The 72,089-nt window shown below is 42.7% G+C and overlaps 1 protein-coding gene and 1 long non-coding RNA gene across 2 annotated transcripts; one reads left to right on the top strand and one right to left on the bottom strand.

Moving 5' to 3' along the window:
• Nucleotides 1-28,861: 28,861 nt before the first annotated feature.
• LOC146895003 (uncharacterized) lies at nucleotides 28,862-38,149 on the bottom strand. The gene is made up of 3 exons (XR_015001461.2): nucleotides 38,046-38,149; nucleotides 36,414-36,592; nucleotides 28,862-30,945 (listed from the first exon to the last, which is right to left on the bottom strand). It is a non-coding gene; the product is annotated as an uncharacterized LOC146895003 (long non-coding RNA).
• On the top strand, nucleotides 33,158-65,517 carry Acmsd (aminocarboxymuconate semialdehyde decarboxylase). Its single transcript, XM_087906577.1, has 10 exons — nucleotides 33,158-33,371; nucleotides 40,549-40,593; nucleotides 41,852-41,948; nucleotides 44,541-44,590; nucleotides 46,194-46,430; nucleotides 51,024-51,117; nucleotides 54,386-54,481; nucleotides 55,581-55,753; nucleotides 63,567-63,665; nucleotides 64,026-65,517. Exons 1-10 carry the CDS (start codon nucleotides 33,315-33,317, stop codon nucleotides 64,095-64,097), a joined length of 1,020 nt encoding a protein of 339 aa, XP_087762703.1. The 5' UTR covers nucleotides 33,158-33,314; the 3' UTR covers nucleotides 64,098-65,517.
• Nucleotides 65,518-72,089: the final 6,572 nt, after the last annotated feature.

The following is a 72,089-nucleotide window of genomic DNA, read 5'->3' as shown; positions in this document are numbered from 1 at the left end:
CAGATTTAAAAACTGTTAATAAGGTGATTCAGCCAATGGACTCTACAGTCTGGCATTCCTTTGTCTTCTCTATTGCCTAAAGGGTGGCCTCTTTTAGTCATTGTTTCAAAAGATTAATTTTTTTCTATAGCTTTATAAGAAAAGGACAAAGAAAAATTTGCATTCACAGTAAATATTTACAATAATTCTCAGCTCTTTAAGAGATATCAATGGAAGATTCTTCACAGGGAATGTTAAATATCCTCACCCTGTACCAATATTTTCTAAGTCAACTATTGTAAATAATATGTAAACAATTTTCCAATATATAACTTACCATTACATGAACAATTAGTTGATTCAAATGCAGATGCTTTAGAAAGAATATTTGAAGAAGTAAATAAAATTTTGCCTTGTTGGGAATTGCAAATTTCACAAAGAGGACATTCTGTTAATTATTTAGGCTATAAAATAGGTTTATAAAAAGTTAGGCCCCAAAAGGTGCAAATTAGGAGAGACTGATTGCAGACTCGTAATGACTTCCAAAGATTGCTAGGAGACATGTCCAATCTACAGCTCATTATTAGGATAAATCCTGATGAACTGATTAATTTAAACAAAACCTTGGATAGTGACAAGAACTTAAATAGTCCCAGGAAATTATCAGTTGAAGCTGAGAGAGAATTGACTTTGATTGAAGAGAAATTACAGAAGGCACATGTGGATCATGTGAGTCTGAATCTTAACTGCATTCTGGTCATATTTTCCTCCAAACATTCCTGTGTAGGAATTTTAATACAGAGGGAAGATATTATCTTAGAATGGATCTTTTTATTGCATAAACTGAGTAAAAAATTAAAACTTACTGGAAAAGGTCTCTGAGTTAATTCTAATAAGTAAAATAAGACTTCATCAACAATGGAGCAAAGACTGTAGAAATAGACCCAGCAGAAATTATAGTACCTTTTAATAGTGATGAAATTGACAAATTATGGGAAGAAAGTGAACCCTGTAAAAGACTTGTAGTAACTTTGGGGGAACGATTAACAGCAACTATTCCAAAAGCAAAAGAATTCAACTTATAAAGAGAACTAACTGGATCCTTCCTTGTATTGTACAGGAAACACCTACATTCTATATCGATGCAAATAAATCAGGAAAAGCAAGTTACAAATCAGAAATTTTAAGTAAAGTGGATCAAAGACCTTATGATTCTGCCCAAAAGTCAGAATTATATACTATTCTCACAGAACTAAAGGATTTTTTAAATGTTTTGCTACACACACACCTTGTTTCATAACACTTTTTAGATACTGATTTTTTTAAAGATTTTTTTCATTATATATACAGTGCTCTGCCTGCACATATGTGTGCAGGCCAGAAGAGGGCACCAGATCACATTGTAGATGCTTATGAGCCACCATGTGGTTGCTGGGAATTGAACTCAGGACCTTTGGAAGAACAGGCAGTGCTCTTAACTGCTGTGCCATCTCTCCAGCCCAGTACTAAAGGATTTCAAAGAACCTCTCAACATAGTTACTGATTCACAATATGCAAAAAGAATTTTTTTGCATATTGAAACCACTGAATTTATAACAGATGATACAGAATTGATTTTACTACTTATTCAGTTACAAGATACAATAAGGAATAGGATTAATCCCATATTTATGAAACATATCTGATACCATAGATGTCTGCCAAGTCCTATGGTACAAGGTAATGTAGATATTAATCAATTATTGATTGAAAGTGTGCTGAAGGCCTCAGAATTTCATTTAAAAACATTATGTCAATAGCAACGGTTTAAAAAAGAATTTTTCCATTATAAGGCAACAAGCCAAGGAGATTATAAAAAATGTCCTACTTGTTCTTTATACAACCAAACACCACTGCCTACAGGAAATAACCCAAATGGTACTCAAAGGAATGAAATTTGGAAGATGAATGAGTTCCATTTTGTAGAATTTGGAAAAACTAAGATATGAACTGTTGTGGGAATTCCTTGAGCCAATAGCCTTTAAGATACCAGCCCACTTGGGCATGGTCTCTTATGCTATAAATGCAGCTCTCTCTCTCCTGGCTGCTGGATTCAGTTCCTATTTCCCATTCATGCAGAAGACTGTGATCTGTGAGTCTACCCCTAAATAAATAACTCTTTATTATACTCAATTCTGAGCAGATGTGGAATTACTTTATAGCACCCATCATCATCTGGTGCCCCATGTGAATCCCAACTCCATACCTACTGGGATAGGCCCAAAAAGTCTGTGGCGCAGAAGGTTTCCTACCCCTGCCCGCCTGGCTTGATTTCACCTACTAAGCGTTTTGTTGTTGTTGTTGTTGTTGTTGTTGTTGTTGTTGCCAAAACCCTGCCACAGCTGAACTACTGCACAGTGACTGGGTAGTTTCTCAGTCTCATGCAGTTTCCCCCTCCCTGCTGCTTTCCCTGCCATGGGGCAACTTGTACAACTTCCAGTTTGTGTTTCCTGCTCATGAGTTCTGGGATCATTGATATTCTGGTCACCAAAAAACCTTTGTCTGTGTATGGAACTGACTTAATTGCTGTTAATTTGTCAAGCAAAGCATATTTGTCAGTATTTAACCAGGTACAGAATGTGCAGAATCAGAGCAGCATGGGGCTGTTCTCACCACCTCTGGTCATGCCTTTCCACCACACGGCTGCATCTGCAACACCTTCTGGCCAATAAAGATTATTACACCTACAACAACTTATTGAAATCTAACAGATGTAAATAAATTAATAAATTTGAAAGTTATATGATTGCAGACAATACTACAATTGAGGATTTAATAACCTTTTTGCTTATACCATGGATTATATTCTGCAAGGCCTATATGGTTTTTCTGATACACCCATTTATTGGATATGGGGACTTAGCTTTGTTTTTCATATTACATCCTTAATAAAACAGTTTGATGACAGAGCCAAGAATGAGGCACTTTTTAAAATGATACAGTCTTTGCAGACTAATAATGAACAGATAGCTGAGAGGATTAATACCATACTGTTGAATTTGACAATCAAAATCTGTTAAACAGTTATGATAGGTTAGCAAATAGAGTATCTCTCCAGGCAGGCAATCTGCATGCTATCCAAATAATGTCCAAGGATGAGATGTTATCTTTAAAGGAAAACATCATACCTTAGAATCACATGTGCAGAATGAGAACCAGAGCTAGGTGCACCAATGACGTCACTAGAAATATATACAGGCTAAGAGATTCAGACATTACAAAATACAGTAGTAAAAATATTTAAAAACAATTGAGGAAATTATTGGAGCTGATGAGCAGGGAGAGAAGGTACAAGGACAGGATTTAACATTGCCAGTATGTGTCAGAGTCACAGATGACTTATCCAGGGTTTTACCTTCCTGCTCTGTAATCACCTCTGAAAAAGAATGAAGTTCTAAATGCCCAAAAGGATTGAAAGAATGTATATAGAAAACTATAGGTATGAATGATCTAAAAGAAATTAAGCAAGCAATAGTATCTTATGGCTTGTATTCACCATTTGTTAGGGAGATGGTAAAGACATGGGCTTTCAGCAATAAGGTTGCCCCACATGAGTAGCTTCAGTTAGTTTCAGTGGTCCTGGAAGATGGAACACAACTACTGCCATTATGAAGAAGAGGCAAAAATTTTAGAAGAACAGGGAAAAGCAAATGTATTTGAGTCTTCCCAAAAACAAATTCTTGGTGAGGGCACTCATGCTGATCCACAGGATCAAGCTCTTTACAATGAACATACCTTGTCCCTATGCCACACAGCAGCCTTAAATGTTTGGGACAAGATCAAGAGCTAGGAAAAAGAATTGAATCATATATTAGGGTTAAACAGGGCCAAAGAGAACCCTTTAGTGGCTTTTTACAAAGATTAGCTAAGGCTGTACAAATAGGAGTAAGAGACCCAGAAGCTAGATAAGTACTTATTGAATACCTGGTTTTTGAAAATTCCAACTTAGAATACAAAAGGGCACTTGGGTCTTTTGGATAAATGGATAAATGGAGGCTGCATACAATGAGCATTGAGACATTTGACTATAACACTGAGGCTTGGGCAGGAGAAACAATTTCCAAATGTATGAAGAGACATCAAAATGCCAAATGTTTTAATTGTGGTAGAATAGGACATCTGAGAAGGGATTGTAGACAAGGAATTTCTAGAAATCATGTTTCCTCTGGGAATGGCAAGAATAGAAGGTTTCAATCTTCTGGATAATGTAGGAGGTGTGGCAAAGGCCAACATTGGACCAAAGAAGGTAGATCAACAATACACAGACAAGACAACCTGATACCACCAGAAAACTCCTCTCACAGCCCCCCAGGTCAAATGTGATGCAGTCATTCCCAGTCACTGTGAAGGACATGTCTCAAAAGGAAAATTTAGAAATCCATTACCTGATGAAAAAAAAAACCATACTGTTCTGGATGATGGAATAAACATCAAGGATAAATCAAAAATTCCAGTAAGAAATAGGAAGCTTATAGTTTGGCAGACTTCTATAAATGATCAAAGACCAAAGCTAAGAGTGTGTGTAAATAACATTGTAATTGAGGGATTATTGGACACAGGTGTGGATGTGACTCTCATTACTCCAGAATCTTGGCATCCGAACTGGCCTCTTCAAGAGGCAGATGTTCAATTTCTAGGAATTGGTACCCTATCTCAAGTAAAACAAAGTACAAGATGGGTTGAATGCATAGGTCCAGAGGGTCAGAGAGAAAGGCTTATGCCATATGTGGCTAATAGCGAAGTGAATTTACAGGGTTGTGACCTGCTGCAGATTAACATTCTTGTAATCCCAGAAACTCATGTTCCTGGGAAGGATATTATAAGGTGATATACACAAAGGTCACCAGCCATTCTGGCTATACAAGAACACAAAGCAATCGGCAAACCTTTAGAGGTACCAATGGCCCTACCTTTAAAATGGTTAACTGAGAGACTAATATGGGTTAAATAATGGCATTTAACAGAAGAGAAACTGCAGGCTTTAGAACAACTGGTACAGGAACAACTAGACACTCACCATATTGAAGAAGCAATGAGCCCTTGGAATTCTCCTGTATTTGTTGTTAAAAAGAAATCTGGTAAATGGAGAATGGTGACAGACCTAGGAAATGTCAATAAAGTAACCCAATCTCTACCATCTGGATCTCTTTGAAAACAAAAGGAAAATTGGATGGGATAATAGGTAGATTAGTGTGAGCTTACTCATGCTAATAATAATAGTGAGTAATAGAGTAAGTATTTGTGAGCTATTTTTTATAGGCAATTTACATTGATATAGATTCTTGTATATTGACACAAATTCAAATTACATTGAATATGCTCATATTTCTGTTTACAATATTTGTACACTTAGGCAAAGTTATTTTGTCATATTGTATGCATGCATGCCTCTACCTCTGCTTAAGACATTTTATATATTGATACAATTTTAGGATATACAGTATGACAAAATACAAGAATCTACATCAATGTAAATTACCTATGAACAAAGGAGATTAGATTCAGAATTCTTGTTTTGAAAAGAAAAAAAGGGGGATATAGATACTATAGGATAAAAGGGTAATTATTGAATCTACTTTGAAAAGAAAAAAGGGAGGATATAAATATAAGATAAAAAGGTAGATTATTGCATCTACTTAAAAAGAAACTACTAGTTTCTAGTCCAACCAATGTTACATTGGTTGGACTTTGTATATTATACACAGATTTTGTATATTGATACAAATTTGAGATTAATTTTGTTAAAATATACTGTACATACATTTCTTATCTTGTTCAAGGTATTGTACCTATACAGCTAATTTAATGATGTAACACAAATTTCTAGTTCTTGAAAGTTATTATCACCAACTTATCAGGGACCTTGAGTACCAGCCTCAGTACCCTCAGGGCTCAGAATTGGATATGTCTATGGCATGTGAGGATCTGAGGGTAAAAAATTTAATTCAAATAAGTTACCTCTGTATGTCCTTTATTTTTCATGCGAGGGGCAAAAGTGAAGTGAAAGTGCATGGAGAAAAAAAGAGGAAGAATAAAGAGAAGAAAGAAGAAGGAGAGTAGGGGGAAGAAGTAGAAGAAGTAGTGAGGAGAAGAAGAAGAGTAAGGGGAGATCGCCACAAGATTTCTAGTTTTTACAGACATAGTTGGAAAATCCCATAGGCAAGGGCAATGATAATATGCATATCAAAGTCACAAAAAGGGCAGGTAGAACCTGACAAAGCAGTACTCTGGAACAGGGAGCCCAACCCAGGAAAGGCCAGCATTCAAGAGGAAATATATGACAAACCATTAGATAAAATTTCTAAACATCCCTGAATCCTGTATTTATCCATTCTCCTTATCTAATCTCTTTTGTGATAACCAGCTTTGAGAATGCCAAGATTTGTTTGTTAGCATGCTGTCTTCCTGATCAGTACCTGTCTTCTATAGAAATTCTATATGGTCTGTTAGTAGGCAATTTTGTGGGATTGACTCTATGTAAATTTGACTACTAGAACAAAGAGTGAATGTTATCACTCTAAGGCCTCACAGTGTGGAGAAATGGAAAGGTAATTTCATTGCCTGTACAGAAGTTACTCTGCTGAGGTGTTCTAGGAATGAATCCCATTTTGAAGGGAAGAATCATGGCTTCACAAGGTTTTTACAGATATGAGAGTGACTTTTCCAAAATACAAGTGTTCCTGCAGTTCTGCAAAACAGGTTGCCCCATAAATTGCATACTTGTTGGTCTACCTTTATAAATCTGTCAGCTTTAAATTTACTGTAAAGTCTTGTGAGCTTTCAACACCTACTGTTTAGGATAATAAGGAAATGCAGGTTAGTAACTAGTCACCTATTACAATTGAACTTGTAGTCACATTAGGTATGTTTTCAAGGTCAAACAGATATATTTTAGATAGACAAGTCACCTTCAAATACTTCAGAGATCTATAGAATATGTTATTTAAGATGTTTTAATAACATAGTTTCCTTTTTTTATGACAATGAGAGATGTCTGCTCCTGGCAGTATCAGTCTTCTTCAGAGAAGATAATGGGCATCAAAGAAACTCCACATGGAGTTTACTTTTTTGTGGCAAAAGTAAGCCACTGGACAAGAAAATGCCCTGGTCTCAACTGCTTTGTTGTCCTAATTGGACAAGTTGAAATTACCTGGTATGAGTGAAAGTGGAATGCACAACAAACCCACTTAAGATTTTATTAGAAGAGAGACACATGTACACAAGCCTGAAGAAGTTGATGTGGAAAAAGAGAGCTTGGAGATTGCGCACCCAGCTTTTAAAGGCTGCCTAGCACTTGCGCATGGGGGGGGGCGGCATTGACATAGCTATACCATATGCAGATGACAGAGCTCACACAGGTGCACAAAGACTTACATAGCTGTGTCATATGTAGATGACGCAACCATGCCATACATAGATCACGCAGGGCCTTTTAAGGTCCAAGAGTGGCTAAGTATTTTGCCTGTGTGCTGTCTGCACATGCGTGGCTCTGGAACCTGGAAGTGCCCGCTACTGCTGTGTGGCTGGAACCATAGCACAAGTAGGACACAAAAGAGAGTGACTACCCAATCTTGTGAAGACAAGACAGGACAGTCCTTCAAAAAATCCTGCTTCAAAAAATCATAGAAGAGTCTGTTGAATATTCTAGGCCTTTAGATTGAAGACAGATGCCCCAATGTTGCAGAGGAAGTTTGGGTGACTGTCCAGGCAGCTAACCATTTCTGTCATTACTCACATTTTTTGGAAGTCGCTTCCTTGCACTTCTTGATTAGTCAGTTATTATTGTTTCCTGCTCAGATATCTGAGGTAGTTAAAGACTTGATTCTTACAAGTATAGTTTTCCTTATTTATGAGACTCAGAAAAGAAATTCATTAAAGAAGTATAACATGTAGAAGATTGAGAGATATCAAAAGATAGTTTTGGTGATAATAAAAGGTATGGTAGAAAGTAAATTAGGTACAAGACTTTATACTCATTAAGATAGGATAGATATAGAGTATTTTCTCTGAATTTGTCAAATGTAAATGGGCTAGATGTTGATGTATTAATTGCCTGTATATATTGTATATAGTTATTGTACTTATTGCGTATAGTTTTTCTTATATTAGCTACAGCCTCCTTTTTATTTTAGACTAAAAAAGGAGAAATATAGTGATATTTTATTTGTGTTTTAATTAATAAAACTTGCCTGAAGATCAGAGTGCAAAGTTAGCCATACTAGTCAACCATACAGGCCAGGCACTGATGGTGCACACCTTTAATCCCAGCACTAGAGAGAAATATAAAATGGAATAAGACAGGAACTTGCTCTTTTCAATCTGAAGATTTCATGGAGGTAAGAGCTTTCTAGTGAGTGTTGTTTGATTGCTTTGCTTCTCTGATCTTTCAGATTGAACCCCAATATTTGTCTCTGGGTTTTTATTATTCATGCTACAAAGATCTTTTTACCATCCTCTAGGCTGCTTTTTTGTCTTACTGACAGTCTCCTTTGCCTTACAGAAACTTTTCAGTTTCAGGAGGTCCCATTACTAATTGTCAATCTCAGTGTCTGTGCTACTGGTATTATTTTTGGATGTTGTCTCCTGTGCCAGGCTCTCTTCTAACTCAGAGATCCTCCTGCCTCTGCCTCATGAGTGCTGGGATTAAAGGCGTGCATCGCAAACACCCAGCAATAGACTAGTGAAAACACTGGGTTACAGCAAAACAGGGAACCTCTGCTACAGGCCTCAGATGCTATCTGATGATATCATTAGTGTTTGAATAGGTGGAAGCTAGAAGCACAGCTACCTGTACATTCCAGCAGGATTTGTCACAAGGTTATCTATGCATGTAGTCACAAGGGTAGATGTCAGTTCCAAACAGAAACAAGCAATGAATGACTGCTACTACGGGGAATTAAGATAGTCCAAAATAATTTGATTCTGGATCTGCAACTTGCCAACCCTCCATAATCACAAAATTTCTAATCAGTCACTGAGGCTCATAGGATCTTTAAACGTGTGTGTGTGTGTGTGTGTGTGTGTGTGTGTGTGTGTGTGTGTGTGTTTAAACAGGAAAGTTAGCTCACACAAATTTTAAGTTTATTTCCACAAATAGGTACTAAATGCCTGTGTGACTAGGGAAATCAAGGTCATTTCTCAACAGAACATGATACCCCTGAATGCTCAGAATCCACTTTCTTGAAAACCTGATTCAAACTCACACATCAAATGATGATCTTACTCAGAGCCTGTCCTAATAGAATATCTATAAGTGAGTGATAGGAACATGGGCCTGGACACCATTGTAGAAAACATCCAAAAAGAAAATGAACTGGCAGATGTGTGCAGGGAAAAAGAGGAACCAAAAAGTGCATGAAACAATGTCTGGGACCAGCAAGTTGGATCAGCATTTAAGTGTGCTTGCTGCTGAAAGACCCAGATAAACCCAGACCCCTCTAGCAGAAAAAATAGAGCCAAAAATCTAACAGGGAGAGAAGAACCAAAAATTTAGGTTAGCTAGTTCAGTGACTCTGTTCCAGGAACTAGCTAACCATGAAGTTAGATTATAATCTTGAAAATAATCTTGAGAAATGGGGAGTTACCCCCTTATGATTATCACTGGTATTTTCGGAATTTTCCAATGACGCCCTCCCTACCCTCTTTGGGTTGTGGTTTCTTCCCCTAAATACCACCTCTCCCAGCTACTAGGTGTCAAACTCCTCTACCCCTGCGTGGGAAATGAGGTTTGGCCCCAGAGCATTGGTTCCTATCCTGTCAATAAACCTCATATGATTATAGCAAGTACGGTCTCTCGTGAGTTCCTGGGGGGTCGCGTTATCCCAAGACTTAAGTGACAGTCTCCCCACACTGGGGGGTCTTTCACTGCTAAGAACCTTATTTCAATTCCCTGGAACCCACATGTCCTCTGACCTACCTAACACATACACACACACACACACACACAGAGAGAGAGAGAGAGAGAGAGAAACACACATGAACTCATCACACACACAAATAAAACAAAAATCTTTTCTGTATCATCTCATTCTGTTAGATGCTGTCATGCTGGTACGGAAAATCTGGAACCACTGCAACCACTTTGTAGGAGAAAGGGAGCTAAATTAACATGATAAGTTTGACAAATCAGAAATATCTCATTTTCCTGACACTGGGGTTATAACCCAGGGCCTCAGAGAAACTCAGCTACCACTGAGCTATACTTTCTAGCACTGCAGTGATTTTTTTTAAGCCCATACTACACTACCTCAGAACTTCTTGCTCAATGAGATAGTACATTTCCCCTATGTTCATGGCCATTCTGGACACATTTTGGGTTTTGTTTGTTTGTTTGTTTGTTTGTTTTGGTGTGGGTGTGTGGGTGTGCACACGTGCGCTGAAGCCATCCTTAACTGTTATGACTTTGGACTTGATCTTTAATGTCTAATATAATAACATTAAAAATCACCAAGCTAGCCTTTCCTGAAGTTTCTGCTTGGTCGTTCAAGGAAGTAAAGGTTCCTGAGACATGATGGAGAAGGAAAATGTGCTCTCCCCTGGCTGTCCGTAAGATGAGACCAGCACCTCACTCCCCTCCTACCTCCTCATCCACCCATGCTCCTGTCAACTGTTTCTCTGGAGACAAATAATAACTCCGTTACATTTTAGAAGAGTGTGAATGTCTGTTGAAGGAGGGTGCTATTTACAGATGGGGAGGGGTGTTAGAGGTACCCTTTCCACAAAAGGCTTTTGCTGACTGGGTGGTTGATTGAGATTGGTTGGTTAGCTGACTGACTGACTGACTGACTGACTGACTGACTGATTGACTAGTTGGTTAGCTGTTGGCTGACTGACTGGCTAGCTGGCTAGCTGGCTGGTTGGTTGGTTAGCTGACTGGTTGGTTGGTTAGCTGACTGGTTGGTTGGTTGGTTGGTTGGTTGGTTGGTTGGTTGGTTGGTTGGCTAGCTGGCTGGCTATTTGATTGGTTTGGGAGTAAGTGGGTGTGTGGTTCATTGGTTAAATTGTTTGTTGGTTGGTTGCATGGTTGGTTGGCTAAATGGTTTGATGGTTAGATGGTTGGTTGGTTGGTTGGTTGGTTGGTTGGTGGGTGGGTAGATTGGTTGATTGGCTGGATGATTGGTTGGATGGTTGGTTGGTTGGTTGGTTGGTTGGTTGGTTGGATGAATGGATTGATGTTTTGTTTGGTTTGTTGGTAGGTAGTTGGTTGTTTGTATGGTTGGTTGGATGGATGGATGTTTGGTTGGTTGATGGGTAGTTGGTTGGTTGGTTAGTGGCACTAGGGATAGAGGTTGAGTCTTCAACAGACTAGACAAGTTGTCTACTTTAGGGCTGTATATTCAGTCCTCCACAAGAGGTTTTACAGAAGTCTACATGTGGAAAATTTAGATCCTAGAAAATACACATGATCAAGAGTTAAAGGTGAGCATTCAAGCTGTAGCCACTGTCTACTGTGTGAAGTGCCTGGTGCTGACTCACCCAACTAGAACAATGATGTGTTTTCCTAATCTGCCCAGAGATATGGCAAAAGCTAGCAGTGTTGTTGTAGGCAATGTTGTTACAATGCCAGTCAATAAAATATGGCTCAGAATTTCTGTTTACAGTCCAAGGCCTCTCCAATGTGCATTCCAAACAATATTCTTTAGCAGCAACAGATGTTCTCTATAGATAGCCCAGACTGGGATGTGGCTCAGTTAATACCAAACTTGTGTAGCATGCACGAAGTTCTGAGATCAATATCTAGCTCTACCTAAACTAGGGGTCTCTCACAGTGAATACAATAACTTTTTCTGTTACTGTGATAAAATATTCTGACAAAAACAACTTAAGGGAGAAAGGGTTTACTCTGGGTCACGGTTTGAGAGAATAATCCATCATTTCAGGGATGTTAAGGTGGCAGGATCCTGAAGCATCTGGTCATTTCATCCCACATATTCAGAAAACAGAGGGTGATGGATGCTGGTGCTCAGCTCACTTTCTCACTCTTACACCAGCCAGAATCTCAACTCTGGGAATAGTTGCATCCCCTGTGGGCAGGTCTTCCCACATCAGTTGGCCTGAGAGAGATAATGTCCCATAAACATGCTCATGGGCCTGTGTCCTAAGTGATTCTAGATCCTGGAAGGTTGAACAATTTACACTAATCATCCCTTAGTGCATTGTGCTGGCACATTCCTGTAATTCCAGCATTTGGGAGGTTGAGGGGAGAGGCTCAGAAAGTTCAAGGTCATCCTGGGCTATATGAGACCTTGCCTCAGAAAAAAATTAAATGGATAGATAAAAATATAAAAAAAGAAATTGGTGTTCTATGGTGTTTGGTAAGTTTTCTGACTGGCAGATGTTCTAAAAGCACATTGCCACAATGGCTGCATTTAATACACTAAGAAGGAATTTCTCTTATATCTGGATCTGAGAAAATTACTCTACCATCTATCTAAAACTAAAAGTGGTCTCTTTCTTCTCTGCCCCTTTCTCTATTTTTAGAACCTCCTCCCTTGTTCTTTCTCTTCCCACAGATGTTACCCCCAGAAATCTAAGGCCTTTTTTCTTAAAGCCTAGCTAGCATTCACACACACCCCGAAGTGTTGATGACACCAAAGGCACAACAGGCATCAGAATCTCACAGAATTTAGAATTTTAAGGAGCTGTGATCCCCACATCATCTTCCGTTACTAAATGCATAGAAATCACAAGGTGTGTACCTGTGAGAATTTCTCAAATTGAAAAACATCCAAAGTGAAGAACTAACCAGGCTGGCATTTCTGCTTCCATGCAGAGCTAAATTCAGATTGCAAAAGGTTGGTCAGCGTGCAATGCAGACGTTGTTTTCATTTTAGCATTGTGACCATTTCATCAGACTGATGTGTTTCTTCAAGTTGTGTGAAACATGGGGGTGGGGTGTTCCTTGAATCTCATAAGTGCCCATCTATCCTACCTACTCTCATGATCTATAGGGATTTTTTTTTCAAATTGGGTAATACACAAGGTGATGTATAGGCAACAAATCCAGAGGTGGACATTGAGTGTCTTCCTCAGTTACTCTACACCTTTTTTTTTTGTTTTGTTTTGACAGAGTTTCTCATTGAACTGGAGGATATATACATACATAATACATAAATACATACATGCCTACAAAGAACACACATGTGTTAACTTAAAGTTCTAAACTAATGGGTCTTGCTGACCTAAATTAAAGTCCATGCAAGCATAGGTTCTCACTGTGAACCTCAGGGAAGAATCTACTTCCTGTGTTTTCTACCTGATGGAAGCTGTTGGTGGGGCTTGACTCATGGTGTCCTCAAAGACCGCTTCCTGTACAAACCTTAATCTCTCTGTTCTTCTGACCTCACACCTCCTCTGACTCTGACCCTCCTTCCCTTGTGGACCATGGCTTTTGTGCTCCCACTGGACACACCTGGACAGTCCCCGTGACTTTCCTCCTATATTTTCTTGAAGACATGGGCACAACCCCTCTGGTCCTGTACAGTAAGATAGTCATGGACTCTGGCATTAGGAGATGGCCATCTCTGTTGGGGACACTGTTCTGTCTGTCATGACCAGTTTGATGGAATAGCTTGGAAACCCAGGAAGGCTGGTCTTATGTCTCCTGCAGGGCAGAGTGACTTGAAAATTTGTTCTGTGACTGAGAGACCTCAGAGTGTAAGGATTGAGGAATGTCCATTAGGGGGCGACATCTATCACTAACATCTGAATCGCTTCTTTCAGGTAGAAAACAGGAGGGGGTTTAAGCAAAGATTAAAAAGAAGGATTCGAATGTATGTTGCTATGAAACACAGCATCACAAAACTGTAGGCAAGACACGGACGCCCTACAGGAACAATGCTAGACCTGCAGTTGCTATCAGAGCTGCTTTCTTGTCTCTGTCTCCCTCTCCCCTACTTCCTTCCCTTCCTCCTAATCTCTCTCTCTCTCTCTCTCTCTCTCTCTCTCTCTCTCTCTCTCTCTCTCTCTCTTTCTCTCTTTCTCCAAGACCTCCCAGACTGGCCTCCAACTCAACTCTCCAATAGCCAAGGAAGACTTTGAACTTCTCATCTTCCTGCCTTCACCTCACCTGTCAAGATCTAGGTTCACGAATTCACCCCTGCACCCAGGATGTGAGGTCTGGAGGTCAAGTGCAGACCTTCTAGGCAAACGCCCACCAGATGTGGTTTGCTCTCTGCTGGTGCATTTCCAGCTCTGGTCACGTATGTGGCAAACAAGCCAGACCCGGGAGCCTGATGAGGAACCCACGGGATGGGAAGGCTTTCCCTCACTTTCATTTTACCGCTTTGAAAGTGAGGCCGTGTGGCAGAGAACTTAGAAAACAAAAAAAAGTTTGCATTCCTTTCACTTCCTAAAAGCAGAATGAAAATTAATGAGTGTCAGTTTTTAAAAACTTTTAACTGAATTGCAGATCTAGAAAATACAAATTCACTTGAATGGTTGAAATTAAATTTCAAAATATGAACACTTGGCTATTAGAGTTAGGTCTCAGACAGTGCATACATCCAGAATCGAGCTCCACCTGGACTATAGAAGGATTTCTGCTGCTTAGATAAAAGCCAGCATTCCTCGGGAGCTCTGGTTTTCTGTCTGTCGAAAGGACTGAGTGAGTCCTTTCCTTTGCCTCTGGCAGAAGGGATATGTGACTCTCTGTTGACATACACCTGTGCCATCTAGCCTCTCTCGCAGATAGCCCTGGATGTGTCCAATCTGTTTCTTTTTCTCTCTGCTCTGGACTCTTGGAGATGCCTCTGGGTATTTTCTCTCTCCTATCCACAATAAAAACCTTTCCTCTAATGCAGCAGCCGTTTCGGTAGTTTCTTTACTGTGCCCCCTCACATACATCAGCTTAGTTAACTGTGTGGAGTTCTTCTGAGATTTATTTTTATAATTTTATGGGGGGGCATTTTGCCTGCATTCACATCTATACACCACATTCATTCAGTGTCCAAAAAGTTATGAGACCCCCTTGGAACTGGAGTTATAGACAGTTGTGAAATGCCATGTGGGTGCTGGGACTCGAACCCAGGTTCTCTGATCTCCTAACTGCTGAGCCACCTCTCTATCCCCAGCTGGATTATTCTTGTATCTATGGTTTCTTGTGGTGTTTTCAACTCACTGGTTTTCTTAACAAAGCAAAACAAAGCTAATTTCATTGTCATTCTATTTTATTTTGTTTTATTTTCATTGGTGGTGTTTTGAGGCAAGTCCTCAGGTAGCTGATGCTGGCCTTGAACTTACTATGTAACCAACAATGGCATTGAACTTCTGGATTCTTCTTCCTTTGCCTCTGCAGTGCTGGAATGAGAGTGATGTGACAATATGCCCTAATTGTGTGAAATATCCCTATACACTGTGTGTATGTATATATGTCACTGTGAATGGTTTAATAAAGAAATTGACTTATTAATAGCTGAACAGAATAAGGTTAGGTGGGAGAGCAAAACTGAGAATGCTGGGAAGGGGAGGGGCAGAGTCTGGAGTTGCTAGCAGATAACAGAGAAAAGCAAAATGGGCATGCCATGCTGAGATAAAGGTACCAAGCCCATGGCAAAGCATGGATAAGAAATATGGGTTAATTTAAATGTAAGAGTTAGCTAGTAATAAGTCTGAGCTATTGACTGAGCATTTGTAATTAATATCAAGTCTCCATGTTGGTTACTTGGGAACCAGCAGGTGGGAAACCTCTACCAATAAATTGTGAGGTGCTGGGGATGGGATCCACGGCTTCAAGCATGCTAGGCAAGCACTCTAGAGTCAAAGCTGCATCTACCATCTCTCCTTTCCATTGCCTCCAAATAGTATTTTTCCTTCAAAATAGAGTGCAAGAATTCTGCTGGGAAATTTACAATCCTGATCATTAATTTTTTTTCTTCTTTTTATTTTTTTTAAATTATGTATATGTGGGTGTGTGTCATGCTGGTACCTTTAGAGGCCAGAAGAGGGCATCAGATCCCCTGAAATTAGAGTTTCTGTCAGTAGTCAGCTGCCTGGCACGGGTTCTAGTACTCAAACTCAGGTCTTTTATTAGAGCAGCGGGCATTTTGAATTGTTGAGTCTTCTCTCCAGCCTATAATTCAATTTCTTCAGTCAATCCCCCTCCTCCGTATCACCATGCTGCAAACGAAATAGTCAATGACCACTGTTTACAGATTCTGTATCTGTGAACTTGCCTACTTACTCAAAGGGATTTGCACCCCTCAAATCAATACTAGGTTGTTTTGGGTCATTGGGCCACTCACAGACAATGCACAGAGTAGTAGAAAATATGAGTCTTCAAAACACACACATTTCCCTCTAAGGCCAAAGAAACAAACAAACAACTACCTTGTTCAGCTTCTGTTAGTCTCTGGGTTTCCTTTCTGTAGTTTACTCAGTGCCACGTTTTCTCCATATTTTTATTCTTTTTAGAAAAATATTTTTAAGATTTATCTTATTTTAAAGTGTGTGTGTGTGTGTGTGCATATGTGTGTGTATAGAGGTATGTGCCCTTGAGTACAGATGTCCACAGAGATCAAAGACATTAGAGCTAGAGTTACAGGAGGGTTTAAGTCATCTGACATGGGTGCTGGGAACCATAATTGGATCCTCTACAACAACAATACATGCTCCTTTTAAAAGACGTATTTTTATTATTTTAAATTGTGTGTGTGTGTGTGTGTGTGTGTGTGTGTGTGTGTGTGTGTGTGTGAGCATATGAGTGCAGGTGTTTATATAGGCCAGACATGTAGGATCCCTCAGAGCTGGAGACAGGTGGTGATGAACTATCTTGTGCGGGTGTTGGGAACCAAACTCAGATCTTCTGCAAGTGCAGGATGTGCTCTTAACCACTACATCATCGCCACAGGTCAACACTTTTGTGGTTTTTGATGATAGCTTTGCTGTTTAGAGTAGGTCCCCAACAGTGTCAACGTGCTATCTGGTGTTCCTAATTAGAGAAGAATTAGATGCATCGTACTTACATGGCCCTCATTGATATAATACTAATAGCGATCAGTTGAAGCACAATGCAAGTGTATGGATAAGGTGTTTTAAAATAAGGGCACATACCTACATGGTTATTGGCTGATTGTCTGGCAAAACATGTGGGTTAGAGGGCTGCAGGACTGGGGAGACCACTCAGTCAGTAAGGTGACTATCACACAAGCATGAGGACCTGAGTTCAATCCCCCAAAACCCACATGCAAAAAACCAGACATATAACACACATGTAACTCCAATGCTGAGGAAACAGAGAGAGGAAGATCCCTGTGACTCACGGGTCACCTAACTGAATAGGTGAGCTCCAAGTTCCATGAGAGACCCTATTGCAAAATACAAGGTGGGCATCATACTGAGGAACAACCACTAAGGTTCACCTTTGGCTTCCACACACACACACATACACACACATACGCACACACATGCATATATTTCCATACACACACAATCACAGACATGCACACATACACAAAGTCTATGTCTCTATACACATACACGTATTTAGCAGCCATGGCAAAAGTCCGAATGGATACACCCCATAATAACCAAAGAGTTACCTCTGAAATACAAGCAAACAAGAATGATTTTTGCTTTAAAAACAAAAAAAGAAAAGAAAAGAAAGAAGGAAGGAAATCTACCTGTGAGCTTATATGTTTTTTAAAACTTTGTAATGACAATTTGAGTAACATTCTTGTTATCAAAAATAACTGAGAATCTACTGAAAAACAGAAAATAAATGTGATTTTAAAACTCAGTATAGCCAGGCTTGGTGGCACATGCTTTTAATCCCAGCACTCGGGAGCAGAGGCAGGTGGATCTCTGTGAGTTCTAGGCCAGCAGCTCTATAGTTCTCCAATTCTACACAGAGAATTGCAGGCCAGTCAGGACTACATAGAGAGACCCACCCTGTCTCAAAAAATAGCAAATGTGCTGGGCAGTGGTGGTGTACACCTTTAATCCCAGTCCTTGGGAAACAGAGGCAGGTGAATCTCTGAGTTCAATGCCAGCCTGGTCTACAGAATGAGTTCCAGGATATTGGAACTCATTAGGCCCGGGTGTGAGGCCCAGTGTAATTCCTTGAGCCTAACTTGAGTTGGTGTGAGGCTTAGTGTAACTTTCTGAGCTTAGCTAGAGTTTGGAGACCTGTCTCTGGCTACCCGACCTAGACCCGCCTCCACCCAGCCACATCTAATGACTCTTGTTCCTTGCTCTGCCTTGGCCCATCCCAGGCTTTTCCACCCCCATCATGACCCTATATAAGTCCCTGCTTGATACCATTAACGGAGATCCTGACTCCTATTCAGTGGGTGTGTTTCTCCCTGGTGCCCAGGGAGGGTGCTGAGTCGTGGCACTCACCATCCCGTTCAGCTCCAGGAAGAGTCCGGTGATTCAGGCTCTGCCCCCACTCTTTCTGCAGAGAACTCAGCACCAGGACAGGCTCCAAAGCTACACAGAGAAACTTTGTTTTTTTGTTTTTAAAAAAAACATAAAACATAAACCCTCAGTGTGTGCTTTTCTATTCCCAGAATGATGGCTTCCTGTAGTCCATCTTAGTCCTCAGTGATCCCTCAAGCTAGTGCCTTTCCGTCTTGGCTGGATATCAGGAAAGCCGGCAGAGCTTTCAGACATGTGGACACTCAGGTGGGGGGTGAGGATGGTTTTTCAGTTCCTGTGATGCCAATGTATAATGGAAGTGCCACAGCCCTGTGCTATACATGGTATCTGTGCCCCAAAATCATAAAAATCAAAGCAAGGGCAATGGTGGGATTTTTCCAGCAAATACTTCAGGATCCTCAACCCCATGCTCTGGCCTCTGGGATGGAGGCATTTGCAGATAAGGACTAGCAAGTTTTCCTTAGCATAGGGCATGCTAGGGCCAGTGAGGTGGTTTAGTGGACAAAGAAGTCTGCCACCAAGCCTGACGACCTGAGTTCAAGTCCCAGGAGACACATGATGGAGGGAGAGAATCTACTCCCTCAAAGTGTTCTCTGACCTACACATGTGCCATCACACACAAGTGCCCCCCCAACACACACACAAATAAATAAATGTTAATAAAAATAATAAAAGAAGATAAAACTAGAAAATGCTTTCATGGAACCAAACTTTTAAAGCTTTCATAACTAGGTAAACTAGAGAAGAGGCTCCCTGGTGGGGGACAGGGAATGCCTGAAAGTGTATTTAATTTCTATTAATAAATCTGGCTTCTCCCGAGGCATCCAGGTAAGCTTGATTAAAGTTTTCTTGCAAAGGATCCCCAAGTGCTTGCTGCCTTGCCTGTAATTCAAAGTCAAGTGCAGCTCCTTGTCAAATGGTTGCCAGGAGATAGCCTTGGAGTCAGCTCCCTGTCTCCTCTGCCATGGCAACGGCTGTGGGTTTTCTTCATCTTCTTCCTGTGGAGTCTAGAATTCAGAGTAGTGTGCTGTCCGTGATTGCTTCGTTTATCGTGCATCAAGGAAAGAACACTTCTTAATTTATTTTTACTTGTGAACGGGGGAGAGCAAGGGAGGGAGGGATGAAGGTAGGGAAAGAAGGAAGGAGTGAGAGATGGAGGGAGGGAGGGGAGGTGAATGTGTTGAAGTGTGTTTTGTGTGTATGTCTGTGTGTGCAAAAGAGAGACAGAGGGGGGAGGAGGAGAGAGAAAGACGGGGGGGAAGGATGATTGTGTGTATGGGGGGGAGCATGTTATTGCGTGCAGTCCTGCCCATATGGCAGTCACAAGGCAACCTCTAGTGCTGGTCCTCCCCTTCTACCTTTCTGAGAAGTCCCTGCTGCACCCACAGACTCTCAGGGACTCCCTTCTCAATCACCAAACACCCCACAGGAGCACCGGATTACAGATCTGCACTCCTGTACCTGACTTACCACAGTTCTGGGAACCAGAGCTCAGCTTCCCCAAGCTTCCACGCTTCACCCGCTGCCACCTCCCCAGCCTGAAGAAGAGAGGCCTCTTCACACAGCTGCCTTTCTGGCCTTGAGCTGTAGCCCCCTTCATTCTTTCTTTCCCTCCCCAGGCTCCCTCAGGCATTCCTGAAAGCAGCTTCATGGACCCTAAAAAGTGCAATAACTCAAAGAATAGCTTCTCAAGCAGCAGACGAGATCTTCCTATGTTTTCCCTGACCCACTAACATCCGGAAGCATACTGTCCTTGGGTTTGATGGAAATGAGGCTTCCAAGTGCCTCCATTTTGCCATCAGAAAAATAGAGAGGTTCTTGTTTGTGGGTTGCTTTGAGGAGTGAATGACTGAGTCCAGGGCTGGGGACAGAACCTTGTTAGTAAAGTGTGCCTAGAACTTCTTTGACCTTCAGCACAAGAGTATAGGAGACTTAAGCTAGTTACATGGCGTGTGGGTCTACAGGTTGGGTCTTGTCAACTTGATCCTAGATGGACCTAGGAAGAGGGAGTGATTGAGAAAATGCCTCCAGAAGACTGGCCTGTAACACAAGTCTGTGGAGATTGCCGCTCACTGTGCAGTGTCCTCCCTAAGCAGACGGTCCTGCGGGTGGAGAAAGGAGAGTGGGGAAGCCACGGAGAGCAAGCCAGTAAGCAGTGTGTTTCCATGACCTCTACAGAAGCTTCTGCCTGGCTTCCCACAATGACAGGCTGTGATGTGGAATTGCGGAGCTGAAACAAACCCTTTTCTCTCCAAGTCGCTTTTGGTCGTTGTGTTTTCTCGCAACAGTGGAAATGGAAACCCTAACCAAAACAATGAGCATCTGTTTGGTTTTGTTGTTTTGTTTTGGTTTTGTTTTGGGAGGTTTTGGAGGGGAGGCTAGACTCTGCAATGGAGTATAGCAGGTTTTTGTGGGGGCAATTTATTGTTTTTTAAAATCTGTAAAAATTGATGCTGGGCATTGTAGTGCTCACCTTGAAACCCAGCACTTAGAAAGCAGAGGCTGGAAAATCTTTGAGATTCAAGAACTTTCTTGCCCTTCCTACAGGTCTGAGACATGGGAGTCTTTAACATGTCCATCTCATGTCAAAAACACACGTTCATTCAGGACTTCAAATATATGGTCTATTCACCAATTTTGACAAATACACCCCTAGGACTACATAGAAGGCCTAATTTGAAGTAGAAACTCTTAGGTCCTTCAGCTGTACCACACCTGGGTGTTTACCCCCAAGGACTTCAAGTCAACACATCACAGAGTTACTCGTACATCCATGCTATGGAACCAATCTACTTGTCCAGTAACAGAGGAATGGAGAAACACACACACACACACACACACACACACACACACACACACACACATGTTTTTTTCAGCCATAAGGGAGAACAAAATTATGTCATTAACAGGAAGTTGGATTCAACTAGAGATAATCATATTAGGAGAATTAAGCCAGTCTCAGAAAGACAATTGTCATGTGTTTTCTCTCAGTATAGTCCCTAGATTTCACACAGTCACATAAAATCATGAATATCTTGTAAAATTAGAGTAAAGGGGAACAAAGGATACTAATGGTGAGGGGGGATGGGAGAAGAAGGAAGGTAGAGGAGAATAATGGAGGTTTTCATACCTGTATGAAAATGGTAAGTGTTTGAAATATATTTACTTTATGCATATAGTATGTTGCCTGCATGTATGTGTGTGCAGCACATTCATGCCTGGTACCCACAGAGGCCAGAAAGGGGCATTGGATCCCCTGTGACTGGAGTTACATACTCCATCTTGTGGGTGTGGGGAGTCAAAACCCAGTTTTCTGGAAAAGCAACCAACACTCTTATCCAGAGTCATGTCTCCAGTCCCTGAAAATATCTTGAAGGTTATATTAGTCTATTTTATGTGTATGGGTATTTTGCTCGCATAGATGTCTGAGTACCACTTCCTGGTGACCAAGGAAACAAGAAGACATTTGATCCCCTGGAACCAAAGTTGCAGATTGGTGAGAGGCATCATGTGAACATTGTGAATTGAACCCTGATCTTCTAGACAAGCAATAAGTGCTCTTAACCACTGAACCACCTCTCCAGCCCCCAATGAAAACAGTTTCAACTTAGTACAAAAGTGTTTGAGGAAATTATTAAGTCCATAGATGTTCTGGTCCCTGGCTCATGAGCTGTGTGCCCCTCCTCTTTGAACTCATGTCTGGATTCCCTCCAAAACAGAGTGGACCTCAAAATCCCAGCTCCCAGCTCTCATATCTGAGCTCCATTTACAGAACCACAAAGAGCAGCTGTCTGGGGTGAGGGATTTACATGTGTGCCACACTCTGTCGTTGAGATAATGGCCCAGTACCCCACAATGACACTCAGGGAATGCAATGGTCTATGTTTCCTGAAGAAAGACACCATAAGGTTGGCCTCTGGCCTTCATATGTACATGTACCACCTACTCACATGCATATAGAGACATATAAGTCAAAACAAACACACACAATGCACATACAGAATATAGGATGACTTTGCTGGGTTTAGGATGAACCCCACTGAACTGTCTTTAGAATACCCATTTTTCTCTTTGCTTCTTCAGCTCCTCCTCTGCCAATTTCCACCTAGAAAGAACTCCTTGGAAGGTCCAGCCCCATCTTTCTTCACCTCAGTGAGCATCACAACCACCCAAAGAACTTAAGAAAATTTCAGGGACTGAAGAGATGGCTTAGTAGTTATGAGCACTTCTTACTCTTTCAGAGGACCCAGGCTTAATCCCCAGAACCCACACAAGGTCTACAACCATCTATAACTTCAGTACGCCCTCTTCTGACCTTTGAGGATGCCACCACCGAGTTACAGTCCCAGCACTGAGCAATGAAGTGCTTTTAATATAACTGCGCTCTGTGAAATCTTTGAAATGGCACTACACTGGAAACATTTCCCGCCACTCATCTGAAATTCAAATTTGACTACGCATTGCATTTTTGGGTAAGTGTGTGTGTGTGTGTGTGTGAGAGAGAGAGAGAGAGGGAGAGAGAGAGAGAGAGAGAGAGAGAGAGAGAGAGAGAGAGAGAGAGAGGGAGATTCTAGTTTTCTTTTGTTGCTGTAAGAAAGCACTCCAACCAAAAGTAACTTAAAGGAAGAAAAGACTTATTTGACTTACACACTTCTGGGCCATAATCCATCATTAGGAAATCAGGGCAGGAACCAGGAGGCAGGAACAATGTGCTTTGTTAGCCTTCTTTTTCTTAATATTTTGTTCTATTTATTTCATTTTAAATGTATGGGTGTTTTCCCACAAATCTGTGTACTACTTGCATGCCTGGTACCCATAGAGGTCAAAAGAGGGCTTGGGAACTGGGGTCTCAGATGGCTGTGAGCTGCCATGTGGGTGCTGCCATGTGGGTGCTGTCAATCAAATCTCTGAGAATGTTGACCTCTGAAAGAGAGGTCAACATTCTCAACCACTGAGTCATCCACTTATCTAACTTTCTTATACACTCTAGGACCGCCTTCCTGGAAGTGTGCCTCCCACAATGGGCTGGGCCCTTCTGCGCCAATTAACAGTTAAGACACACCCCCTAGACATGCTGCAGGACAATCTGACCTGGGCAATTCCTCAATAATCTCTCTATGACTCTAGGATGTGTCAAATTGACAGTTAAAGTTAACTGATGGGGAGCGCCAGGGAAGAGGTTGATATCCGTCTTTTTGGATTACCCTAGGTGATTGACATTTAGGATTTCATAGGGAGAAACTGTAATTTTCCAAATCTAGTTTTAACTCTTTAGGAAAAAAATTATTTCCTATCCTCAGAGTTCTTAGTATGGAATTCCTTCTTTCCACCCCAGGTGCTGGATTTTACATGCATTTGTGTCTACCTCTCTATCTTAGAGTGTTGCAGAGCGGTGCAAAGATTGCAGCTCCATTGCTGGTATTCTGAATGCCTGGCACACTATGCTGATATCCTGCATGCCTGGCACACTGTCTCCAACTCTGTAAATGCCTACTGTTCATTTCTGAATTAGTCATCAACTCCAAAAGTAGTGAATGAAGAGACTTCAACAGAGGAGCTGATAATGGCTGACTCAAAGTCATAGTAGGGAAACAAGATGAATAAAATTCAAGTGTACTAGCTTTAGGGCTGTATTGGATTTGAAGTGAAACGAACACGTTTCCTCGGTCCTAGTAAGGGGTGGCTCCTGAATCCACCCAAGGGCATGCACACCTGCACATGTGTTTACTTGCATAAGCACTGAGACCCGAGGACAGCATCCAGTATCATGTCTCAGGCACTGAATGCATGGAAATCACCAAGAAAGCTAGGCTCCCTAGCTTGGTTCCAGGGATCTGCTTGTCTGCCTCCCCAGTGCTGGGATTGCATATAACAGTTGTTTTCTCTTGAGTGCTGGATATCAAATTTGGGTCCTCACTCACACTTACAGGGCAATCTCTTCACAAACTGAGCCATCTCTGCAGCCCAGGTGCAGACTCCTACTAGGTAACTGATCTGGCAAAACTAATGAAATGGGGGGAGATCGTGGACAGAGTCTCTCTAGTTAGGAAATAACTGGAGTAGAATCACAGGGCTGTGAGGTTACTGACTCAGTTGCTGAAGGAGACAGGAAAACCACATCATGTGTGGGTTTGAGGGTCAAATGGGAACTGTGACTAAGCAGCTGAGCGAAGTCATCCCTTCGTTTCATGGCCAAGCATGACAGCGACGGTGGTGACTTCTGGGAACACTAGTAATGTGAAACAGTGAGAGTTCTTTCTAAACATATTTTATAGACTCTTCAAATTCTTGGAGTACTGTCACGTATTCACGAAGGTGCTGGGAAGACGGCCCGGTTAGTAAACTGTGTGCTGCACAGGCACGAGAACCTGGTTTTGGATCCCCGGCATCATGAAAAAAGCCGGGTGCAACGACGCTCCCCATGCTGGGGAAGTGGAGGCAGGAAGATCTTCGGGGTTCACTAGCCAACCAACCTTGTCAAACCGACAAGGTGCACGTTATGATATGGCACGAGATTGGACCTTGGCGGTCCAAGGAGTCCCACGGCGGACGGAACACATCATGCTTATGTAGGAGGTTTTATTAAGAGAAAGGGAATTGAAAAGGGAAGAAGGGAAGGGGGATACTGGCCTCTGGGGACAGAAGTGGAGGAAGAGAAGAAAAAGGCCGAGAGAGAGAGAGAGAGAGAGAGAGAGAGAGAGAGAGAGAGAGAGAAGGAGAGACAGACAGACGGAGAGAGAGAGAGACCAACACTTTTAAAATTCAAATCTAGGGCTGGAGAGATGGCTCAGTGGTTAAGAACATTGCCTGCTCTTCCAAAGGTCCTGAGTTCAATTCCCAGCAACCGTATGGTGTTTCACAACCATCTGTAAAGAGATCTGATGCCCTCTTCTGGCCTACAGGCGCATATGCAGACAGAATACTGAGAATACTGTGTACATAATAAATAAATAAGTCTTAAAATTCAAATCTAAAGTTAATTTCTGTTTCAACCCCTGAACACTTAATTACATAAATATAAAGAGGGCCAGAGGCGCTCTGGGAATGGAAACTGTCTGATAATGTTACTGTGACAGAATACATTGAAAAAGAAAAAGAATGTAGAAAGAAGCCTACTGGCACACACTTTCAATCCCAGCACTTGAGAGACAGAGGCAGATGGAGCTCTGTGAGTTCGAGACCAGCCTGGTGTACGAAGAAAGTTCCAGGACAGCTAGAGCTACATAATAAAAACCTTCCCCCATTCCCCCCCCAAAAAAAAACCCAAAAACTTTAGGAGAAAATTTTATCTCACAGTTCCAATTCCAGGTTATAGCTCATCGTAGCAGGGACAGAGATGGCAGGGCTTAGGATAAACACATCACATCCACAGTCAGGAGCAGAGAGAAACGCATCCATTCTTGCTAATCACTTCACCTTCTCCACACTTACACAGTCCAGGGCCTAAACACAGGCAATGGTGCTGTCAGCAGTGAGCTGGATATTTCCACCTCAGTTCGCAATCAAGACAATTCTCCAAGACATGCCTACAGGTCAACCTGATCTAGATAATCCATCACTGAGACTCTTTTCAGATTATTCTAAGGTGTGTCAAGTTGCCAATTAACCCCCCTCAAACACACACACACTAACAAAAATAACCATGATGTTATAGTGACAGCAGCTTCATATGTGATCTGTGCTACCAAGTCTTTTGCTTACCCTGTGCCATTTGCGTTTGTGTAAGTACACTCAGTTGTGTTTGCACAATAACAAAGTTGCCTAACACATTTTGGAACATATTTCCATCAGGAAGGGACACGACAGACAGATAGGCAGGGGGTGGGAGGAGAGAGGATCAGTCTGTTGCTATTTTTTTTTTAAACAAAGTCTCATTCAGCTCACAGGAGGAAGCTCATTCTCATTGTGAATAATAGATCAGTTTACTGAAACTCCACTGATTTAAGTATTGCTACAGCTTAAAACTGCATCAGCAGAAAAGGGCAGAGTAGTGTCTGGCGTAAGATCTGAGCATCAGGACCCCAACGAGGCAGAACATAAAATCAACAGACGAGCTAAGCATGGTCCCTGTTCCTGTGGTGTTTACTCAAAAAGTTATTAGTTCAGCAATTTCTGAATGTAGACAAATTTAAGAGCAAAAGACTAAGTCAGAGCATCTCCGGATAGTAAGACTTGTCACCATCCTGGCGGAAATGAAGACATTCTAAAGCAGTTGTTCTCAGCTTTCCTAGTGATTTGGCCCTTTAATACAGTCCCTCATGTTGTGGTGATCCACAACCATAACATAATTTTCATTGCTACTTCATAACTGTAATTTTGAAACTGTTATGAATTGTAACGTAAGTATCTGGTAAGCCTGATGTCTGATATGTGACCCCTGTGAAAGGGTCATTCATCCCCCTAAAAGGATTGAGACCTATGAGTTGACAACCACTGTTCTGAAGAGAAACTTGTGCCCTTCCTTTGGTTATCAGAATATTGAAACAAAGCCCCCCAAGAAATTGGAAGTTCCCAGAAATCTCACTCTAAGGAGAAAGAAAAGGACTGAAGCCTAGTGCCTGCCAGAGAGTGAACTTACCTCCCAGCTAGAGATTTCACAGTTCTAATTTGCCAAACTCCATTGCAGAGGAAACTGGAGCCCAGATAAAGATGGGTCAGTGATGGGTGGGACCATGCCTTGGTTGACCAGGACTTCTCAATGTTGCGTCCATGTAGCCCTGTAGTTAAACCCCCTGTTAGGAGCTCAGAAGGTGGATGTGGGAAGAGTCAGTAAATGAACCTCTCTGTCCCTCTTCACGTTGTGACCACTGAAATTACCTGGCATGAGTGAGAAGGAAACATGGAACGCGCTGATATGGTTTTTCCCTCTGTACCATTGATCAATAAAGAAACTGCTTTGGACCTATAGCAGGGCAGAACTTAGGTAGGTGGGGAAGATAGAACTGAATGCTGGGAGAAAGAAGGGCAGAGTCAGAGAGAAGCCATGTAGCTCTGTCAGAGACAGATGCCAGAACTTTAGACAGTAAGCCAAGCCACATGGCGATACACAGATTAATAGAAATGGGCTAAATTAATATGTAAGAGTTAGCCAATAAGGAGCTAGCACTAATGGCCCAAGCAGTGATTTAATTAATATAGTTTCTGTGTGATAATTTCGGGTCTAAGCTAGCCAGGTGACCAGGAACCAACAAGCGGCCCTCCTCCAACAACACGCAACAAACCTGCTTAGGAGTTTATTAGAGGGGGCATGTACAGGCCTGGGAAAGTCAGTGTGCAAAGAGAGGGGGGGAAGATGGCGCGTCCAGCTTTTAAAAGCTGCCTAGTGCATGTGCACAGGGGGTTGACATGACTATGTCATGCGCAGTTGATGGGGCTCGCGCATATGCCCAAGGGCTTAGCTGAGTCATACGTGAATGATGTAATCCACGCTGCACATGGGTCATGTGGGGCCCTTTAACATCCCCAGGGGGCATTAGGCACTTCTGCCTGGGGGCTTGTCTGCACATTCAAGGCCCCTAGATCCCAGAAGTATCAGCCTTATTGTGGCTGAAATCATTACAACCATACTGAGTACAAGTCCTCTCTGCTTCTTGTTATTACTTGTCGCTTTAACTGGATTGAGCCCAGCTTGTTGAACTAATTAGTTCACCGTCTGTGCTCTTAAACAGTCCTGGACCCAAACACAGGGAGTGGAGCTGCCTGCCATGGACTGGATTTCTCCACCTCAATTAGCAATCAAGCCAATCCCTCACAGACGTGTCTAAAAGTCAACCACTGGGACTGGAACAACTCTCCTATCACAGACAAGGAGAAAGAGGCCAAAAAGTCTCCGGGTGCCTCAGCCCAGGGCCTGAGGGAAGCCACAGAAAGCAGTTCTGATGTCTTTGAATAGAAACTAGAACTTGTTCACACTTTTGCCAGGGTCCTTTCTTCTCACGAGTCTGGGGGTAGGCAGGTTGGGTGAAGGACAGGACAGTGTATGGGTGGAGGACGGGGTGGTGTATGGGTGGAGGGCAGGGCGGTGTATGGGTGGAGGGCACGGAGGTGTATGGGTGGAGGGCACAGAGGTGTATGGGTGGAGGGCACGGAGGTGTATGGGTGGAGAGCGGGGCAGTGTATGGGTGGAGAGCACGGAGGTGTATGGGTGGAGAGCACGGAGGTGTATGGGTGGAGAGCACGGAGGTGTATGGGTGGAGGGCACAGAGGTGTATGGGTGGAGAGCGGGGCAGTGTATGGGTGGAGGGCACAGAGGTGTATGGGTGGAGAGCACGGAGGTGTATGGGTGGAGGGCACAGAGGTGTATGGGTGGAGAGCACGGAGGTGTATGGGTGGAGGGCACGGAGGTGTATGGGTGGAGGGCACGGAGGTGTATGGGTGGAGGGCACGGAGGTGTATGGGTGGAGGGCACGAAGGTGTATGGATGATCTATTTTGTCACTAGGAGAAAGGAGGAATCAAAAGAGGTGATGTTTAAGATAAGCAGTGAGTCACAGTTAGAGTTAGAAAGGACAAAGGCCTTGTAGTAGACATTAGACACCAAAGAAGCTGTAAACAGAGTGAAAGGAGCCAGAATTACATTTGAGGCACAGAATGTGGCCTGTGGCTGGGGCATATGGCGCAGTAGGCAGCACACAGAGACAAGCGGGGTGAAGACTCACTGGCGGTGCTGTGTTTCTCATAGGTTCCAATGGACACTGCCTCTACAGGAGATAAAAGAGTATGGATCCCATCAAAACTGATAAACCCCAACATGCGCAAGAGGAATCCCTCCTGCTTTAGCTGCTGAGATGCCTCTGAGAAACAAAAGGCCTTTGGGGCAGACAGCGAGTCCTACCGCCTGGGACAGGTTAAGAGTTTGTGTGACAGAAGACAAAAGGAAGTGAATGACTCAGGAACCTGAATGCTATACTTCTTTGTGGTGATTAGACAGGTAACAGGGACAAGCTATACATATTGACCTTCGTTCCCAATCTCCAATCTACATAGCAGTGAGTTGGGGAGATACGGATATTCCTGTAGTGGTTAATGAATCTTTATGGTTACCTGGTCCAAATGACAACAGAGGTCCTTCTCAGCCAATGGAAGAGGGTAGAGTGATTGGTGATTACACTATGAGACCATGGGGAACTCCTATTTGCATGGGAAATGGAGCTCAATGTCTAAAAATAACCTCTCAAATATGGCTATCCATATACCATATACCGCCTGGGATTACTGTAACAAGTTTTATATTCTTCAAGCATCTGGTTTTAAAGGACAGGAGATTAATGCTACTAGGTCCTTAAGTCTACCCTTCTGCGAGATGTGGGTTACCAACAAGGAATCTGATTGGGTGCATTGACAACAGTGTGAGTAAGAAGTCTCGAGTGTTAATTAATATCTCCCCAGGAGACATCACGCTCTGGAGCCCTTTTGGCTCTGCTCAAGGAAAGTATTGTTACTCAGAGCTGAGATGGAAACGCTATAATCTGAAAAGACCTCTAGAAATTAGCACTTCTGTTAATGAATCTATCCAATGGCCTGGAGTTGGGATGGCAAGTCTTCTGCAATTTGGCAATTCAATTCAGACTCATTTGTGGGAAATGGCAAGTGCCTTCCACCCTCATAAGGCATGGGAAAGAAAATTCAAGCATATAATTTGTCTTTTAGACTAAATCAAAGCTATCCTTTCCTGGTATGGTCTTAAATTTTTGCTTTTGAGAGTTTATATATTCTTAGAACAAGACCAGCAACCTGGATACCTGTGGAGTTGCCGAGGCCATGACAAGACTCTGCTGTGATGACCCCGGTGCAGAAGCTCGCTGAGAGATTATTGAAAAGAACGTGTCGAATGGACTAGCTGTTGCAGTTATTTTAGGAATCAAAGCATTGACAGCTACAGCAGCAGCAGCTGAAATGGTGCTTCGTAAAGAAATCCGAACTGCTGAATTCATTAGAGACTGGTATAAACATTCAACAAAAGTATGGACTGAACAAAATAAAATTGATAATGTTTGGATGGAAGCTTCACCTCAGCCCTTGGCAACTATACAGAGTCTGGCATATTTGGATGGAAGCCACACGCCAGTCCCTGGCATCCATGTATCCAAAGAGTCTGGAATGTCCCCATCCCCTGGGAGTTGCCCAGTCCAGACTCCGCCCCCAAGAAATCCCACCAAATGATGACCCCTCTCGCAAGATATTTAAATTGCCCCTCCCAGACCAAACACATGGTTTTCTGGGATTCCTTTCCCATCTCCTCTCTGGGGGGCTGGAAAACTATCCAGGAGCATTTGTATCCATTAAACCTGAACTTTTTCTAATTCGGTTTGATTTGGTCTGATTTGGATATTGTGTTGGCGGAGAGGCTTATTGGAGTGTAGAAACTTTTCAGATACCAGGGACTCTGGATTTCTCATGGACCTAGCAGTGAAAAATCATAAATAGCAATCTGCCAAAAAGCATGTGATCATGTTGTGTCTTAAAGAGATCATGCTGGTCCAGACAGTCCTGGGAACAAACCACAGGGAACATCCACTGGAACAAATAAAGGATCTTAAAGAGAGACAGGGTCCTGCATGTGAGACAAAGGGAAACATGATGGTGAGATGCAGGGGGTCTGAATAACAAGAACTGGGGATGGAGAAGCTGGGGGTGTAACTTAGTGTGTAGAGGCCCTGAATTCCATCCAAACCATACAGACTGGATCTGGTAGTGCAGGCTATTAATCCCAACCCTCAAAAAGGGAAAACAGAAGAACCAGGAGTTCAAGGTCAGCCTGGAATACACCAGACCCTGTCTTTAAAGAGAGAGAGAGAGAGAGAGAGAGAGAGAGAGAGAGAGAGAGAGAGAGAGAGAGAGAAGGAAAACTAGACATGGTGTTATATGCCTGTAATGTCAGCACTAGTGTGAAGGCAGGAGAATCAAGAGTCCAAGATAATCCTATAAAGGGACTTTGGGGACAGCCCAAGCAATATGAAAGTTTGTATAAGGAAACAAGGAAAGGTAAGAGATTGAAATTTCTCCTTGTTTCCTCTCAAGCTGAACCTCCATCACTAGTATGTGTCTATAATTTAGCCATGATCTAGGTGAATCACAGCTGGATGGCTTTTTTGAATACTCAGTTTCTGTATTGAAAAGATTGTGCAGAATCCTGAGAACAGTTAGTTACAGGGTTTTGTCAGAGTCTCTAGGGTCTCTTGAACATTTTCTGTTCCAAGACGATTAGGAAAAAATACAGAATAAGGTAGTAAAGGACTGGTTTATCCCAGGTCCCCCTTGGTGGCGTGGCTGTAAGCCCCACTTTATGCTCCAGTGGGCTCCACAACCCACCCTCAACCGGAATGCTAATTGTTCCCTATCCCTATGCCCAGACTGTATACAATGACCTATTACTATAGGAAGTACATTTTCCTATCTCATTCAACCTTGTATCTTCAGCGCATAGTCGCTCCACCTAAATGTTTGTTAAATGCATGCATAAACGAGTGAATGAACAGCAACAAATGCATAAATGAAATGAAAAGTCAATGAAGACCAAATGTAACCCGAATGGTAGACACTTTCCCCTACCATTTTTTCAACACATCTCTTAATAAGTGCTTGCTGAATACATGCACGCATGAATAAGTGAGAAGATGAATGATGAATAAAAAAAAAAAAAAACAAAGGCAAAGAACAAAATGTGACCTGGACAGATGACACAAGATGACACTTCCTGGGCCCGGAGAGATGGCTCAGGGATTGAGAGCACTGGCTGCTCTCCCAGGGCACCTGGGTTCAATTTCTAGCATGCACACTGGGGCCCACAACCATCTGTAATTCTGGTTCCAGGGAATCCAATGCCCTCAATAATCATCCATAATTCCAGCTTAATATGCTGCCTTCTGATCTCCGAGGGCATCAGACAGGCATGTGGTGCATAGACATACATGTAGGCAAAACACTTAGACCCTTAAAATAATTTTAAAAAGAGAGGCTTTCCCTACTATGTTTTCCACATGTTAAGTTTTCATGAATAAGACACTTTTTTTTTGTTTTTTTCTTTTTCTTTCTTTCTTCCTTTCTTCCTTCCTTTCTTTTTTAATGGGTTTTTTGAGACAGGGTTTCTCTGTGTAGCTTTGATTGTCCTACAACAAGCAGTTTTTAAATATGATTTAAAGACATGGAAATATCTAACTGGATCAAAAACAAAACCTCAAAAGCATTAAAGTGAGCTATTTCTGGGTAATAAAACCAAATATAAGAAGAGATGAATTGGGGAATGTATCGTTTTCCCTTAAAACTCCCCTGAATTATTGTATGCCTAAATACATGCTAGTTGATTTTTAACAGAATGTATTTTGATGAAATTTAAATATTAAAACACAAAATTAGTCATTTTTTTCCCTGAGGCAGGGTCTCATACTTACTAGATCAGCCTTGAACTTACAATGAGGCCAAGGGTGGCCTTGAATTTCCTCCTGCCTCCATTTCCCAAGGGCCCTGATTATAAGTGTGCACCATCATGTCTACTAAGTGGTGCTGCGACTGGAACCCAGGACTTCATCACATTAGGCAAGCTTTCTGCCAACTGAGATTCTTCCCCAGCTCCAAATCAGTCAAGTTCTGAGCTACTGCTGAGTCAAAGGGACATGCTGTACTTTCGATCCCAGAAGTTGAACACAGTCCTGTTTTCTTCTTGCCTTTTTTTTCTTTTTTAATTTTTTGCTGAGTCCTAGTTACCAAAGAGTATTGAACCAAAGCCAACTGGATAAACAGGATCTTGAACTTTAATAGGGCAGTTGGCATGGACCAAACCTGGGCTGGCCAGGCCTTCTGACTGGTACCCGAAGGTAGACATAAAGGAACGGAGGAAGTCAATGAACTCTGATTTTCATGACCATCTCTTGACATCAGAATTCCATTTTTGTATATACACGTGTCTCCTCTGATCCTGTGGAGATGAAAATTGACATCCACACTCATATTCTACCAAAGGAATGGCCTGATCTAGAAAAGGTAATGGTAACTGAAGTGCTGAATTCTCCCTGAACCTTTCCCAGTGTCTCTCAACACCTCTATTTATAGATCTTTGTCCTCTTTGGAGATGGAACTGAATGCCATTCTTCTTCGCTCTTGGGGAAGTGATTTTTAAATGGCTTGGTGGCTCTAATTTCCTACTATTTAAAGGTGACTTTTACATTCATTTCAACAGAGCAATTGATCAGAGAAATAAGGGGCTTCTTGGAACTTTTCTTTCCCCTCACTTGACACATCCTTTCAGATTCCTGGATGATTCAAGTCAAGCAACTTTGCAGCCTTTTAAATAGTGTGTTCAGCTGCTGGAATGACACCTGCCTACCACAGGATCGAAAGTCTCGCTTGCAACTAAAAGACCATTGAAAAAAATAGGATGCGGTCGGTTTCCAAAATGTTTAAAATAGGTTCTAGACGCCCCAGGAGATAGTTTTGTGAAATGTCTTTCCAGTCTATTTCAGAACTCTGTCTGAAATCTTTCCTGCCTGATCGTTAGACTGTGAACCTTGTTAGGGAGACCTGGGAAGCAGGCGTCTCAGAGATCCCCAGAGCCGATGGCATGAAAGTTTTGTACATTGGTTTCTCGAAAGAGGATTCTCTGTGAACAAAAAAAGAAAAAGAAAAAGAAGAAAAGGCAGTAGACCTGTGGGCATGGCTCAATGGTAGTGTTTGCCTGGCATGCGTGAAGCCCTGGACTCCATCTGAAGCACTTGTGGGGGGTGTATTCTCTGAGTTTCCCTAAGAATGAAAATTTCCTTAAAGATTTACTTCTAATCATGTGTGACTGTGTGGCTGTGTGTGTGTGTGTGTGTGTGTGTGTGTGTAGCCAAAGACATTAGCTCTCCTTGAGTTGGAGTAACAGGGTACTGGGAGTGAAACTCAGGTCCTCTGGAAGAGTAACACACACTCTTAACCTCTGAGTTATCTCTTCAGTCCACTTCCTTAGCAACTTGTAAAGTTGTCAGTGGGCTGAAGACAAATACATAGTGTATTTCAAACCAGGAAGGAAGGAAAGGAGGGAGGGAGGGAGGGAAGGAAGGAGAGAGGGATAAAAGAAGGAGTATTGAAAAAGGAAGGTGGGAACCTAGAGGAATCTTGTAACTACCTAGAAGTTAGTTTAGGCCAGTACATGGTTTTACTGGTCTTTCCTATCCTGGTACTTTCACGTTACTGGTAATGTTTTAGCTTTATTTTTTAGGGTGGGAAAAAATGAATTAACACAAACTCTAATTAAAAAGTGGGTCATTGTGCAAGCAAATACTCTTCTCACTGTTATCTCATAGAAAAATGTTAACCTCAGGCTTAGTGTGTAGCTCAGGAGATTGAGTATTCACAAGGCCTTGGGTTCAGTCTCCAGCACTGTATTAAACTGGGTCCATGCCTGGTGTCCCAGAATTCAGGAGGTGGAGGCAGGAGGATCAGATGCTCAAGGTTATTCCCCATTACACAGAGAGTTTAAGGCCACCTTGGTTTACATGAGACCCTATCTCAAAGGAAAAAAGAAACTTTTAATCTCAAGCATTTCTTCATCCATTGGTGACCCAGGAGGTAGAAATAACAAACTGAAATGTGGGACTAGTACTGAGCTGTCTGAAATTCTTTCCCATCATGGCCAATGGAAACAGAGAACCCCACTGACCATTGACCTCACAGCCCACAGTGGAGCCTGTCTGCTTGGGAACGTCTTGTCCTGGTCACATCTTATAAAGGGTAAACAACCCTTCATGATGTTAATGATTTTCTGGGAGGACTGTACCAGCCACTTCCCGGGAGCCTTGTGGAAGCAACTTGAAGTGTCTTTCCTCTTTACCATACTGTTTTCAACCCTGGCTTATGAGGAATCGTCTGATAAGTGCTGTGTTGAATCTATTATGTATGAATTGTATTATACTCCATAACCTGACAGTTGTAGAAAAACACAAAGACACACACACACACACACACACAGAGAGAGAGAGAGAGAGAGAGAGAGAGAGAGAGAGAGATTCATGTCAGCCCTTAGTCTAGTAGAAGCAAGGAATGATTCCAAAGTCACAAATTTTCTTTTTGTTTGGACCTCAGAAAACACAGACAAAAAAAAAGCCACGTGAAATGCCAGGGTTCCGTGGTGGTTTCTGCTCTGAAGCTGCTCAAGTGTCCCCCACCTCAGGACTCCTTTCTACCAAGAAATTTTTATGCCACCCAATATATACTAGTGTATAAAATAGGTACACATATTGAACATGTACTGAAACCTACTTTAAAACAATTCTTTAGTATGTGTTAATGATAAAAAGCAAATTTTTGTACCAATGATATAGATGTGTTTGTGTTTACATAAAGAATTAAATCTTAGCCAGACAGTGGTGGCTCACACCTTTAATCCCAGCACTCGGAGGGCAGAGGCAGAAGGATCTCTGTGAGTTCATGGCCAGCCTGGTCTACAAGAGCTAGTTCCAAGACAGGCTCCAAAGCTACAGAAAAACCCTGTCTCGAAAAATAAAATCTTGGCTAAACATTGAACACTGCAGGACAAAGATCATCTCCAGTGCTTTTCAGAATTATGGGTATTTTGTTCCTATAATTATCAGTGCTGAGAATGTTACATTGTATAAATATATAGTATAGAATGACAGAAGTATTTTTTGGGCCATTCCACAAATCATTGAGAATTCTGTCCTAATCCCAAGCCATTCTTCGGGCCATTTTATGAATTTCAACTCAGCAAATACAACAGCAAAAAAAAAAAAAAAAAAAAAAAAAAAGAAATTTTGAGACAGGGTCTCATATGGCCCAGTTTGGCCTCTCTGTGTAACCATGGATGACCTTGAACTTTTGACCTTCTGCCTGTTATCTCTTGACTGTTGGGATTGGAGGCCTGAGCCATTCTGCCTGTTTTTATGGTGCTGGGGATCAAAGCCAGGAGTTCGTACATGCCAGCAAGCCCTCTACAGACTGAGCTACATTCTCAGCCCAGGGACAGCAATATTTAAAACAAGCATTCTAACACAGTACCATCCAAAAATATACTCACAGGATACTTACAAGCTGAGCGGTGATAGCGGGAAAATATTGAAAGTCTTTGTTTTCCATAGTGAATCCATTATGTCTCTATGAACCGGAAACTGTACGTACAAGTCACTGCGATTGATTGCAGACAATAGTCTCGACCCTCAGCGGAGGTGTTTCAGGCAGTGCTCCTTGGTGTTGCACAGTGTGACGGCCTGCACAGTACAAAGTGCACAGGTCGTGTGTTCAGAATCAAGGCTTCAGGGGAGTTGCTCAATGCAGCCTGGCCACAGACTGCCAGAACCACCTTGGGTTCGTTTACACATTTGACTTTGAATTAGTTTTTGATCATTGCATGTTTTGCTGTTGCCAAATTTTTCACAGCACACATTAAGTGATCACCACGAAGGATTGGGACCCATAGTTTAAGAAGTGGGCTCTAGAGGACCCTCCCTGCCTGCACTCTCCTTGAGAGAGTGACCAGCACGACCCATCCACCTAGAGAATGTCACACCAGAGGGTTCCGCGATCCATGATCGCTACCTACTTGTCTAGATGGGAATCTTGAAGGGACAAAAAAAAGTTTTGTGGTCTAAACGTATGTTCTATCAAAATTCATATATTGAAACTCTCCCTTGTAAGCAAGAGGGCACAGAAGCAGGGCTTCAAGGAGCAGCTAAATCTAGAGGAACTAGGTGATTCTTATTTTAAAAAAAAATACTCCAGAGGTAGCTCTACATGTTTTTCTTGGTGTGAGACTCAGGAGGAACAAGAACAGCCTCTTACCAGAGTGTGACTCTGCTCATTACTTGAACTTAGATGTCCCAGCTTTCTGAAACTGTCAGAAATAAATGCCTGCATTTGGAAGTCTCTGGTGATGGTAAACCAAAGTGACTAAGACAGAATAAGCCAGAGAGGGATTTTCAGGGATTTTCAGTTCCAGCCCAATATAGGTAGACTACACAAAGACTCCAATGTTTCATCCATTCTTTTCCTTCTCTCTCTCCCCCACTCTCCCCAGACAGGGTCTCATTGTGTAGCCTGGGTTGGCATCCAACACATGATTCTCCTGCCTCAGCTTCCTGAGTGCTGTGTTACAGGCCTGCCTGACCACCCCAGTCTCTACTTACATTCTTACTGTGGGATCTGAACTTAAAACCAGTCTTCACAACTCCCTCCCAACAGTTTAAGCCAACGCCCACTGCTTCTCGGGAGCACACTCTTGGGCATCCTTGGAAAGAATGCTCATCTTCTTACTAGGTCCCAATAAAATCCTCCATCTGGGCACAGGAGGCTGTTTGCAGCTAAGTCCTAAGAATAAAAGCCCTCCCGCTCTCTATCTTGGACAACCAGAGGAGCCTAGAACAGAGCCTACCCTTTGTAGGGAGGAGAGAAAGCTTTCCACGCTGTCGCTTCCCTTTCCTGCCTCTCCTCCTCCCTCAGTCCGGCTCCATCTGGAACAGAGAACTGGACATCTAGAGCCGACAGTTTTCAGGTGCCCCACCATCTGGACCCTAAAGGCATTCTTTAAACTCCTTGAAAGACTGAGAGATAAAGAATTAGGGGTGACATAGGTGTATGCCCTGGAAACTTCCTAAGCACCAAACAAAAGTACACATCCGAGCAAAAGTCTTAGTGGCTTTTTGAACTGCCTCGCCATCCTCTCACCAATTCCACTGAAGGAGGAGGAGTATTTGGTCCCTTGAAGCCTCACATGCTGCAGCCAGATAGGGGATTCTTCAGAAGAAGAAGTGCAAGAGTCATAGTCATCACACTTCGGATCTCTGGAGAGTAAAAGAAAAGAATGCTGAGGAGGTAGCTTAGTAGAGGACCTGAGTTCAGTCCCCAGAGCCTTTGCAGGAAGCCAGGGATGGTGGTGAGCGCCGATCATCCCACACCAGAAAGGTAGGGACAGACTGACCCCTGGGGTTTGTTGACCAGACAGTTTAGCCTAATTGCTGAACCATAGACCAATGGGCGACCTTGCCTCCAAAAACCAAGTGGATGGAACCTGAGGAGAAGCAATATTCTACATATGCACATGCCCCTGCACACATGTGTGCTCACACATGAGCACACACACATACACAAGAAATATAGATGGCTTAATTTATATAAAACATCACAATAATATCTACATTTTTCACCCAGTTTGACAGGTGAAGCACTTGATTTTCAGAAATGAACTCAGGGGGCTGAAGAGATGGCTAAGTGGTTAAGAGCATTGGCTGCTATCCCAGAGGTCCAGAGTTTGGTTCCCAGCAACCACACGGAGTCTCACAACCATCCATAATGAGATCTGGTGCCCTCTTCTGGACTGAAGGCATATATACAGGCAGAACACTGTATTCATAATAAATGAATCTAGGAAGGAAGGAAGGAAGGAAGGAAGGAAGGAAGGAAGGAAGGAAGGAAGGAAGGGAGGGAGGGAGGAAGGAAGGAAGGAAGGAAGGAAGGAAGGAAGGAAGAAAGGAATCCAGAGTTCTGTGAGTCCACCCAGAACAATCTAACCCATCCAATGGAGAGATCTGGCTCCTAACATATCACTACTTTCTCTGTTCCTCAGGGTCCCCCTTGACATCAAGTTCCTTCCCCAGTTCTCCCATTCATATAAACCCACAGAGGGAGCTTCATCATGGGATCACAATCCACAGGTCAAGCAACCAGCTCTTTAATACAGTAGACATTTCCGTGGGAGTGATGGTTAGCCAGTGTTGGGATAATGAGACTCCAGTGGCCATAATTCCCTGAAGAATGGGAATGAGTTAAAGGCTAGAGTATTTCTCTTATTCCCTTTTTTCTTGTCTATATTATCATAGTAGAACAAGTCAGACTTGTTTTTTGTTTTGTCTTTTGAGACAGTATCTCATATATCCTAGGCTGGTCTTGAACTTGCGATAACTGAGGATAACTGAGGATAACCTTGAATTCCTGGATCTCCTGCCTCCACCTCCAAAGTTCTGGGACCATAGGTGTATACCACTATACCTGGTTTATGCAGTGCTGGGGATGGAACCCAGGTCTTTGTGAATGCTAGGCAAGTTCTCTACCTACTGACCCATGTCCTTAGCCGTCTAGAGTAGGTGTTAGAGTGGGATTAACTAGCAGAATGCCCTTTGACTTCAATTGTTTCTTAGTAGGGATCACATTTTAAAATGCCTGTTTCTGATCTTTTTTCACAGTTCCTCCAAACTTTCCAACAGACTCATGAAAAGAATAAATCAATGATACTTTGTTTGGAAATCTTAAGTATCTTTGGAAGAAATACTATCTCTTTTTAAACCTGCCTTTTTTCTTAAATATTAATAGACATACCCCCACAACCTCCTCTACCTTGTGCAATGACGAAAGGAGCAGAGTCAACACATCTGGGATGATGATTAACTAGTAGTTATAAAGAACTAGTTTTGACAGAGCTTTTGTTTTTACTTGCCATGGTGATTTCAAACAGAGGTCGGGTCAGGGTCAGAATTTCTTTTCTTTTTCTTTCTTTCTTTCTTTCTTCCTTTCTTTCTTTTTGTCTTTCTTTCTTTCTTTTTTTCTGAGACAGGCTTTCTCTGAGAAGCCCTTCTTTAGGAGTTCTATTGGGCATGTGATGAAGGTGTGAAGTCCCCAAGAAGTTAAAATATCACTTAAAAGTCAGGCAAGGTAGCACATACTTAATCTCAAGTACTCAAGAGACTGAGACAGGATGCCAGATTCAGCCAGAAGGTCAAGGAAAAACTCACAAATGACAATAACATCAGCTCTTCCCCTATCTCTCTTACAGATTTTTGAGACAGTGGCTCCTGTAGCCCAATCTGGTCTCAAACTCCCTATATAGGCAGGAATGACCTTGATCTCTAGATTGTCCAACCTCCACCTCCCGAGGGCTAGTATCAGAGATATGAGCCACTATGCCCAATTTATTTGGTGCTGAGGGTGGAACCCAGGGTTTCGTACTTGCTAGGCAAACATCCTACCAACTGGGCTGCATCCCCAGCCCAGGCACAGAAGATTTTCTTTCTCTGTAAATTTATCAGTTTAAAGGTAAATTTATTTAATGAAAATATTGAGCAGAAAGATGGTGTTTGATGGGACAGAGTTTGGAAGCCTGTGCCTGGAGGATATACCTTAGCTGCAGGCCCATCTTCTTTACTGTGAGTTCTAACCGTGCTTCTCCTCACTGCAGAGGTTCGGCTATGGAGGCTGGGTGCAGCTCCAGCAGCAAGGCAAGGTGAGTTTCTCCCCGCACATACCTACCGCACAGACAGCACGGTGATGGCATGCCTGACTTAGCACGTTGTAGGCTGAGTATCCGTGAAACTCAACTCTTTCCCCCTTGCATTAATCTTGTAGTAGGCAAGGAAGTAGCCCTTAAGTTTTCCAGAAATAGTAGGAAAAATAGAAGTGACTTCAAGCAGCAACACCTACGAAATAAAAACTAGAACTAAAACACCTCTACAAAATCTCTTCTTAATCTTTTTTAATTTTGTTAAATTTGCCCTGGAACCAATTTTAACATTTACTGAGCAGCCCCCAGAAAGTGGCTACAGGTTCTTCCTATATTAGAACTGAAAAAAATTCATGGATTGGTTAGGAGAAATCAGATGATGAAGATGTTGAATCAACTGGCTCTGCACTGTTACAAAAACCCCCTTACCTTCACTGCTTACTGCATATTGCTTCCCTAGAGAGACATGCTATGGTCTAACTCAAAGATCTTTTCCAGGCCTATTGTGTCACAGGTATGACATCTTCTAGACACAGATCACCCTCCTGGGTCTCACAGCCAATAGTTCAGATCACCAAATGATGGATCAGCCATCCTCTGTCACATAGGTAGAAAGGGCCTGTCTCTGTGTTCAGCTGCCGACACCTACACAGCACAACCCTTCGATACCAAACATGAAAGGCAGGAGAGAGAAAAGCTGAACCCCATTAAGTAATTAAATTTTTATCACTGTGCTGATGAAGGGAAAAAATCCCTCAAACTATAGGGAGATGAAACATGTTCCAAACCAGTCACAAAAAGATTAATCCAAGTTGGGAAGATGGCTCCACCAATAAAGGCCTTGCTCTGCAAGCATTAGTTCGATTCCCCAGTACCCATGTTTAAAAAAAAAAAAAAAAAGACATGGTAATGTGTGTTTGTAATCCCAGAACTATGAAGATAGAGACAGGTGAGTCCCTGGGGCTCTCTGATTGGCCAGTCTAGCCTACTTTGTGAGTTCCAGGCCACTGAGTTTCAAAAAAAGAGAAAAGAAGAAGTAAGGAAGAAAGGAAGAAAAGAGGGAGGGAGGGAGGGAGGGAGGGAGGGAGGGAGGGAGGGAGGGAGGAGGGAGCCAAGATGGACAGCCGTAGAGAAGGGATGCCTGAATCTGACCTCTACACATAGTCATATGGACGTCTGCCACCTGAATAGTCGGTCACACTCAAGAACACAGAATTTATCCAAGCCAGTTGCCTTTGCTGATGCGGTTTTTCTGGCTCAGGGAGAAGCAACGATGATGAAAGACGGGAAGGTCTTCAGAGTGGTCCAAAAGAACTGCTGGGACCCGGAAGTTCGTATCAGAGAAATGGACCAGAAAGGCACGTACCATGTGAAATGCTCTCAATGTTTCCACCTGTTGTAAAGGAGCACCTCCCTTAAAGTTGATGATCACGTGATATGATTTATGGGATGGCAACTTCTGTTTCCTGTTTCCCCGCCAGCCAGGCTGCTGAAGCTTCATTAGAGGAAAAGGGGTCGTTGCAAGCCCATGCTTCTAGAGCATGGATTTGAACATCTTATTAGTTTAAAAACAAGAGGGTACACTATCGAAATGATAATGGTGCATTTTATTACTTAAAATAGGTCCAGAAAGTGGTTCAGTGGGGAAAGCGCTTGCCACGCAACTGTGTGGGTCTGAGTTCAGATCTACAGAAGCCACATAAAGTCAGATGTAGCCGTGGAGGTGGCTAGGATCTCAGCATTCCTGTAGTGAGATGGGAGGCAGAGACAGGAGAACCCCAGCAGCTCACAGGCAGCTAGCCTGGTACACTACAACCCCTGTGCTCCTGGGTAAGATGGTAACTGAGACAGAATCTCCAGAACCTCGTGGACAGCCAGGGACCACGAGCAAAGGGAAAGATGAGAACTGACACAGAAGATTATCCTGTGATCTCCACACACATGCTGTGGGACAAATGGTTCATTCACGCACACACGCATACACACGCACACATGCACACACACACATGCATGCTCACACATGCTTTCTTTGTCTTCTTCTGTCAACTCCCTTCCTCCCTACAAGTCTCTTTTATGCCCTTTTGCTTTGTTTGTGATCCACTGATTTTATTTATTTATTTATTTATTTATTTATTTATTTATTTATTTATTTATTTTTGGGTTTTTTGAGATAGGGTTTCTCCGTGTAGCTTTGGAGCCTGTCCTCACACTCACCCTGTAGACCAAGCTGGCCTCGAACTCACAGAGATTCTCCTGCTTCTGCCTCCCAAGTACTGTAGAGTGCAGAGACTACCTTGAAATGATAGCACAGGACAGCACTAACTTGGCTGTCAGTTCTTCCCTTTTGTTTGAGCATGTTACTGACGCAAGCTAGAGAGGAGCTAAGCAGGCCAGCGTGCTCCACTGAATTTTAACCAGAATCTTCGGTGTGACCACAGGCTAACCTGGAGTCTGGTGGGCTCACTACTAGCTACTCAACTGAAGCTAGTAACTATCCATCTCCCAGAATCCATCAGTATATCCAGTAGTTCAGCAAGTTGGGCACAACCCAGTGAGCCCTGCTGCAATGAGTCAATCTGTAACCGACTGTTGATAGCACCAGTCTGGTGCAGGCTCATTACTATCTTCAGATTTTTGAGACAGGGTCTCATGTATAGCCCAGGCTGGCCTTGAACTCTTGTTCAAGGTGGCCTTGAAGTCTCGTTTCTCCTGTGCCCTCTTCTGGAAACACTAGAACAGCAGGCTTGCACCCCCAGGCCCAAGCAGAATTGTATTTTATTTCACAGTCCACAAAAAAAGGAGTCACTCTGGCAGCGCCAAACGAATAGGGCTGCCTGGAAGTTTGGAATCTGGCATGCTCTTCTGTCCAGGGGCTGTCTGATAGTCACTGTTGAAATGCATATCCAAGTAACACTGAAATCCAGCTGTGCAGAAAGCTGGCAGCGACTCTGTAGGCGGCTCTGCAGGGCACCTGAGTCTCAGCATACACAGGGGTTGTGTAGGGGTGTGGCTTAGAGAAGATGTGTTTCCTGCACCTCTGGCAAAGAACAACCTTCCCCTGAAATGTGAAGAGAGAGCGAGGACCCACCTTCTCAAAACAGTGACACTCAACTTGGTTCCCAGGAGTCAGAAATTGCCATTTATGATTGCGACAGAAGTGCATGCATCTCCTTTGGTTTTGTATGTTTATCTCCGTTGCTGTCCTTGAGACAACAGTCACAACTCACTTTCAATGAGCATTGTCTTTGCCCCCGCACATCACTCTAAGCACCTGACACAAATTAACTCGTCTAGTTCCTACAATGACCCCCGGGGGGTGGGTTCTCTTCGGATCACAGATTTTCAGATTTCTGGATCATAGACTCTGGAACCAAGCTCTGGGGTCTGCACAAAACTTTATCCAGGCTAATTTAGGAGCTAAATTAAAGGCACTTGTCATGCATGACTTACAGTGGAAAGCTCTAGGAAAAAAACAAAAAACAAAGATGGAGACCAGAAAAAGAAAAGGTGGAAAACAATGACAAAAAAAGTAGAAGAAAACCTAGCTGGGAAGATGAAAGGAAAGGGATGAACAGGAATGGAAAGGGACCACGGAGAGGGATAACAGGGTGACTATGACCAAAATATGTTACATACATGTCTAAAAGTGTCATAATGAAATCCATTACATGAATGATTAACATACGCTGTTTTTCTTTAAATGGTGGAGAAATGCCTTACCTAAAGAAAGTTCTGTCACAAGGAGGGTAGAAGAAATTCTGCACAAGTAGGGTCAGGTCATTTTTCTTAATCATCAAATGTCCAACCTTCGCCTCTCTGTAGGCTGAGGGTGGGGGAGAGACAGCATGCCTGAGGGAGGAGCAGTGAGGGAGAGCCGGCAGGTAGGGTGGGAGCTGCCAGCTCCTTGCCCTGGGAAAAGCTCTTCTCACAGGTTTGTCTCTGTGTTCTAGGAGTGACGGTGCAGGCTCTCTCCACGGTTCCTGTCATGTTTAGCTACTGGGTGAGTGTGAAACCTCAAACCATCCTCCTGGGGATGAAGGCCCATGTCCAGCTCAGAAGATGACAGACAACTTAAACCTTGAAATTGGTCCCATCAAACCCATCACCTGTTTATTTATTTGTTATTTGTTTTTGAGATAAACTCTGCTACAGCCTAGGTTGGCTTCAGCCTTGCTTTGTAGCTGAGGATAACTTTGAACTTCTGATCCCCCTGTCCCTGCCTCCTGAGTGCTAAAATCCAGGTAGGTTTCACCATGCCCAGTTTATACAGTGCAGGGACTGGAACCCAGGGCTTCTTACATGCTAGGCAGGCACTCTAAGACGCATTCCTGCTCCAGAGGTTCCTTTATAGGTCAGTAGCATGTTCTCCCCAGACTGCCTTCTCAGCCTTGTTCTTGCTTCAGGACAGTAGCCAGTATGTGGCTCTCAGACCCAATCTAGATTCACCACACAGTTCAGTGGTAGACTGAGTCCCCACCAGAGCGTGCCTGTCTAAATTAACCCCTGCAGTGCCTTGCTGGATTGCTGATAAGCCGGTGTACTCTGAGGTAAGAATTTTGAGATAGGATAATAACGACCAACTATGTTATGCCTCCTGAATAACTGTACAAAAGGGGAGTCCTAGACCCCTTTCCACAAGTCAACAGTTCTCAAGCACTGAGAGTTTCAGAATTGCTTTTGAGACCACGGAGGGAACTTTTGGTACAGAGCTAAGAACTCACTAACCTGGTAGTTGTTGTGGTTGACGTGTGATTTAGGAGCCATGCAAACACCACCGGCTCTCCATTCTTTCCCACCTGTCTCCACAAATCCAGCAGGCGTGACTCGGGTCCCCACGCTTCTGATCAGATCACAGTGTAAAATACGATGTCTTGAAACCTCAGTGTGGGTTTGGAGAGATTAAGTGTTTGTTTTGCCGGCACCAATCCCAGAACCCACGTAAAGAAGTGGGTGGGAGCAGGAGAAACGGCTCAGTGTGTAAGATCGGTGGCTGCTCAAGCATGGGGACCTGAGTTCTGATCCCAGAACCCCCTCTAAAAAGCGAGGCTTGACCTCACGTGAGCCTGTAACCCTAGTACTGTAGAAGCTGGAAATGGGGGAACCACTGAGCCTAGTGAAAGGGAGCGAGCTGGGGGAGGGGAAATCAAGTCTATTGTCTCAGTATCAGAGCCCACAGGAAGGGTGGGGAGGACAGATGAGGACAGGACCCATATGGAAGCAGGCCTGGCATCCTTCAAGGAGCCAAGGCAGATGCTCTGATGGCAGCTTCAGATGCCGGGAAGACCTTCGAGGCCTCTGCTGCCGGTAGTGGCCCATCATCCGTCCCCGTCTAAGCTGGAGAGCTCCATAGCTGCCCATCAGGCCCGGCCGCAGCTTCTAGCCTCCATTCTTCTGATTAACCAGCAGCATCCTGAAAGTTCTCTTTGCTTCCACGGAGATTGGGTCTCCTGAGGCCAGGACCTTTCTCAGTCCGTGCCTCTTCTTCCTAAAGCATAAAATCATTAAGACGGGTGGACATTTTCAGATAAGAGCCAATGTTGTTCAGAACGAACGTCTAATAAAGTCAGTTTTGACTGGCATGGAACCTTTCCTGTTTTCACCAGGCCAAACCTAAGGATACTTTGGAGCTGTGCCAGTTTTTAAACAATGACCTAGCTGCCACCGTTGCCAGATACCCTCGAAGGTTTGTGGGTTTGGGGACGTTGCCTATGCAAGCCCCGGAGCTGGCCGTTGAGGAGATGGAGCGTTGCGTGAGGGAGCTAGGATTTCCTGGAGTCCAGATTGGCTCCCACATCAACACGTGGGACTTGAACGACCCGGAACTCTTCCCTGTCTACACGGTGAGTACCGCCGCTTTTGCTCAGCCAACACGCAGCGGCACAGCCTTGGGCCGGCGGACACCATGCTGGTGGAGGACCCTCCTGCCAGGGGAAAGGGACAGGACACAAGAGGTCAGTGACTTTAGATGTAGAAACCTACCAAAAGAGTGAGTCATTCTACAGAAGGAGAAAATGGGACACTTCCCATGCCTGAGGTAGTGCAAATGAAGTCTCTTCCCGCATCACACTCCTTTCCATTGTACATGGAAGCCCAAATGTCACCTTCATTGCTAGTGCTTTACATGGTCAAACACACACACACACACACACACACTTTTTTTTGCTATGGAAAAGAATGTTTTAAAAACAATTTTTGAATTATTAATAGTATAATATTAAAATTAATCTTTTAAAGTAATTTTGAAGAGTCTGTGGAAATACAAAAAAGTATAAAGAGGAAGACAAACACACCAATCATTTCACCCAGACAATGATCACTGTTAGTTATCTCATTTAAAACTTTGCATATCTATATTTTAACAAAATTGTAATTCTGTTACACAAGGAATCTCATATCCTATTTGAAATTTTACAAACTAAACATTATCTGTGTGTATTGTGTGTGCTAGCTCACACACACATGCATGTATATGGCATGCATGTTTATATTCATGTTTGCATGTGTGTGGACATACATGTGGTGCATACCATCGCCCATCTTCCTAGAAAGCTCTCCACCTTACTGAAGCAGATCTCTTGCTGTTTGCCCGTTTCAGCTAGTCTACCCAGCTTACCCCAAGCATCCCTTGTCTTCACCTCCCTAGTGCTAGAACTGCAGGGAGCCACCTGGCTTTTCTGCATGACAACATTTTACCCATTGTACCATCCCCCAGCCCAGTGAGGATTATTCTGATGAATGGCTTTTTTAAAACTGCCAGAAATCCTACCAAAAAGAGTACATTGGCATGTTTGTATGTAATTAATCAATCCTCAATTAAGAATCTTAGGAAGAAGCTGGGCAAGGTGGTGCATGTCTTTAATAGCAGCACTCAGACAAAGGCAGGCAGAGTTCGAGGCCAGCCTGATCTTCAAAGCAAGTTCCGGGACAGGCAGGACTACACAGACAAACTCTGTCTTGAGAAAGCAAGAACCAAAAACAAAAACCAAACAAAGAACCTTAAGAAACCAAAAGTGTATTTTGGTAGTACATTGAAAAAAAAAAAACCCATAATGAAACTGAGCATGGAGGTACAGCCTATAATCCTATCATTCGGGAGTCTCAGGCAGGAAGATCAAGAAGATCATGAATTTGAGGCTAGCCTGGACTATATAGTGAGCTTCAGGCAAGCCTGTGATACAGAGCAAGATTCTGTCTCAAAACCCCAAAATAAATATAGATAGTGGGGGACTGGAGAGATGGCTCAGAGGTTAAGAGCACTGACTGCTCTTCCAGAGGACCTGAGTTCAATTCCTAGCAACCACATGGTGGCTCATGGCCATCTATAATAAGATCTGGTGCCCTCTTCTGGCATACAAGCATGCATAGAAGGAATGTTGTATACATAATAAATAAATAAATCTTTAAAATAAATAAATGAATAAATATAGATAGGTGAAAAAGAAGGGCATAAAGGAGGGATAAGGAGTGGGTGATACATAGATAAGTTATACATAGATAATAGACAGATGATAGATGCATATATAGGTAGATGGAGGTTTTACACACACATATACATACATATATATGAGTGCCATGAAAATGTTAGCATTTCATAAACTCAAATAGTGAGTACATGAGTGTTCATTGTATTGTTTATAATCTCTATATTTCAAATATTACAACATTAAAAAATGTTTTCAAAATGTTCCTATCTAGTTCTGAAGTACCCAGTTTCACATCCCACCATCCTGTCCACCACTCTTTCTCACCCTCATCCTGTAACTGAACCAGCCACCCTGGGTACCAGGATTTAAGGTCCATGATTCATCATTCAATTGCATTTTTTTACAAGTCTCATTTCCTTTCATAACCATAAAGGTATGGGGTACTTCCATCGTAATGTAAAAATCCTTAATCCTGATCTGAGTCGGTGTTTGCAGACTCACCAGGCACTCTACTCTCTGTCATTTATTCATTTAATATTTATGGAGCTCTAATTATGTGCAAAAAAATTTCCATGTTTGCGGGGGGCGACTGTCCACCACGTGGGGAATTGCCTACGAAACTGCCTCTAAAGATTTAATATTCTTTTCAATCCTGAACTCTCTGAACGAATTAGTGGCAGAGGCCCAGCTGATGCAGAGAACGTTTTCTGGAAATTTCAATGAGCTTTGAACAAGGATTTATTCACTCATGCATCCAAGTTGCCTCCGCACAGTGTGAGAGAGTCTTCAGCTACAAGTCATTTTCAGCACTCATCAAAACTGGATTTATAAATTCCTGGGGGCTTAGAAAGCAATAGCAGCCACCGGGGTGCACATAGACATTTCCATTTGAGTGGCGAGCTCAACCCATCCATTGCCCCAATGAGCTTGTTTGGGAGCATGCCAGTTTCTGTGGGATTTAGGAGTCTGTCCTGACTCCAGTTGACCCGCAGTGTCCCTGGTCTGACAATCTATTTGTTTGGTTAGCGAGGCTGGCCTGCTTAGCTTCTCTCTAGCTTGCGTCAGTAACATGCTCAAACAAATGGGAAGAACTGACAGCCAAGTTAGTGCTGTCCTGTGCTATCATTTCAAGGTGGTCTCTGCACTCTACAGCATCCCAGTTCTCCTCCCCCCTTCCCAGAGACCTCTCTTCTACGTGAATAAACCTAGCAACACACACTCGGGTACAAAATGATTTCATTGCTGGTATGAGGCAGGCAGAATATTAGCACCTGACTGCCTGATTCTACCACTCATTGGACACCATGACCTGACTAAGTTACATGAGTTCTCCCTTTTCCATAAAATGAGGCGGGCATGAGTACATGTCTCTGAACATGTATAGCACACAGAGTGCATGTCTCATAAGTGTTTAAATGGGTTAGTAGTTGTAAAATTCTTGTGTGTGTGTGCGTGCATGCATGTGCATGTGCATGTGTGTGTGTGCGTGTGCGTGCATGTGTGTGTGTGTGTGTGTGTGTATGTAAAGGCCAGATGTTATCATCCAATGTCTTCCTCAGTTGCTCTTCGCTGTATTTCTAAATTTTATTTTATGTATATGGGCATTTTGCCTGCATATATGTCTGTGTACCACATGTGTGCAGTATCCTCAAAGGCCAGACAAGGGCTTCAGATCTCCTGGGACTGGAGTTACAGCCCACTGTGAGTCGTCACATGGGTGCTGGAAACCAAATGCTGGTCCTCTGGAAGAGAAGCCCCAGTGGCTGGGCTGTCTCACCAGCCCTTTCACCTTATTTTTGAAGACAGAGCATCTCACTGAACTTGGAGCTTGCTGACTCCACTGAACTGGTTGGCCAATGGGTACCAGGATGCTCCAGTCTCTAGTCCCCAACACTGGAGTTACAAATACATGCTGCTACGCCTAGCTTTGACCTGGGTTCTGGGGATCTGAACTCTGGTCCTCATGCTTGCGCAGCCAGCACCTTACTACCTGAGCCATGGCTTCAGACTAACAGTTGTAAATTCCTATAGTAGCACTGATATTAAGCCCTCTGGGATGTTAGTTGCAATCTTGAGAGAATGAGTTTTTGTGTTCTCTACCATGCTTCATTCTAACTGTGGATCCTAACCCCTGACTCATCATTTTCCTGAATTGCTTTATTTTATTTATTTATTTATCTATTTATTTATTTATTTGATATGGGGATCTTTCTGTGTACGCCTCGTTGACCTGGAATTCCCTGTGAAGCTCAGGCAGGCTTTGAACTTGCACTGAGAGGTGTACACAGCCATGCTTGGCTCTCGTTTCCTCACTTTCTATAGCTCCAGCTTTCTAAGGGAAGAGGAGGGAGCCCTCCTGCCCTGATTCCAAGGATACCCAGTCATCCTGAAAGGATGAACTGTGCAGGCAACAGAATGGGGAAAAAATATTCCCTGCATTTGAAGTGTGGAATTAGACCTTAAGCATTGCTCTTCATCAAAATGTTTGAGTGGGGGTTGGAGAGATTTTCAGTCAATAAAGTGCTTATGTTGGAAGTAAAAGACCTTGAATTCAGTCTCCAGAATCCATGTGAAAAAGCTGGGCATGTTGATATAAGCTTATAAATCCAGAACTAGGGAAATAGAGACAGCTGGATGCCTGGTGCTCATTGGTCACTCAACCAAGACAAATTAGTGAGCTTTAAGCTAGTGAGAGACCCTGTCTCACACACACACACACACACACACACACACACACACACACACATACACACACACACACCATTGAGTGGTGGACGTTTTCTGTAATTTCTTTTACCAAGCAATACGATAAATTCATCAACCTATGGTTAATTCTGAGAGTTCTTTTTTATTTTTCCAAGTAGTAATAATTGGTCAAGGAATCTTTTATCCAGATCAAGAAGGAACTTCAAAAGTATTTGAGCTTATTTACTCAGATCAATATAGAATCAGATATTAAAAAAAAAAGTGATGTCCCCAAATAACCTGTGTCTTACTGCTCTGTTGAAGGCGGCCGAGAGGCTGAACTGTTCTCTGTTCGTGCATCCCTGGGATATGCAGATGGATGGACGAATGGCCAAATACTGGCTGCCTTGGCTCGTAGGTTTGTGCTGGACTGGGGTCAGGAACATGGCACCAACTTTTGAGTTTTTCCAGTTATCCTTGGAACTCTGTTCTGCCAGAGGAAGAAAGTGGGATTAGGTTGAGAGTAATAGCAACTATCCATGGTTGGATTTTTACTCAGATAAATACAATTTAACAGATCTACCTGACTACATTTTCCCTGTTAAGTGTGTGCCCTAACTAACAACCAATCACTTCAAGACTCAGTTTCTCCAACTCTGTCAGTTCCTTGGGGGTTAAAGCATCAGACATGGGCCAAATGCTGCTCCTAACAGTGGGAAGCTCTTGAAGAAATTCACATCAACCCAATAATTTTGTCAGCCTTAGCTCCAAGAGGCAGCAGAGACTTGGCAGGATTGGCAGTAATCATTAACATTTAGTGAGTTGTTAACTAAGTATCAGATACTATCACAGAACCCTAAAAATAAGCCATTGTCAGGAACCAACCATCACTGCGGTATAAACTGAAGTCATGTTGGCTCCAAGGTATGTTTGAGGGGAAGGTTTTATTGTAGATGTGAGGAAGAGAACCAATAGAGGCTTCTGGAAGAGTCCATAACAGAGAAAGTAGCAGACTGAACATGGCAAGTAGACTGGATTTAGCCATTAGAGGAGAGAGGAGATGAGAGAGATTAACAAAGAGAGGGTCAAGAGATGCAGAAAAAGAGAGAGCCAAGAGAGGGCAAGATTGTGCTTAGCAGAATAGTGGAGCCCATAGGAAGAATGAAAAGAATCCCAGCACTCAGGAGGCAGAGGCAGGCAGATCTTTGTGAGTTCAAGGCCAGCCTGATCTATAGAATGAGTTCCAGAACAGCCAGGGCGGTTACACAGAGAAACCCTGTCTAGAAAAACCAAAAAAAGAAAGGGAGGGAAGGAGGGAAGGAAAAGGGAAGGGAAGGGAAGGGAAGGGAAGGGAAGGGAAGGGAAGGGAAGGGAAGGGAAGGGAAGGGAAGGGAAGGGAAGGGAAGGGAAGGGAAGGGAAGGGAAGGGAAGGGAAGGGAAGGGAAGGGAAGGGAAGGGAAGGGAAGGGAAGGGAAGAAGGGAAGGGAAGGGAAGGGAAGGGAAGGGAAGGGAAGGGAAGGGAAGGGAAGGGAAGGGAAGGGAAGGGAAGGGAAGGGAAGGGAAGGGAAGCTGGCAGAGGGAAGTTTCTCCTGGAGGAGGTTCTGGTTAAGAGGGAGTGAGAAAGGCCAGGACCCCATCATGGACTCTGAAATGTGTAATAGGTACTTGTGTTACTGAGGGAGCCTGGAGGCCGGCATGCACTTTGGTATGCTAATAGGCACCACGGGCAGCCATCTGTCCCTTCTGATAATGAAATGGCTACTTTGGTAGAAGGGAACCAGCTTCACAAGTTCCTGAGGAAAGCTGGCTTTTGTCTAACTGGCAGAATGAGGAAACAGACAAGAGAACTGACCAATGTTTGCTAAACACCTCCAAAGTGAAGTCATAACCAGGAACTTAATTGAAATTGTTATTTACAAAACTCCACAAAAACCCTACAAAACAAGAAGAACATCCTTCATGAAGAAACACAGGCTAGAACATCAAATAACTGTTCCCAGGCCAAGAGGCAGAACACTACAAAAGCTATCATTCTGCCCAGAAGACTAACATCATGCATCTAACACTGAAAGGAGAGGGTCTGGGAACTCAGCTCAGTGGTAGAGCACTTGTCTAGCAAGCTCAAGGATGTGGGTTTGCTCCTCAGCCCTGAGAAGAAACCTGAAGGACAATCAGTGTTACTGGTAGTCAGGGCCAGGCCAGGGCTTTCCAGCTTCTCGTCCCTTACCCAAAAAAGCTGAAAATAAAGACTCACATAGATTTTCAGGATAACTTTATTCGGGGTGAACAGATAGTTCAGATGGTAGAAGATACATTGTCAAGACTGACAATCTGGGTCTCTGTTTTGTTTGTTAGATTGGGTCACGTGTTTTGTTTTTGGTTTTTTAGGGTAAGTGAAGGTGCAGTGAAACCACTGAACTGGATTGATCCTGAGTGCATGGAAAGAAAAGGTTTAGTGTAAATATAAAGCTGCCATGGAACTCTCTAGTGTGGTAGAGAGAATAGCCAGAGGCATTTGGGGAATCCAGAGCTGCCATGGCTACCTCTCAGGAGGCAGAGAGGAGCAGAGAGAAAGGTCTGGGGTGGAGTGGGGGAGTGGTGGGTTTTAAAGGGAGCAGGTGGCTGCAGGGTTGGGGAGGAAGAACTTGCAAACTGAGGGTTTAGATCCAGAAGAGCCCAATGGTTTTGAAACTTGCCATAGCTACACATTAGTAAGGACTGAAGGAGTCTGAAGGTTAGTGTAGGCTTTGGTATGTGCTAAATGCCTGTTTCCTGAGGTAGAAAGAGAGAAGGGAAGTGGTTCTTCTTGGCAAAGAGGAACTCGGTTTCTGAGCAGTGCTGCTTGTGAACTTGTATCTATCTGCAGGTAATCCTGTGTCCAGCCAGAGCTGAGCCCAGACTCATCTTGAAACATAGTCAGTGGCTGCCTTTTGGGGTTTGGGACCTAACACTTACTATGAGTGTCTCTTCCCCATAATGCATTTCATTTTAATTATATACCTGCCCAGTTATGCATAAGCATAAGGTGATAATAGAGGACTCTCCCTAATAGGCTACTGGAAGAAATAGTTTTGCCTTACTGTATATGTACCCCAAACCCGTTCAGGCCAGATAGGTCCTTTTCGTCTTCCTAGCTGGATATATTGGGAATACACTTGAACAGAAATGAACGAAAGTTGATGGTTACCACAGCTGGGGAACCTAACAACATCACTCAGAGAGGAGAGTGCGTGTAATCTGGTGCAAGTTGGGGGCCTAGGAGTTCTGAGGTTGCCCTGTTTACCATTTGAAGAGGTGTGTACATGTGTTCACACAGAATGTGCAAGCGAAGGGATTGGGCTGCCAAGGGCGTTATTACAAGGGGAGGTGTGCATAACCCCAAACCAAACAGGAATCCCAAGCTAAACTACCTCCAACGTTTGCCTGCCCCATCAGGACCAAAGCCAGGCCCCTTGTCAGTTCCATCTCTTAGACTACTCTCCTTGAAATAGCAAATAGGGGCCTTCAATGATTCTTCTTGACTAAGTAGCACCCTATAAACATTTGGGTCACTTCTGGAGCATAGGGGCCCCATGTTTCACCTCACTGACAATCCCCCAAGTTAGCTGTTGCTCCGCAGTCACTGTCACTAAGATTCTTGCTTAAGTTAACGAGCCCTGAATCACGTAACCCGTCTCCTCTTCTAGGAATGCCATCGGAGACCACCATGGCCATTTGCTCCATGATCATGGGTGGGGTGTTTGAGAAGTTTCCCAAACTCAAAGTGTGTTTTGCACATGGAGGTGAGACCCTATTTGTATCAGCTCAGACTTGTCTAAGAAAATGCCACCGACAGGGTGACTTAGAGCAACATTTTCTCACGGTTCTGGAGGCTAAACATCTGAGACTATAGTGCTGACAGGGTTGGTTTCTGATGAGGGCTTTTCTCCTAGCACACAGATGGCCTCCTTCTCCCTGTATTCTCATGTGCCCCTTCCTCTGTGCATCCATGGGTGAGGAGAGGACAAAGGACAGTACTTGAAGGAGAGAGATGGTTCTGGTCTCTTCTTTTGTGTGTATATTGAGCATGCTTATTTGTGGATGCATGTGCATGTGGATGCATGTGTATGTGGATGCATGTGGAGGACAAGGACAAGGAGGCCAATTTTGGGTATTGATCCTCTGGTGCCACCCACCTTTTTTATTCATTTTTTTTTAAGACAGGGTCTCTCACTAAACCTGGAGCTCACCAATCTGGCTAAACTGATTGGCTAGAAAGCCCATGGATCCTTCTATCTCCATCTCCCCAGAATTAGGATTATAGGTGGGTGTCTGACTTTTTTTTATATATACGTTTGGCATTCAAAGTCAGGTCCTCACACTGTCACGGCGTGGTGGTTCACTTTACCAAGTGAGTTGTTTCCCCATCCATTTTTCATTTATTTATTTGTTTTTTATTACTTATTTATTTGTAGAGGTTCTGAGCATTGACTCTAGAGTCTCACACATGCTGGGTAGGTGCTCCATGTCAAGCTACATCCAAGCTTTATTGTTGTCATGTTGTTACTGTTGTTGATATGTCTCTGTGTGTGTGTGTGTGTGTGTGTGTGTATGCATGTGGTGTATGCCATGTGTGTGCAGGTGCCTTCTGAGACCAGAAGAGGGTGTCGGAGCCACTGGCACTAGTTCCAGGTGGTTGTGAGCCACCCTTCATGAGTGCTGGGTACTGTAGGTCTTCTGTAAGAGCAACAAGAACCTCCTGAGATGTTTCTCTAGCTACTTACACTTATTTTGAGACAATCTCTCACTAAAGTTTCCCAGGTTGGCCTTAAACTCACTCTGTAGCCCAAGCAATTAGTCTTTGGACTTGCGATCCCATCCCCTGCCTCTGCCTCCTTGCAGGTGGTGCTTTCCCCTTCACAGTGGGAAGAATCGCCCATGGATTCAACGTGCGCCCAGATCTCTGTGCCCAGGACAATTCATCTGACCCCAGGAAATACCTTGGCTCCTTCTACACAGACTCCCTGGTTCACGATCCTCGCTCTCTCAAGCTGTTGACAGATGTCATAGGAAAAGTAAGTTGGGGGTCCCTTTTGGATGGTTTGTGGAGATCAGAAGTCTGGACCAGCAACCTTCTACTTGACAAGTTAGACACTTTTGAGGAAAAAGGAAAGTTTGAGTTAGTGAAACATCTGAAATGTGTACTGTTGTTTCTTGGTATCCAAGGGGAATTGATTCCAGGACCCCCCAAAATAGAAGCCCCTCAGATGCCCAATTGTTTTATATTAAGTGGCATAGGCTTTGTATATGACTTTTACACACCCTCCTAAATGCTCTAGATCACTTACAATCATAATACAAGGTAGGTGGTATCTACTTGGTGTTTACTATATTGCTTGGGAGATAATTAAAGGGAAACATCTTCTACATGTTAAAAAAATAAAAGCTATTTTCCAAAGTATGTTCTTCATATTGAGTCATCATGACATATTCATAGATGCACATAATATACTTTGGCCATGTGCAGATGAGTGCAGTTCCACAGTGGCTAGAAGAAGTCAGATCCCAATGAGCTGGAGTTACTTGTGAGCAGCCTGAAATGGGTGCTGGGAACTGAACTACGGACCAGCTCAGCTGGGGACTGGTGGGACAGGAATAGGTGGGTAAGAAATCGGCAAATGACAAACAGACAGAAGACTCAAAGGAATTGCATCTGAGTGCATCTTTACTGGGCATGAGACTCATCCTTTATACAGAAAAGATTGTTTAACAGCATGTTTTGTTTTTTTCTTGTGATGCAGATTATTCTTAGAATCATTATACAAAATACATGAAAATAGATTTTCATCAGACAGATGTCCCCGGTGTGAGTCTGCGGTTGGTCATGCTAGACATGGCTTGGCATTAGTTTCAATATAAATCTTTATCTAGGCTATGAGTTTATGGCATTTTGAGCTAAGGGCAAGTGGTTGTGGTTAATAGCCACACAGTCTACAGTCCTTTTATATTTCTGTAATTTATGCAGAAGAACTAATTTTTTCCTTTTTCTTCTTCATATTTCTAACTCCTTTTTAAAGCTTTCCCAAAACCAATCTCAAGAAGTTATAGGCATTTATCTCTTATAGTAAGGAGGCCGCCTATTGGTTCCCAGCCACTCAGCCCCGAAATAAACACACAGAAACTACATTATTTAAAAACTGCTTGGCCTATTAGCTCTAACTTCTTATCAGCTAGCTCTTACATTTTAATTTAATCCATTTTCAGTAATCTGTGCATCATCATGAGGTCGTGGCCTATCAGCAAAATTTCAGTATGTCTATCTTCGGCAGTGGCTCCATGGCTTCTCTCTGACTCCACCTCTTTTCTCCCAGCATTCAGCCTAGTCCTCCCTGTCCAGCTCTTTCTGCCCTGTTCTGCTATAGGCTCAAAGCAGTCCTTTATTAACCAATGGTATTCACAGCATGCAGAGGGGATCCCACATCAATCTCTCTCTTCTATCCTTATCCCATTTTTGCTGAATATGTTTTAATTGCTTAATGAAGTTTGCCTTTTGTTCTTTATTTGATAAGCACCAGATTAGACTTGGAAACCTTTTCCCCTTGAATGTTAACCCATCTTCCTCCATTAGCATCATATACTCCTATATATGGCAATGGCTCATCAGTAGACTCTAGAAACTTAAACATCCTATCATCCCTTCCAGAAGAAAGCAGACTGTATTCCTTAGAACATGAGCAGGTAATGCCAAAAGCAAGGGCTCCAATGCAGGAAGCACAGCACACACACACCTTCTCTGCAGGCACACTTCCTTGAAGCTTGTGCCACGTCTTACGTGAGCGATCACGCAGACTCCACAGGACGTGGTGTGACACTGATTCAAAACATTGTTCCTTCAACTCACTCACACATTTACTAAAGTAATTTTCAAGTTGATAATAAGCATTGTGTCAATGTTGTATTCCAACTATCTCAAAAGAAGAGTTCTCAAAAGTCCAATTCAAAGAATTATTATTGGCAGAGTCAGCTCATAGGAAAAATAATGGCTAAATAATTATTATTAACTGGATTTATTTCAAAATGGAAGAATCTACGGATGATGGATTTAAAAATTAAAAAAATCTAAGGAATTAAGGATGATAGCCCAGATTTAGACCAGTTTCAAAATCAATAAATTTATAAAATTACTATCAAACTGAAGATGATCAAAAGTTACTGTGTTGGATGAATAAGAATGGTCTCCAATGGTTCATATATTTGAATACTTAGTCACCAGGGAGCAGAAATGTTTGAAAGGATTAGAAGGCTTAGGCGGTGTGGCTCTGTTGGAGGAAGTGTAGGCTTGAGGTTTCAAAAGTCACCAGGCCCAGGCCCAGGCCCAGGCCCAGGCCCAGGCCCAGGTCCAGTCTCTCTCTCTCTCTCTCTCTCTCTCTCTCTCTCTCTCTCTCTCTCTCTCTCTCTCTCTGCCTACAAATTAGTATGTATCTCTCAGTTACTGCTCCAATGCCATGCCTGTTGATTCCCACCATGATAATAATGGACTAAGCCTCTGAAACTATAAGCAAGCTCTCAATTAAATGCTTTCTTTTACAAGGATTGGTTATGGTGTCTCTTCACAGCAATATAACAGCGACTGAGACAGTTACCAATAGAAGGCTTGCATATAGATAATAAGAAAAGTTTAAAACTCAATAGTAGTTACAAGTGGATATATAACCTTCTATAGAAAGAAGTCAAGAGCAAGTCTAAATAATAATTTAAAATTTCCAAACCATGAGTTTGTTGGTCTGTGAAAGCATTCAAAAATAAATAAATTCAAGGGACTGGGGAGATGAGATGACTCAATGGGTAAAGTACTAGCAGGGCACGCTTGGGCACCTGAATTTGATCCCCAGAACCCATATAAGAGCTAGATATATAGCATGAGCCGGTTTACTCCCAATGCCCTGAGAAGCTCAAGGGCCAGCCAACCTGATATATGCTGCAGAAAAAACAACAGAAAGGCCCTGTCTGAAACAAGATGGAAGGCAAGGATTGACGCCTGACACTATCTTCTGAACGAACACACACACACACACACACACACACACACACACACTTAAGAAGGAAACCAAGGAAATATCGAAGTCAGAAGGGTTGAATGGCAGACTTGGAGACTGCTTTTCACTTCTGTGTTAGACTCGTTTGCTTTTTCCATATGAAAACAGGACAGACTGTTTCCTAAAGCATATTTATATCTGAGAATGCCATCATGCTGTGAAGGGAAGAATTCTTAATTAGAAAATTAATGCTTGGATTTCATCTTCATGTTAATGTAGCTGACGAGTGTAGTATAAGCGTGGGACTCTAAAATCATGTTGTATTTTGGAAGTGTAAACAGCTTTAGCAAGAAGAGGAGATGAACCCCTGGTGAATACCAAGCAGAGAGTTAGAACAAGATCAGCTGCTGGCACAGATGTGAGGAGACATAACTTTATGTCTTTAGGGCCTCTACAGCAGGTGTATTTACTTGGCTTCATATACAAATGAATACAGAAATCTATAAATAGACTTAGTAGTCTATCGTGGACTTTGAAACTGTGGCGTGTGTGTGTGTGTGTGTGTGTGTGTGTGTGTGTGTTTGTGTGTGTGTGTGTGTTGGACATCATATCTTCTATTCTATCACTCTGCTTTATTCTCTTAAGACAAGGTTTCTCACTGAATCTAGAGCAAGGCCGGCAGTCAGCAATTCCCAACACTACTCCTATCTCTGCCTCCCACAGCACCAGGATTATGGGCAAATAAATGCAGAAACATATTCAGTTGAGGTGCTGGGGATTTGAACTCAGTTTCTCACGATTGGGTAACAAGCACTCTCTGAACTATCTCCCTAGATACCAATTACACATACATACACGTACATATACACAACACAAGGTCTCACTCTGCAGACTAAATTGGCCTTTAACTCACAGAGATCCACCTGCCACTGCCTCCCCAGTGCTAGGATTAAAGACATGTTCCACCAATGCCCAGGTCAAATTTCTAGTTTATAAATGATCATTTCCTCCAGTGTATACTACCAACTGAAGCATTTTTTTAGGTTTGAAGTTATTTGGGACACATATATATGGTATCATGTGATTTTTGATTTATGTATAAATGGTGTAATGTTTCTGTGAGGTTAAATATGTCTACTCAAGCATATCTCTATGGTGAACATCACAAGTCATTACTGGCTTTTTGAGATATACATTACATTATTATTATTATTATTATTATTATTATTATTATTATTATTATTATGGATGATCATTCCACTGTGGAGCATGCCAGATCTCCTGGGGTTCTTTAGTTGGTGAGTTGGTTGTTGCATCTGGAGATAGGATCCTACTTTGTAGGTTAACTGGAGCTTACTAATAGGACCCAGGCTGACTTCGAACCCTGGTCTGCCTGCCTCTTAAAGCAGAGATTACAGGCAGGCACACATCAGAACTTCTTGTCCCTATTCCACTAATCAGCTTCCCCGCCTCTCTCGTTCCTGTTCTTACAGTGTCTGGTGACTAACACGCTACTCTCGACTTCTATGAGTGCAAGTATTTTATAGACAACATATGAGTCTGCTGGCACTTACCGGTCTGTGATGAGCCTGTTTCACTAATATGATGACCTCTGGTTCCATGACACTGAGAAAACAAAACATTCCATTCTTCCTTGAAATGAAAATATGTGTACACACACACACACACACACACACACACACACACTTCATCAAGGATGTCCTTTCTTCAGCATGGAAACACTGCCTGATTTTGTTCAAGCTCAAGGACTGCAGTTTAGTTCTAGTCTTCCTGGTCTGTTCTGTTTGCCTGGGTTCTTGTTTGTATGAAAACATCGTGTTGTTTGGGTGACTATGGCTTTGCAGTACACTTTAAAAATCAATGTGGTCACTCCTGTTTTGTCTCTTTGGTTCAAGACTATTTAGGATCTTTTGTGGCTCCATAGAAATTATACGATTGTTTTTCTATTTCCATAAAAAAAAGTGTCATTGCTATCCTGCGTGGTGGTGCACACCTTTAATCTCAGCACTCGGAAGGCAGAGACAGGTGGATCTCTGTGAGTTTGAGGCCAGCCTGGTCTACAAAGAGAGTTCTAGGACATCCAGGACTGTTACACAGAAAAGAAAAAAACAACCTGTCTCAAAAACAAACAAAATGTCATTGCTCTTTTGAGAGGGGTTGGACGAAATCTGAATTGATTTGGGTAGTGTGGCTATTTTATCATTATGAATTCTTCTAGCCCATTATCAAAGGGTATCTTTCCACTAATTGTGGCTTCGATTTCTTTCATCAATATAGTTTTCATTACAGAGGTTTCACCTCCTTGTTTAAACGTATTCCCAGGTATATTAGCATTTTGTTATAACTATATAACAAAAGTGGGCTTTCTATCTCAGACAGTTTTGCTGCTGTTATGTAGACATACACTGATTTCTTCAAATTGATAGTGTACCCTGAAACTTTATTGAATTCTTTAACTAATTCTAAAGAGCTGTGGAACTTGTAGGGCTTCCTATACATATGATCATATCTGCAAAGAGAGACAGTTTCCCTTCCTCTTGTCTGGACTGAACTGCCCCTTCCTCCTTCTTTCTGCCTAGGTGCTATGGGTTAGAACTTCTAGGTTCTACCTATAGATGAAAGTGCACAATCTTTGTCTTGTTCCATATCTTTCTTGTTTTGTTTTGTTTTTCAAAACAGGGTTTTTCTGTGTAACTCTGGTTGTCCTGGAACTTGCTCTGTAGACCAGGCTGACCTCAAACTCACAGAGATCCTCCTGTCTCTGCCTCTCGAGCTAGGATTAAAGGTGTGCACTGCCTGCCATATCTTTTTTTTTTAAAAAAAAAAAAACCTTTTCATTTCTTTCTCACTCAATACAATTTGAGCTGTGGATTTGTCACATATGGCTTTCACCATTTTGAGGGAACCTTCATTTAGAGTATTAACATGGCTAGTGGGGGAGATGGTTCAGCAGCAAGAGCACAATTATATACAATTATAAAGAACTGAGTTCAAATCCTAAGTACAAATTAAAAAGCTGGGGCTGTAGAAGACAGATACAGGAAGATGTCCTCCCTCCATAGTGCATTCCTGATTTTGTAAAGTACATTGTAGTTATATAAGAAGCATCTTCTTAACCAGGTGTTGGTACACGTCTTTAATCACAGCCCTCTGAAGGCAAAGGCAGTCTGATCTCTGTCATTTCCTAGGCTAGCCCTGGTCTACAAAGCAAGTTACTTGCTAAACAAGGCCACCTGAAGAAACCCTTTCAAAAAAGAGGAGGAGGAGAAAGAGGAGGAAGGAAGTTAAGATGGTCCCATAGGTAAAGGAACTTGTTTGCCAAGTCTGACAACCTGGGCTTGATCACAACTCACAGGGTCAAAGGAAAGAACTAACTTCCACAATATGTACTCTGATCTCCACATGTCACCCTCTACATACACACACACACACACACACACACACACACACACCACAAATAAATAAATGTTATAAAAGAAGAAGAAAAAAAGGAAAAAGTCCTATTTTTAGGAAATAAATGCCAATTTATTTAGGAATAAAAGGCCATGATGTCTTCAAAATCACCAAGGTTTCATTCATATATATGTCTGTGTTGTGTGTGTGTATGTATGTATGTATGTATGTATATGAAGACATACATAAATATAATTGAATATAATAAAACAAGGTGTCAAAATATAAACAGCTGAACTTGGGTGATGTTATATGGCAGATACTTTCATTTCCTGGCAACTCTTCCATAGCTTTAAAACTCTATCAAATTAAAAATTAAACACCAGATCAATGAATTAGTATAAAGTGGAGTTCAGTGGGGCTGGCAAGTTATCTCAGTGGTGGAAACACCATCTTCTGGTCTCTCCACCAACACTTTTACACATGTAGCACTCCCATACACAGACACACTCACACAAATCAGAGTTCAAGATAAACAGGGCATTGCAATCAGTGAATCAACCACCCGTTAAAGTCAACGAACTCTGAACAGCTTGCTGTGGTTGAAAGGGCTATGGCTCATTTAGAGAGCTCTAGCAGAAAGGGTGCCACACTTCATTTGGGAAAACTCAAGAGAAATTAACAAAGGAATTGTTTACAAAACTATGACAAGTTAGACCACCATTTAGCCCAAAGCTTTTCTTTCCAACTCTATTTTCTTGCAGGGTCACTTGTGATGGATCACTATGAGAAAGGAGGAAAAATTCATTCTATCTGAATATATCCATATGTCTTATCAAGCAAATGTTCATTTCTTATATTCCAGTATTCTGCATTTCAATTATTAAGAAGATGAGCTGGCTGAATGGCTCGTTCAATTAGGTGCTCATCGTGCAAGCATACTGACTTGGGTCTGATTCTGAGCGTCCATACCGAAAAGATGCCAATGTGATGGTACACACTTGTATTCCAAGCACTCCGAAGGCAGAGACAGTGGCCCTAGGGATCACAGGCTAGCCAGATGCGCATATTTAATGGATTCCAGGTCAGTGAGAGACCTGTTTCGAAAACCAAGGAGGACAGCACGGGAAGAATGAGACAACGAAAACTGTATTCTGGCCTCCACGCTGTGCGTGCAGACTCAGAAGCAAGACTGGAAGCAGATTTGCAATCAGTCCTTAGAAGACCTAATAGTGACACCTGCTGGAACAAAAGTAGCAAAATAAAAATAAAAACTGAGCCTTTAAATCTTTAAAATTTAGAGTAATTCTGTTTCTATTAAACTAGGGAAGAATTTGCTGTTTTACCAGACTGGTGTACATGATGAGGAGATTGAGAGAACAGAGGGCTCTGTAAGTGTTCTCACATTTACAAATAAAATTGTGTGTTCTCCTTTTAGGACAAAGTCATCCTTGGAACTGATTACCCATTTCCACTAGGTGAGCAGGAGCCTGGGAAATTGATAGAGTCCATGGGAGAATTCGACGAAGAAACAAAGGTATGTGCCTTGAACCTTGGTCTCCTTCCTGAGCTGAACAGAGAGACCACTATACTTCATTTGCCGACAATTCTGACTCTGTCTTCTGAAACAGCTACTCTATGAAAAACAAGTCTTAACAGCTTTCCAATTTTAGTATATGTGCTGCTGAAGCAAGCACAAAGGTCTTAATATCTTAAAATAAGTCCAGTATAACTAAATGCATAAATCTTCTGTGCATGCAAATGCGCGTGTGTGCGTGTACGCACGCAGACAAATGATTTTTTTAAAAAGTTATCAATAGCTCTAGCTAATAAGTGCTTTATCAAGCCAACCGTGCTTTAATAATAAAACATCCCTCTCCCTTTCTGTTTTATTTAGGATAAACTCACAGCTGGCAATGCCTTGGCTTTTTTGGGTCTTGAGAGAAAACTATTTGAATGTCAAAATTAGCTACGAAAAAACCTTCCAAGAAGCTACATCACTTCTGTCTCTGAACATGAGTCACACACACATCGCTAGAATTTCATTTTGAATTATGTTAACTCCAAAATGGAATATCCTCCTCAGGACAATGCAGGAGGATCAGGAATCCAAGTTCCAGGCCCGTTTGAGCTACTTGAGACTGTCTTTTAAAAAGGGGGGGTGATGAAAAGGGGTAATATTCCCAAATACTCTAACTTATTAAAAACAAGATGTTTCATAAGATTTCTATTCCGAAATGTAATGTACTGAAAAGCAGTACATTGCTACATATGCAAATCAAAACTATTTAATTTGGAGATTAAGAATTAATGTATAATTGATGATCTACATAGAAAATAATCCAATACCAGCCTTATTCTATAAGGCTCAGGTGGATTCTTTATTTTGATCAAAGAAATGGGAATTGTGCCCAAATAATCTGTTTTTTCCTGTTGTAACCCTCTCCGATAGTCTGGTCATTCACTGGGAATGTTTTTGTCTTTATAAACTACACACAGGGTATGCACAAACTCACACGTTCCAAAAGCCAGTTAAGAAAGCAAGGCTCATGGAATAATTGCCGAGTGATCCAACACAAAGCTCAAAAATATTTCAGTAAAATGTGTTGTAGTCTCCCAGAATCCAGCAGATCTTAGAAGATCGGCTGAGTACAGGAGGAAGGATGGACACCTCTTTAAAAACAAAAAGATGGTGGGCTGGACATGGGGGTGTGTGCCTCTAATGTCAGCACTCAGGAGGCAGAGGCAGGCAAGGGATTTCTGCTTGAGGCTAACCTGGTCTTCATAGCAAGCTCCAGGCTAGTTGGCCAAGGATACATAGTGAGACTCTGTCTCAAAAATAAACAAGTAATAAATAAGCAAACAGAAGAGGGAAGATAGAAGAAAAAGCTAAAGGGACAGAGGCTTGGTTTCAGAGAGGATGAAACTTGTTCTAAAGGGAATCTCATCTGTGAGTTTATTTTTACAGAGCAGGAGGTAGAGAGAGGTCTGGGGAGTGAGTGGGTAACACCATGACACCTTGTTCCAGGCCCTACCCTTCCACCCGAGTCACTGCAAAGGAACTTGAGCCTGGGACAGGGTAGCAGACGGCATCTCTCCTTCACAGCAAATAATTTCTCCATGCCACATTCATAACTTGGGACTCATACTTCCTTTTCTTCCTACACAAAACCAGGATCACTATTAATGTGCACCTCGTGGTGACTCTTCAACAGAGAAAGAGGAGATCTAGTTAATACTTGCTGGCTCCCGTTCTGTTATTTTCACCATCTGTGCTTCAATGCTCCCCTCCTTCCTGTTCCTCTTGTTTTCTAGAGTTTTCCCCAACTATCATTCTATTTACTACTCCAATCTGTCTTGAAAGAAAATAAAATTGAACAAAAAAACAATTGAAAGCATATGTTACTGCTTTTCTCCTTCCCCAAATCTTTAGAAGAAATTTCTACTTCTTTTCAACTATTTCATAATTTTTATTAGTTACTTTTGCCTCACTATGACCAAAAAGAACACACACAAACCCAAAAAAAAAAAAAAAAAAAAAAAAAAAACCCTCAAGGGAAGTTTCAGCCCATTGTGGCGGGGAAGCTGGCAGAGAAGAACAGCTCACACCACTGTGGGAAAGCAGCAGGGCTTGCTCCTTTTCCCTTTTCTCAGTCTGGGAACCCACCCACATGGTGTCACCCACATTCAAGGAAGATCACTGTCTCTTAGTACTCTCTGAAAGGGTCTTCACAGACATGCCTAGAAGTGTGCTTTAGTAATCTCAAGATTAACCATCCCAAATCCATCCCTTGTCAATCTGACACTCCAACACATCTTTTCATACCACAAGATTCAATCCCTCCCCCATCTCCCAATGCTCCAAAGTCTAGTCCAGTTTCCCTGAGACAGGGGCAAACACTTAGCTGTGTGCTCTGCTAGTATCAAGTTATATAGTCACAAGTACATATCAAAAACATTTCTATTACCAAAGTAAAAAGAGTCCAGAAAGGAGTGCCCAAAGCAAGACTGAAACCCGGCAGTGCAAATATTAAATCCTGTAGCTCCATGTCAGTACCCAGAGCTCACAGTGCTATACCCAACAGGCTTGGGAAAATCAGCCCCTATGGTCTTGCCATTTGCAAGCCACCTAGCCTCTCTCAGTGTGGCTCCACACTGCCCACTACTTTCCTCAGGACACATCCCATCTTCCTGGCATCACCAACATCCTGGGGTCTCCACTACATCCATCTTAGATTTTACCCTCACAGCTTCATGCACTGCCCTCTAAGGAGCTGCCTTCGGGGACTCTAACAGCGTTATGTGTTGCCTAGCCTCCAAGACTTTCCATCAAAATCTGTGTGGAGGCTTCTATTGTGAGAGCCTGTGCAAGGAAGCTGTGAACTTACTGAGAACTATGGCTGGGGTAGAGTGTAGAACATTCTTCCCACAAGGTGGCCTTTTAGAAAGAATTCTATAAACTATGGTAAATTAATACACTTGGAAGTAAGGACATGAAGGGAATATGCTGGCATGTCCACATTATCTCTGTAGGAAAGGCAATGGCCCAGGAGGAATACTCTTGGCTCTTTTCACATGACCAATGATAAGACATAATGCCAGGTATATTCCCTTGACATACTTGTTTAAGTTAACCATAAACTGTAGATAAAAGTTTCTAGTCCTCCAGTTCCACAGCCCTTCAGTCCCAAATAAACACACAGAGGCTTATGTTAATTATAAACTGTTTGGTCTATTAGCTCAGGTTTATTATTAGCTAGCTCTTATGACTTAAAATTCACCCATAATTCTTGTCTATGTATAGCCAACATGGCTTTGTACCTTTTCTCAGTAAGGCATTCTTATCTTGCTTCCTCTGTGTCTGTCTGGTGACTGACTCTCTGCCTTTCCTCTTCCCAGAATTTTCCTAGTCTGGTCACCCTGCCTGGCTTATTGGCCAATCAGTATTTCATTAAACCAATATGAGTGACAAATCTTTACAGTGTACAAGAGCATTGTTCCATAGCATTTCCCCTTCTTTTCAAAACAAGAACTTTGAATCTAATTTCCTTTGTTTAGCTTTTTTCCTGACCATTATCCATAATAATTTGCAACCAACATGCTAAACAAAGACAGATATTGATAATCCATTTTTTTGGGAATGTGAGAGTAGTTTTCCAAGCTACTTCCTGTTAGCTGGGGGCACTGGTGATCCTTCCTATGGGAACCAAAAATATTTAGGATTATGGTCAAAGTCTGACTGGAATAATCTGTGAGGCTTGATCATCTCAGCTAGAAGCCTTGAAACTATTCTGAATGCAGAACTCAGAAGAAACTGCAACAGAGATGCTCTGAAACATTGGATCATCTGGGTCATCCAATCCCACCGAAGATTTTTCAGAGGGTCTACCTCAATCAAACCTTATTTTTTTAAATCAAGAATGAATTCACAGCCTCTCATTTCCTGTAGAAACAAAAGCAAAACCTCTTCTCCAAAGTAAAATATCTTTTGACTTAAATTTTAAAGACAAGGCATTTTCTAAATATATAGGTTAGATTAATCCAGGAGCATTTATAATCAAATGTCTTTTAGCAGCTGTTGCTCCTTCCTCAGAAGTCAAACAACTCAAAGACAACACAATAACATACAGTACCCAGACTCTGTGTATTTTCCATCTTTACATGAGTTTGTCTTTTTTTTTTTCATTCTATTCCTTTTATTTTTAACTTTTGGGTTTTTTGATTCAGGGTTTCTCTGTGTATCTTTGGTTATCCTAGGTCTCACTCTGTAGACCAGGCTGGCATTAAACTCACGGAGACCCTCCTGCCTCTACCTCCCAAGTGCTGGGATTAAAGGCATGCACCACCATGCCCAACTACTCTCTTTCTTTTTTTTAAGGACTTTCTCTATCCATTTTCTTTTCTCTTCCAAACCTATGTATATTTTTAAGCATGCTGTAAACCATTTAGAGGATATATACCTATATATAATCTTTTTCTAAGGAATGAGTCTTTAATCTGCTAAACAGCATAGCTAGGATTAAAGCTGCAGCTTTGACAGCTGGCTCTGCCCTGTTCATTAGCTTTCTGAGAGTTTAGCTTCATGGCGGAGGTAAGGTACAGGTGGGAGATAAATTTATTGCTACATATCTGTCGAGTTTCTAGATCCATGCCACTACCAAGAAGCATGTTGCTGACTGTCCATCAACACCATTTAAGTGTTTAGTTGCAGGGCCTCTTAAAAGAGCTACAAGGTTTTTGCTGCAAATGCTGAGTCAGGAAGCCTCTCATAAAGGAGTTGTGCCTCTCTTGCCTCCAGCAAACAGAGCCAACCTGAGAAAATGTTGCTACCAAGAAGCCAGTTTGACTCTGTTCGCATCTAGAATCCCTTCCCAAGCTCTCTCGGGTTTTATGTGGTTGTAGTTGCCAAATGTCGAGTGCCATTTTTAGAGAGGAGTTTCTGTCCCGCCCAGTCCCATAGCCCTTTGGTCTCAAAAAACATGTAGAAGGTTATATTAATTATAAATTGTTTGACCTATTAGCTCAAGCTTATTATTAACTGAGTGACTCAGACCCCAGAAAATCCCTGATCCACAGCCCCCACACAGACCCCAAACAGCTAGGCTCCAAGCCCTGACCAAGAAAAAGAAACACAACCTGAAAACGTGGCCAGAGCCAGAGGAAGAGACATTTTGTCCCCAAACCTAGAGCCAGAGAAAAGCCCTGGAACCCTGAAACTGGGACCAAAAGAACACACTAAGTCCCTAGATTCAGGACATACCAAAGATATTTGCCTTGGTCCCAAGATTAGGGTTAAAAAGATAGAAAGAACCAGAAAAAGAAGCACTTTGGCTTCAGAAACAGAGCTATTTCTGCTCCTGACTCAAAACCAGCCAATCTCTGAGCAGGTTAAACAGATCAACTAGAGCCTGGGCTGTTACTGGCAGTTAAGGCTTCCCCTCAGGCCTGGAAAGCCTCCTTACACCATCCGAGGGCAGCCAATCCCAAGCCTGGAAGCCTGGAATTCCCCCTCATGCCACTAGGGCGCAGCCAATCCCAAGTCCTGAGGCTTGGAATTCCCTGAGCCTCTACCCCCATATGAACCCCCATTTTTCACTGCTCTGGGTCTCTCCTCGTTCTGCTCCTATTGCTGCTGTCATTGCTGCTGCTGCTGCCACTTCAGACAGATGGTGGCACTCGAGTTAACTGGTGAATAAAGACTCTGTTTTTGTATCAGAGTTGGTCTTACGGTGGTGTTTCGGATTCTGGAATTTGGGCGTAACATTAACTCTAGCTCTTCCAACTTAAAATTCACACATAATTTTTGTCTGTGTTTAGCCATGTGGCTTGGTTTCTCAGTAAGGCATTCTCATCCTGTTTCCTCTGTGACTATCTAGTGACTGACTCTGGCCTTTCCTCTTCCCAGAATTCTCCTAGACTGGTCGCCCCATACTTTCTGCCTGGCTACTGGCCAACCAGTGTTTTATTAGATCAATATGAGTGATAAATCTTTATGTTATGCCCAAATTTGCGGGGCATAATTTGCCCCGCAACAAAGCCAACAAAGGAGACCGAGTCCCATATGTAAAAGCAAGGAGCCTTTATTTTAATCAAGTTTGCAAACTCGGTCTCTCCACATGTCCAACGTATTGGAATATCCAGAGAGCCTCGAGCTCAATTAGAATAGGGTTTTTATTGTAGTAAAGGTGGGGGTGAAGGGTTTCTGAGGTTTAGGGCCCCTGATTGTCTGACATTCGTCTAGGATTGTCCTGGTAAAGTGCGCTGGCAGGTGATCTACAGCAGTTGGAATGCCAGGCATTTCCTTTGAATGGTCTGCTCTTAGGTGAGGGTCGGGTGATCTGAGCTTGTGGTTCCTCCTGCAGCCCGGCATTGTCTCAAGGTAAATAATTGAGACTCCAGCCTCCATTTAAATTCATCGATGGCCAGAGTCCCAGGTGATAATGGTTGAAAGAAGTAAAGAACTTCCTTTGGGTGACCTGCCCAGACTTAGATTATCATGGCTGGCCCTCACACTTTACAGTGTACAAGAGCATTTTCCCCCCAGCAGTAAACAATACCTCATGTTTTGCTTGATTTAATAAAAATAAGAAGTGCTTTGTTTGCAGTCCTCTTGAGCTCAGCACCTAGGGTCCCCTGGTTAAGCCCACATATCATATCTTTGGATTACTCTTCAATCCTCAGAGACTTAGCCTCAGTGCCCATAGTGTGGGCTGACATCCATGACTCTAACTCTTTCATTTTGTTTGCCTGCAAAACCAGCATCATGTGGACAACAGCAACTATTTTTTAAAATTATGTTTCAAAGTATGCTCTTTTGCTCCCTGTTCTCACTATAAAAACTAATTCAAAGCAGCCAGGAGTTATCTACTCCAAAGATGGAACAATGGACTGCCTGGTAATTTCCTGCACTAGATTAGCTAGTCTAATACCAATCAACCCAGCCTCCCATAGATTTAGGGCCTAAACAGAGTATAGGCCGCATAACACAAATGGTTTCTAGCCTCCAATTCTTAATAGCACCCTTGTTCCTAGCTGTAGGCTCACCCACATTCTCACTGGCTGTCTGCCAGGAATTCTGCATGTGTAATCCCAAGGGTTCTAGAGCTGGTTTCTCTACATCTTCCTTCAAATCAGTTCTTCTTAACCACAGCCAAAGTGTCAGCAACAACTCCTCTTCCTGGTACCAACTTTCTCTACTAGTTACTCTTCCACCAGTGTAACCAAAAAGGTTTCTTCCAGCTCAGTACCAGAGATTTCAGCCTAGCATCACAGGTACCATGGGGTGGAACACAGAAGTTCCTGCTTTGGTGACCAGAAAGCAGAAAGGATACCTGCGAGAAGGGGGTTTTCTTTTTTTGCCCTTTATTATATGGGGTAGTCTCGCTTGCACTCAGGAGGGGTCTTTCCCCAGGTCATTTCTCTCTGGAAAGACCCTCACAGACACACCCAAATGTGTGCCGTACTAATCTGCTAGGCACTTTTTAATCCACCCGAACTGACAGTCAAGACCAACCAACCAACCAACCACAGGATACGACTGTTTCATTATCACAAGTGACCCGATTACTTTATTCAATAACACAAATACAAGCAGGTGTTGCAGTAATGTTAAAGGCACAGCAAGAGCAAGGGAAATGGCATGGGATTCCTGGCCTAGAGACCTAAGATTCCAGCTAGGCTGGTCAATTGCCTGGCTAAGGAACCACCCCTCTGAAAGGTGGGCTCATCTTAAGGCAGTGGTTCTCAACCTTCCGAAGGCTGTGACCCCTTAATACAGTTCCTTGAGTTGCTTAGTGCCACTTCATAACTGTAATTTTGCTAGTTATGAATTTTAGGGTAAATATCTGTGTCTTCAGATGGTCCTAGATGATCCCTGTGAAAGAGTCATTAGACCTTCAAATGGGTTGTAACCCACAGGTTGAGAAGTGCTGCCTTAAGGTATGCTGAAGGGATGGGAGAAATAATTAGACCTTTGATGAGATTGTGTACTTTTTCTTCCCAGAATCTCTGCCCTCTGCACAGTTGCTTAAGGACCACGGCCATGCAGCCTCATTAAGTCTATTGTCTTACTCAAAAAAAGCATATACTTTTCGCTTTTCTTCTTTTTGCTTCTGATATTTGGCAAAGCATATACATGCTTACAAACATACACATACAAGAATTTCTCATTCTTTCTCATTTTTCTCCTCTTTCCGCCATATACTTACAAACAGCAAGGCTTGTTTTTCCTCCTCCAGGTAGATGCCAAGATTTATAGCTTGATGGTCCTTGGGTTTTTTTCTTCTCTTTAAACCCTAATAAAGTTGTCCTTAAACTTTCTTCTGAATCTTTTAAATTTTTTATTAGCATATTAAGAAACCTGCGACCGCAATTTCCCAGGTAACATGTAGCACCCCCAAACTTCCAGTAACATTGTAGATGTTCATATTCCTCTTCACAAGAACATTTTTCTATGTGCCAG

This window comes from Myodes glareolus, chromosome 5 (assembly GCF_982192425.1).
Source record: "Myodes glareolus chromosome 5, mMyoGla1.1, whole genome shotgun sequence".
NCBI classification, from domain to species: Eukaryota; Metazoa; Chordata; class Mammalia; order Rodentia; family Cricetidae; genus Myodes; species Myodes glareolus.
The sequence above is the reverse complement of the archived record's forward strand: the minus strand, read 5'-3'. Positions and strand labels throughout refer to the sequence as shown.

Coding starts and splice junctions, on each gene's coding strand:
- Acmsd (XM_087906577.1), top strand. CDS start 33,315: ATGAAAATTGACATCCACACTCATATTCTACCAAAGGAATGGCCTGAT. Junction 51,118..54,385: donor CTGGCTGCCTTGGCTCGTAG/GTTTGTGCTGGA, acceptor CTCCTCTTCTAG/GAATGCCATCGGAGACCACC. Junction 63,666..64,025: donor AATTCGACGAAGAAACAAAG/GTATGTGCCTTG, acceptor TGTTTTATTTAG/GATAAACTCACAGCTGGCAA.